Source organism: Arachis stenosperma, chromosome 8 (assembly GCF_014773155.1).
Source record: "Arachis stenosperma cultivar V10309 chromosome 8, arast.V10309.gnm1.PFL2, whole genome shotgun sequence".
In the NCBI taxonomy this organism is placed as follows: Eukaryota; Viridiplantae; Streptophyta; class Magnoliopsida; order Fabales; family Fabaceae; genus Arachis; species Arachis stenosperma.
In genome coordinates, this window is record NC_080384.1 from 27,763,736 (window position 1) to 27,835,824 (window position 72,089).

Genomic DNA, 72,089 nt, shown 5'->3' on the forward strand with positions numbered 1-72,089 from the left:
TGCGGGCTCAATCAGTTGGGTTATAAGTGTTGGACCTAGGGGGCTGGATAAAAGAATAAAATTCAATTACCAAAAAAAAAAAGTTGAATCCCAAGTCAACATATATTTGGGTACGTATACCTTTGAGAACAACATGCACGATGCATGACTATACTGCATGATAAGTCCGAAACAATAACGAATTGGTTTCACTCTCCAATCAAACATGACATTTCTTTTACAATCCCGCTACATTACTATCAGTGTTTCTTTCAACTTTTGCCAATTCTTATTTATAATTGTGTTTAATAGAAGTATCTTTATAGATGTATCTAATAAAAATGTCTTTTTTATGATTATATTTAATAGAAGTATTTTTATAGATATATTTTTTGAATGTGTCTTTTTATATATATGTTTAAAATATAATAATTAATTATTGTTAAAAATAAATTAACAGATAATATATTTGGTACAGTATACTTTTCCTTTTTTTTTACTAGGAAATTCGTTAAATATTTTTTAATAAAAATGGAAAAATAAACAAAATGTTCAATGGGATTATTCTTATTTCTTATATTTCGTGTTGTGTTGAGTGAGTCTTGGTGTCCATGAAATGAGGATAAGCGACGAGATCGAACGGCACAAAGCTGGCTCCCCCACTGACTCGTGCTACATTGTTTGAATTCAGATCTACGATTTCAGGTGTGTTAGTTATTTAACTGGCGAGTGGCGCGAGGCCAGCAGCAGTGTTGTTGCGTAACTAACTAACTAACTAAGCATGGGAAAGTCGTACCCAACGGTGAGTGAAGATTACGAGAAGGCCATTGAGAAGGCGAGGAGAAAGTTGAGGGGATTGATCTTCGAGAAGCAATGCGCTCCCCTTATGCTCCGTTTGGCGTAAGTAATAACTTGTATTCTAATCTAAATTAAATGAAATCAAATATTAATTTGAATTGATAATATTTAGATGGCACTCGGCGGGTACGTTCGACGTGAAATCGAAGACGGGTGGTCCATTCGGAACCATGAAGCACGAAGCTGAACAAAAGCATGAAGCTAACAGGGGGCTTGATATTGCTGTCAACCTCTTGGAGCCTCTCAAGCAGCACTTCCCTAACATTACATACGCTGATTTTTACCAGTTGGCCGGCGTTGTTGCCGTTGAGATTACCGGTGGCCCCGAAGTTCCTTTTCACCCTGGCAGAGAGGTAACTAATTCATTTATTTTAATTAATTAAAAACATGACAAATAGTTATCTAACTTTTTAATTCAAAAATACATAAGTTCTTTTGTCCAAAATATAAAAAGATAAATAGATGGATTTAGATATTTTGCAATTTAGAAAATAAAAAATATTTTTGTATTTTTATTTAATTAATTAATAATTTATTTATCTTTAAAATAAAAAGTCAGAGACTTGTTGAAAAAGTATAGGGAGCCAATGTAATATCTGTATAATGTGTATAATGTAGATTTAGGAATATTCAATTCAATATTAAAGATATAACTATTAGTATTACCTTTTTTCTATCAGCTTAAACTTTTGAGACAAGTGATTTCATGACATTATCAGAGCTCTAGATCCAAAAAATTAAGAGTTCGTTTTTTAGTGAACTCCAAAATCAGCTTTAAGCTTTAATTTATTGTTAACGAACTTTTTCTGCTCATTATTCCTTTAATTTGATTAGGACAAGGCTGATCCACCTCCAGAGGGTCGCTTGCCCGATGCAACAAAGGGTAATGACCATTTGAGGGAGTTGTTTGTGCAAACAATGGGACTCACTGATCAAGATATTGTTGCCCTTTCTGGTGCTCACACCCTTGTAAGTTTGATTGATAGAAAAAATAGTGTAAAATCATTTCTCTTATGTAATAACTAATAACTAACATCAATTGGATGCAGGGTAGGTGCCACAAGGATCGTTCTGGATTTGAGGGTCCTTGGACTTCCAATCCTCTGGTTTTTGACAACTCATACTTCACGTGAGTTTGATATATTCCTAATTCTCTAACATGTAGTCCAATAGAGTACCATAACACAATTTGATTGGTGATAAATGATAGGGAACTGGTGGGGGGCGAAAGGGACGGACTTTTGCAGCTCCCAACTGACAAGGCATTGCTGGAGGATCCTGTTTTCCGCCCTCTTGTTGAGAAATATGCCAAAGTCTGTACAAACTTCATTTATATGCATTTCTTATACCATCATTATATAACACTACTTGTGTGCTGATCCATCTCAATTCAGGATGAAGACGCATTCTTTGCTGATTACACTCAAGCTCACTTAAAGCTCTCTGAACTTGGGTACCTACTCTACTTAATTTCTAAGGTGGAAACTCAGGTGCAGTCGACTTCATGTGAAGTTGATACTTGAGAGCCGTTATATGATTTGACTGATTTGACTAAATTTTCATTTAACGGCTCTTAGATATCAACTTTACGTGAAGTCGACTTCACATGAGTTTTCACCAATTTCTAATCTTATTCTTAAGTTTTATTTACACTTCATATATGTGTGTGTAAGTAAATACTTTTCTCATTATTCGCAGGTTTGCTGATACGGGACACCAGGAGGGATCTTGAAGGATCACAAATTCTCTTTATCTTTCACAAAGCTTACATGATTTTTAAGGCAATGACTTGTGATAGAATCCAGATACAGATTTTGGGACTAGTTTTTTTTTTTTTTTTTCTCCGGCTGGCGCGACGAGCTTTTGATGAGTAATAACAATTTTCATAATATTTTTTTTTTAAAATAAATACTATGACTTAGGGATTTTATTTTCTTCTTGCTGTCTGCAATGTATGTATGAATTTCTGATTTTTTATTTATGGTTGAAAAGAGATGTGGTCCAGAGGCACAACCAATTCAACAAAACTTACAAGCAAGAAAGTTAAATATCAATTATACGACAAAATTAATTTTCACTTCAGTAATATACAAATCCATATTTGCTTACAGTACAAGTACTATTACAGAGCCCATATGAATTGACGTTACAAGCCCAAAGACTTCAAAGAACAGGAATGTGCCATTTTCAACCATACTTGAGGCCTTGATGTTGAGTGTTGACCATAAAAAAGGCATACCTTAGATCAGAATCATTCCTTCGTAAATTAAATAACAATAGCTTCTTATTGAAAAAAAAAGAATATTTTGCAAAATGGGAATATTTGTACCCAAGTACCAAAAGCTAATTAGGGTGTTCACCAAGAAAAAAAAAAAAATACAAAACAAGTAAATCAACCTTCGCCACAACTATTCATTCAGCTCAAAGTCACAGAAGAGTATTTTAGTCTTTTAATTATTTATTTTAATACAAAATTAATCCTTGTGTGAGATTCCTTCATTATTTTTTGAGTTCTTTCAAAGACCCTTGCTAATGTGCTGGCTAGTCTTCTTTCATGACTGTAAATTGTTAAATCTTGAATTTGATCAATTGGTTGAAAATTTCCTGGGAAGACGGACATGAATATTACTTGGTGTGCTGGAACCAAGCATTCTTCTTCTTCGTTAAAAATAGGTTGACTGTTTGTAAATTTTAGGGATACATCCCTTGGATTTACATTGTCAATCATATTTTTAAATCTCTTTACTGCATCAACGAATCCTGCAAGAAACTCACTAATAATTTTTAGATCATTAAAAATTAAAATTATATCAATTAATCCATACTGAAAGAACTTATAAGTATCAGATGGGGAAGCATCTGGAAAGATAACCAGCTTTGTTAGCTGTTCTTTGGCAATAGGATAATATCCCAAAATTGCCCTTTTTTCTTCAGTCCAATTCAGGACTATATTAAGGGTTTCTCTGAGATTTGATCTACAGACCCTTTTTTTTTCTTTGATTTCAGCCCTTGTAGGAATGTTTCTTATTATTCCTGTTCTCTGGGTTTGAATTGGAGCTTTATCTGCTCATTTTAGGGTTTGCTCTGGATGAAGAGCTTCATATTCCCTGAAGGATTCCTTTGCCTCTTCCAGTGTTAAAAATCCTCCTTTTTGAATTATCCTTGATTGATGTGTGAATGGTGCTGCTTTTTCCCAGGCATCATATACTTCTTTCATGGGGCCATTATAAATTACATAATATTTTTTATCTTGGGTAGATTTTTTAATAATTTCAACAATTGTTTTATTTTCTGAAATTTTTTCTTCACCTGATTTGTCCACCATGCTTAGCTGGCTGAACTCTGATGGCTTTGCTTGTTGTGTTGATTTCATTGCTTCAATGGCCTTCTTGAGGGATTGGATTTGTGTCCTTATTTGCTGACAATGCTTGCATTTTTCGAGTTCTTGCTCATATTTTTGAATTTCTTGATCTAATGCGTTGTAGACGAACTCCATTCTCTTGTTAATGTATCTGCAATAACATTTTTGTCACCCTTAATATATTCAATCTTTATTGGATATTGTAACAAAAATAATTGCCATCTTACCAATCGTCCATGATTATAATCAACTTTTAAATTATATCGTATGAAACCTGTTAAGTAACTTGAATCTGTCCTTAATGTAAATTCTCTAGGTAGTAAATCAATTTTCCATTTCTTAAGAGATTTAATTGCTGCTAGAGTTTCCTTTTCATGAGTAGTATATCTCTGTTCTGTTGGAGTAAAAATCCCTTAAATATACCTGCAAAGTAATTCCTTTGGGGAATATTTAGAATCTAGTGATTCTTTTTCTTGTTCCAAACATTTTATAGTTTTCTTAGCTTTTAGACATCCCGACCAGGTTATGTCTGAAGCATCTATTTCCACTATTATTAAATAGTCATTTTCTTCTGGAATATAAAGTTCTGGAAAATTTTCACATAATTCTTTAACTCTTTGAATTTGCATACTATCTTTTTCTTCCTATTTTCATTCTTTTTTAGTACTTATTTTTGGAAATAAGCTTTTAGTGTATTCTGTTATATTCTTTAAAAATCCTTGATCAGAAATATAATTTATACACCCTAAAAATTTTTGTAATTATTTTTTATCTTCTATTTTATTGGGAAATAAATTTACCTTTTCTAAAATATTTGATTGAAGTTTTAGCTTTCCTTGAGTAGATAGAATTAATCCAAGAAACTCTATTTCTTATTTTGCTATTCTTGCTTTCTTTTTGCTAAAAACTAATCCTTTTTTTTTACATCTTTCTAAAACTATTAATAATTTTTGAAAATGATCTTCTTTATCCTGTTTTGTAAAAATTAATATATCATCAATATAAACTAAAACAAATTCATTTAACTCTACTTCACCAGGAGGGATCTTGAAGGATCACAATTTCTCTTTATCTTTCACTTTAGCTTACATGATTTTTAAGGCAATGACTTGTGATAGAATCCAGATACAGATTTTGAGACTAGTTTTTTTTTTTTTTCCGGCTAGCGCGACGAGCTTTTTTTTTTGGTGACTGAAATAAATTAAACAAAGAAAAATAAAACAAATAAAATAAGGAACTGCCTAAATAGAGGGACAATCTCGTTCAAGACTACTCTTAAACTCCTCCCAAGGTGAAAGAAGCTCCACATGCGAAAGTTGTAACTTCATCGCCATCTTTGCCATAGTATCTGCCACCGTGTTTGCATCTCTCATAATCAAACGAAAGTCAACCCGCCAATTCCAATGCATGATATCTCTTATTTTGAGCACCAGTGGATCAATAAACCCAAAACCATCTTGAGTAACAAGATTAAATGCTTCCACACAATCCGTCTCACAAATAACATCTCGTTGACCCACATCCTAAGCTAAGAGATATCCTCTCCAAATAGCAAACAATTCCCCTTGAAGAATACTATTACTCTCAATCATTCCCAAACACCCCCTTTGCCAGCTCCCATTACAATCTCTAATAACACAAGCAAAACCAACACTATCACCCGAACCAAAATAACTAGCATCACAATTAATCTTAAAAGTACCAATAAATGGGGGATTCCAAAAACCATTTAGAGTAGAGGGAAGGGACATACGTTGTAATTCAAAAATATTCCTAAGCTCCTTTTCTGAAGTTAATGCCAGACAAATCACTTTTTCCGAAGGCCAAGTTTCATGGGGATTAAAGATGTCATTATTCCTTACTCGCCATATCCACCAAAGTCCCGAAAAGAACTTGAACGGATGCTCTCTGCTATGATACAAGAACCAGTTCTTCAAATCCAAAGGATGACAAGAAATATCCAACCTATGCCAGACAAGCTGAGCTTTTGGACAATCCCGAATACAATGTAAAACCGATTCCTGGCTAGAAAGACATCTTGGACACCTATCCGATGACGACATCCCTCTTCTAAAGCGAAAACTTGCAGTAGGAAGAGCCTCCTTAAGGCACAACCAAGCCAAAAACTTATGCTTTTCCGGAACAAGCTGACGCCAAAGCCAAAGCCAATTCTCCCGCTTCTCCCAACCAAACAGCTGCTTACACAACCACAAGTAACCATTGCGTGAGTCATAGACTTTGGCAGCAGACTCACTCCAATACCAACCCACTTCCGGACCTGCTTGTTCATCTGGATTGTAAGAGAGAATATTATCTTTCAAATTTTGAGATAAAGGAGAATAAAGAGTATCCAAATGCCACCTACCAACCGACCAAATATCCTGTATCCGGAAATTCGAATCAGAAATGTGAACATAATCCATCTCATTAGATAACCGTCCTTCTCTCCTCCAGCTAGAAAACCAAAAATTCTGGTTCAAATCTCCAATACACCAAGCAAACCCATCCTTCAACACTTCCCAAGCCTTGCAAAGACACCTCCAAATGGGAAAGTCCTTATTCTTAGGATAACTAAAACAGTCATATAGAGATGATCGGTATTTGGCATCCAACAATTGGACCCATAGCTTGTTTGGCTGCTAGAAAAAAGTCCAAACTAGCTTTCCAAGAAGAGCAATATTTACACAATAAGGATCTCTAATCCCCAAACCTCCATATTTTTTTGGAGTAACCAGTACCTTCCAACTAACAAGATTCAATCCTCTTCCATCAACTTGTCCTTTCCAAAGAAAATTCCTCATCATAGACTTCAATTTACTAATGATTTCTTTGGAAAAAATAGAGACCTGCATCTGGTACGTGGGAATAGCAGCAGCAACAGAATTAACCAAGCAGAGCCTACCAGCCCGATTGAGTAAACTTCCTTTCCAGCTTGCTAGTCTACTCTGAATCTTATCCAGGACACCATTGAAAGCTGAACGAGTCACCCTAGAATGGCTAAGGGTAACTCCAAGATACTTGCCCAAGTCCTGGACAAATCTGATAGAGGATACCCCAGTAAAAACCTCTTTCCTTGTTGCAGAGACATTCTTGGAGCAAAGTGCTTTAGACTTCTCGACATTAATTTTCATCCCAGATGCTTTGCAAAAAGTCTCTAAAACTAACATCACATTTTGCACTTGTCTCTTTGTAGCTTTACAGAACAGAAGGAAGTCATCCGCAAACATTAAGTGGGATATTCTTTTGATGAGTAATAAACAATTTTCATAATATTTTTTTTTTAAATAAATACTATGACTTAGGGATTATATTTTCTTCTTGCTGTCTGAAATGTATGTATGAATTTCTGATTTTTTATTTATGGTTGAAAAGAGATGTCGTCCAGAGGGACAACCAATTCAACAAAACTTACAAACCAAACTCAAGTACCATGACTCAACAAGCAAGAAATTTAAATATCAATTATACGACAAAATTAATCTTCATTTCAGTAATATTACAAATCGATATTTGAGGCCATTTTCAACCATATAGTTGAGGCCTTGCTGTTGAGTGTTGACCATAAAAAAGGCATACCTTAGATCAGAATCATTCCTTTCGTAAATTAAATAACAATAGCTTCTTATTGAAAAAAAAAAGAATATTTTGCAAAATGGGAATATTTGTACCCAAGTACCAAAAGCTAATTAGGGTGTTCACCAAGAAAAAAAAAAATACAAAACAAGTAAATCAACCTTCGCCACAACTATTCATTCAGCTCAAAGTCACAGAAGAGTATTTTAATCTTTTAATTATTTATTTTAATACAAAATTAATTAAAATAAAAAATATCTTGACTTTTTAGTGAAAGTTTTAATTTAGTTATTGAAATTGAAAAAATAACACTAAATCTTTTTCATCCTTTTATAAGATTAATACTTAATTAAGTCTAGGAAATTATTATTGATCAGCTTTAACATCATCTTTATCTATATCAACGGATCAATCAAGGGACCATTATTAGTTTCAAAAACACACGAAGTTAAGCAACATTGGCCTACAAAAGAAAACACCAAGGCGTTTTTCTTTTACTTTTGAGGACAAGTTGAGAAATGCAAGAAATGACCGGCACACACTCGTCCCATAGCAGAGAAGAAGAAGCTCAGAAGAATATGTGTGGGGGTTGGACAACCTTTCCCTTCATCATTGGTACTCTATAATTCTTTGTTTAGTTCTTTCTTAATTTCTATGGAATGTTCACCATCATGATTCTGTCACAATCTCACTAGCTAGCTAGGACCAACATATATATATGTATATATAATATAGGAAAATTATCAGGTATTCCAAGTACTTTCATGGAACATGGCTATTCCAAGGAGCAAAAGGTTTTCATGTTAATTTTGTCGTTTAGTAACTTTTTGAAAGACCCAAAAGTCCTCCAAATTAGACAGTAAATGACATAAATGGGCAGCTATAAATGGTCTGATACACTAGGGTTGTTGGCTTTCACTGTGAGTTGACTTAGTTCGTTGTTTACCCTCTAAAATGTAGTGTGCTTCCATTTTAACATTATACGATCATAACAACTGGGCATATCATCACATGCAAGTATTGTATTTTGTTTGTAATTAAAATTTATTTTCATCATATAAAATTTAATACTAATTTATTATAAGATAATTTATGTCATTACTTTTTTTAATTGTATCATATCATTATATCAACAATTTTCCATAAATAATAATTTTACAATTTTTCAATATAATAAATAAATGAATTTTTACATAGTATATATAATGATTCAAATAATATAAATTTTAATATTAAAAACATTTGTCTCTATTTATGGGTATCATTACTCATCAATAGTTTCAAAATTTAAATTAATTTTGATATGCCACTAATTAATTAAATTTTATACTTATCATTATTCAATTATTCAATTGAATTAAAATATAGTGATTAATATAATTAACATCTACATATTAAATTGCTATAATACAAATTTTTAGTTATAAATATTTAAGGTATATGATGTTATATATACTTGTTAGAAACAAAAGACTAAACTAAAAAAAAAGATTTGTGTATTATTGAGTGTATTTACTATTTAAGTTGTCTATTCAAGTTGTATGGAATGATACAATATAAAAGGGTATGTATAGGAATTAAGAAAATCGTAATAATAAAGACGTAATATTCTATAATAAATATTCAGATATACTAAATAATTTTAATTAATCCTAATTGATCCTAATTATATTCTAACATTAAACATATTTAATAGCACTCTTGCCACTATTACTCCATCTCATATTCTTCCGATCAAACGAATTTTTTAAAATATATCTAAACACATTTAACTTTGACACAAACAAATACTTATTAGTCACAAAAAAAAAAAAAAACAAATACTTATTAGATATATATTCTAATATATCATGGTTAATAAAATTCATTATTATAACATTATACTATATTCTATTTTGTGTTGTTATTCTCAATCATTTTTTTAACTCTCTTTTCTTTAATTATCTCTAAATATAAACTAAAGAAAGCTATAACTAAACTTCAAATTACACCATTAAGCATCATTTTAAAAAAATATTTACGCCAACAAATAAAAATAAATCTATCTACTTAGAATTGAATATATTAAATAATAATATTTTCTATTATATAAAAACACTAAAAAACACACAAAAATCAATATTTAAAAAAGAGGTCAACTTTATAAAATTTTGTTGTTGTTATTATTGTATAATTTTTTGTATATTTTTTCTGTTAAATAATTATATTGAATTATAAACAAATTGTCAATTTAATGTTTTGTACCATATATTTTTACAAATGAACTTTATAATTTTTACATTAATTCACATATTATCTAATTGATTTCTAAAAAAATAATATTTTTAAATCTATACTATATGGTATAGTTAATTTAACTTCTAATGAATCGTATGATTTTAGTATAGTTAAACTAACGACTAATACTCCAATCAATTTTAAAAAAAAATTTAGTGTAGCATTTTAGTCCTTAACAAATTTTAATTATCAAATCATTTTTTAAAATTTTATTTTTTTATTAGACAAATCAGTCCTTACATTAAATTATTCATCTATATGGAGGGATTGATATGAGAATTTTAAAACTGTTTAGAGACTATTATGTTTTCTATTAAATAACGACATCGACTGATTTGTTTAAGTTTTTTTACCAAAATTTGATGTGAGGATTAATATATCTAATAAAATTAAAGTTAGGAACTGATTTAATAATTTAAATTTGTTGAAAATTAAATTTTTCAACTAGAAATTTTTTGAGAACTAATTCAAAATATTACTCTAAATTAGCTTGTGTTAATCTAAACCTGTGGTAATAATTCTTTTCTAATTCCATACAATTATGTCTTCTCTGATATTTGAATTTTAGAATCAACATGGTCTATGTTTTGAGTGTTTATTATTGTCTTATCTATTTTTTCTATAGTTAAATTTTCAAAAAATTTAAGACTAATAAAAAAATGTATAAAAATTATGTTTTATTTACTTATGTTAAAAATTGTTCTTATAAAATTATTGTTTAATTGGTCCTAAATTGTTTGAAAAATTAGCGGTCTACGGTATAGTTGATGCAAATAGAAAATTTTTGGGACAAAATTAAAACAAAATAAAATTTAGAGATATTTTTAAAATTTTTGCCAAATTTTAAAAACAAAAAATATACTTTACCCTTCTATATTTTATTTAACTTTTGATATTTGATATTGTCTTTACTCAAGCTAAGTGAAGTCAAATTATTAATTAATGTATTTGAAGTGAAGACAAGAAAAAGTATTAATAACCAATAATTTTTAGCCAATAAAATAGCAGACGTTTCACGATAAAAAATATCTAAAATTAGAAATAATAAAAAATCTAAAATTCAAATAAAAAAATTAGGATTAGTTTTTAGAATTTAGGATTTATGATTTAGAATTCAAAGTTTAGGATTTAGTGTTTTAGGATTTAGGATTTAGAATTTACGATTTAGAATTTAGAATTTAAGATTTAGAATTTGAAATTTAAAATTTAAGATAATCAGTGGTTGATAATCGGCGACAATGCTGGTCGCCTGAGGCGGTGGCTAATACCGACAACAATGGTGGTCGTAGATTATGACTTGTAGTGATAAGTAAAATTGAAATTTTGACAGAAAGAAGAAGGAAAAATAGTAAAAAAATAATTTAAAAAAATATAAATGGGTATTAAATTTTTATTATTAATTGATGTTGGTTGATTTTTGGTTAGTCACAGTATATAATTGGAAGATAAATTAATAACGGATTAATTAATCAATTTTGTTTGCATATGATTAAAATATATCCATGATTTAAAATGATGTTTTTATATTTAAATATAAAAATTATTTGTCACAGCATGCATAAATTAACGGTAGTAAATATGTATATATTTTTTATTTGAATTTAAATAAAACACCAATAATACTTATAGTCAAAATTTGTAGATAACACATATGAGATCTTAAGTTCAAATTTTAGGATTGTCATGGTCTTAATTTAATTGTTATATGTTGTCTTTATTTGAGATTATTCAAAAACTAAATAAAACAAAATAAGTATGAATAGCAAATATATGTATAAATTAGTACATTTTATCTTGATGCAATTCTACAGCCTTTTTTATATTAAAATTTTGTTTGAGTCAAATAATTGTATAATCATTCTAAGTACTGTTGCACAGATTGAAAAGAAATACATTTATGTTATTACTAATACTTGCGAAAAAAATTCGAAGAGCCGTTTAAGTTTTGGCTCGCATGAATTTTTTACTATAGCTGGCCTAAGAAGCCTTAGAAAGCCTTTCCACAAGTGTCAATTTCACTAGAGACAAATTGGATAAAGGAAATACCAGTTGAAGACCATTTATAGACCATTCAAATTGCACACCCACAGTATATTTTCTACGTCAATCTTAACCGTTAACATTTTTTATATTAAATCTGAATGATTAAATATATTAGAACAAAAAAGTTCCAGAATCGTATAATGTCTATAATATAATAATTACACTTACACATGCTCATAGATGGATTTTAATTTCTTTCTATTTTTGGGTACCGTTGAACAGTAGCTGGGTTAGCACTTGCAAGTTCAGGAATTGGGGCAAACTTGATCGTATATCTGATACAAGAGTTCAATATAAAGAGCATAACTGCTGCTCAGATTTCTAATGTCTTTAATGGCAGCACAACTCTGTTCCCATTTATTGCTGCTGTGGTTGCTGACTCTTTCTTTGGCTCTTTTCCTGTAGCCTTGGTTTCTTCCTCTGTTGCTTTGCTGGTAATAATAACTCATAACTCTTAGCTTCCCCCAAGCTTTCACTTCAAGAATTGAATGGTTTTACTATATCATTATTGATCAACTCTTACTATAAAGTTTAATTTGCATTTTCTTTCATTATTGATCAACTCTAGGATCCTACTCTTTCCTTTTTTAACAAAGTGTGTAAGTTCAGTTAGCTTGATTGTGACACAATATTTGCAATGATATCTATATAAGACTAGTGTATGCCAAATTTGAAAACATTATTTCTTGAACTTGAAGAAATAGTAACATGATAGATGAAAACTGATGTTAGGACCATCCTTCTCTCCATTAAATGATGACTCAACAGTATAAAACCACATCCAATATTTTTTAGCTTTCATGCTACAACAAAGACTCCAAAATTAAACAAAAATTTGATCTAAACAAAGTGATGTATTTACACAGGGAACAGTGATATTTGCGTTGACGGCAAGCATAAAATCCTTAAGGCCTGAAGGGTGCATGAACAAGGGATCAAGATTGTGCGAAGCACCATCGAGAGTGCAATATGGCGTCCTATACACGGGACTAACACTAGCAGCAATCGGCTTCGGTGGCATGCGCTTCACAACAGCAACTCTTGGAGCAAACCAGTTGGATAACCCAGAACAACCAGCCGTCTTCTTCAACTGGTTCTTCCTCACTTGGTACGTTTTTTCAGTTGCAGGCTTCACCGGAATCGTCTACATCCAAGTCAATGTGAGTTGGAGTGTGGGGTTCTGGATTTGTGCTGCTTCCATCTTGATTGACGTGATGGTTTTCTTGGTGGGGTACCGCTATTATCGCCCTGAAAACCCACAAGGAAGCGCCCTTGTGGATCTTGCTAGAGTTGTTGTTGCTTCTGTTCGAAAGTGGAAGTCTCAGCTTTCATCAACAACACATAATTACTATAGTGGCTCGGTTCCAGTGTCGGCAGTACCGGGAAAAAGATTAAGGTACTGAAGTTTAGTGTTGTTGTTGGATTACTATTGCACTTTTGTTGTTTTGTTTCCTTAGTTAGTGTTTGGTGGAGAGACAGAGACAGAAAGGCTAAGATTGAGAGACAAAGACTAAAAGACAGAGATTGAAATAAATTTCAGTATTCTTTTTGGTGTAAAATAGGAGATAAGAATTGAAACAAGAATGAAACTCTAATTTAATTTGCATAAAGGATAAAATTGGAATTAATTAATTGAAATGAAAGTATTTTAAGTATAAAATGTTATTAAAGTTTCAGACTCAATCTCTAAAAATTTCAGTTTTCTGTGTCCCTACTTTTTAGAGGTCTATATGTCCCTATTTTTTGGAGGTACTGAAATACTGAAATTTTTATACTAGTCTCTGAACTAACAAACACGATACTAAGTTTCTCTGTCTTAGTACCTCAAAACAAACCATAATAATGCATAGGTACGGTTATTCACTTCCTTGAAGTGATCCATGTTATATCATGTCCATGCGGGTTACTGTTTGGTTGCATTTTTCATCAGAGGTCAAAATCGTTGATAGTCACATGTGTTAATGCGGTAGTAGGTGAATCAGCCACCAAATCATTCGTGAATATAAAATACATGCTGCAAGTCCACGTTAAAAATAAATTAAATTATACACGTATTTATATACAAATATATTAAAAATTAATTTTAGTGATGAATTTTAAAATATGAATAGTATTTTTAATCTAGTTATAATACTACCGTCACAATTATTATACATAGTTAAATAAAGTTGTATGATCAAATTCCAGTGTTAATCAAATTTGTAAATGTAGGAAACATTTGATTTTGTGAAATAAAATATTTAAAATTTAATTTAAATTTAGTTTACAATAAGAAAAAAATAATAAATCATGATTAACTTTTTAATGATAGTTAAATAAAATTTGTTGGAAGCAATAGTTTTTAGCTATGAATCACAGATACTTCGCTGAGTTATGTGTCCACGTGTCGAACACATTTTGGACACGACATTCACCGACACTCGTCCGACACGCATGTCTGCTGTGTCTACCGTGTCTTAATAAAAAATAAAAAATTCTTCTTCGGACACGCCTGGACACACCTAAATACCATCACATGTCAGCGTGTCCAGTCTTATTCTTAACATATATTTTTAAAATAAATTTAGATATAGTATATATTATTATTTATTAAAACAAAAAAATATTTTAAATACTTGATATAATTAAAATAAGACATTAAAAATAATTAAAAATTTTAATTTATATTTTAACATCAATAAAATATTAAAATATCATTACAATTTATCTAAAAAATACTTTATATTTTATATGTATGCGTGTCCCATGTTATGTAAAATTTTAAAATCCGCGTGTCGACGTGTCCTGTGTCATGTTGTGTCCCGTGTCTGTGTCAGTGTCCGTGCATCATAGGTTTTTAGTAATTTTAACTGCTATTTATTAATCAATATAAATATTAAATTACTTTTTAATAAATAAATTTTATTAATTTATATGTGTAAATTATAATAAATATGAGTGTAAACTATATTAACTCATGTATATAAACTTTGATAAATATATATAAATATAAATTATATATTTTTGTGTGTAAATTTATTATTGTTGATTAAATATTAGTCTAAAATAATAATATTAATTTACTATCATGTAACATTATTGCTGATAATTAAATGCAATTTGAAAATTAATTGATCCTCATTTAAATAGAATAGATTAAATATGAAACTTATTCGAAAAACAATAAAAAGTTTTCGTTATATATATAAAGAAAATAAAAAAGTATTCAATAAGTTTATGGTGAATTTTATATATGGGTAATGTTATGGCACATTATACTTTTTAATGAAAAAAAAAAGGGAATATTGTTATTTTTATAATAGAAAGAAAATGATCATATGTAATACATACTTTCTCTACAAATTTATTGAAAATTTTTAATTTTTATTGAAGAAACTTTCATTTTATATAAATTTGACTACTAACATATATGTTTGAATGCAGTTTTTTCAATCGTGCAGCTCTAGTAACTGAGGGAGACTCAATTGAGAAATCATGGAGGCTGTGCACTGTTCAACAAGTGGAAGATTTTAAGAAAGTGGTTGGAATCTTGCCACTATGGACTTCAAGTATTTTCCTATCAACTCCAATAGCAATGCAAAACAGCTTATCAGTTCTTCAAGCTTTGGTAACGGATGATCATATAGGACCCCATTTCAAATTCCCAGCAGGTTCCATTACCGTCATAGTCCTATTTTCCGCAGCAATTTTCCTCTTCCTTCTTGATAGAGTTTTATGCCCACTGTATCAGAAGCTAGTTGGGAAAACACCTACACCACTCCAACGAATAGGAGTAGGACACGTGTTCAATATCCTAGGTATGGTTGTTTCGGCAATTGTTGAATCGAAGAGGCTTAAGATGTTCCATGATAGAAACAAATCTATGTCAATACTTTGGTTGTTCCCACAATTGGTGTTGGTTGGTGTTGGAGAAGCTTTTCAATTTCCGGCGCAAGTTGCACTCTATTACCAGCAACTTCCAGAGTCATTGAGGAGCACATCAACGGCTATGATTTCTTTGCTCATAGGGATAGCGTTTTACCTTAGCACTGCCTTGATTGATCAAGTTCGTACAAGTACTCATTGGTTACCTGATGACATTAATTTTGGGAGAGTTGATAATGTGTATTGGATGTTGGTCATCTTGGGTGCTATCAACTTTGTGTATTACCTTGCCTGTGCTACTTTCTACAAGTATCATCATATGCTCTAGATTCTAGAAGTAGATGATCATTTCTTTCTCAATCTCGCTTCATTATCAACAGTATTTCTGTCAACTTTTGCCAACTCTAATTTATAATTGTGTTTAATGGTAGTGTCTTTATGGATGTGTCTAATAAAAATATCTTTTTTATGAATTTATCTAATAGAAGTATCTTTATAGATGTATTTTCTGAATGTATCTCTTTATACATGTGTTTAAAATATAATAATTAATTATTGTTGATAATAAATTGGCAGATAATATATTAGTACCCTATATTTTTCCTTTCTATATAAACAAGTGTTATGTTAAGTAGTCATCACGTTAGAAGGTGTGTATGAAAAATAGTCTAGTAAAATTTATTATTTTTAGTTTGTAGTTAATTAATAATATTTAAAAATGTGAACTAAAAATATATATTTTATTGTTAGATTAAAGAAATTAGACTAATGACTAAAAGTATTAGTCAAAAATAATAAATTTTGTTAGTTATTAAATTTTTTGTGGTGTGTATTGTAACAATAATAAGTAAGGATATATGATTGATTATAAATTTGTCACATGTTGGTATCAATTTTGATTTTAATGTGATATGCTATAATTTATTGCAATATATTTGGACAATCTACTAAAATGGCTGGTTATCTTATTAGTAGTGGTAATTTAGTTTAACTCTTATAATAGGATTTGAATTTAATATTTTATTTATGTTTTTTTTAGCTTAGTATCATTATTGTCCAAAATATTTTAAAGAATAACATTTGGATATACTTAAAAGAAAAATGAACTAAAAATATATCAAGAATAGTTTCTGCAAAACAAAATACTACATTTTACTAGATAAAATAATTTCATCCAAACATAACGAGACTATTGTGCTTTCATCATCCTTTTTTTTTTTTTGGTGTCATGGTGCTTTCAACACTTCCTTTATATACATGTTTATAGATTATGAACGTCCCATTATTATCAATTGATTTGGCACATTAGTTAATATTAACTCCATTTGTTGTTAATGAGTACATAAATCATAAAAAAAAATCATAAATGAGTGTACATATTGGTTAATAAGTTATTGCTTAAATTAGATATTCTTTCTGGAAGAAGAGTCTGTTGGCTTTCACTCAAAATATAGCTTAATATATATATATAGTAAATTCTATGGTATCTATAATTTGATGTTTAATTTTTGTCTAATTTATTTTTTATGATAATTTTTAAATATTTAATAATTATTTATTTTTATACTTTTAAAATTAAATATTAATTTATAATTTTTTTTAATAAATTAGGCAAACACTTATATATAATAATAATAATAATAATAATAATAATAATAATAATAATAATAATAATAAGCAATGGCGTAAACTTTGCAATGTGGGGATGACCACCATTCAAGGCACTAAAAGCATGGTCAATAATTTGATGATGCTTCACAAATATAGTGGACAAACATGTGATATAGCTGAGAGCATTATTATACTACTATACTATATATATATATATATAGTACGATTCACCAATATGCATAACTAGTCGTCCTTCTTGTGGCCAATTTAAAAAACAATGTGTATATTTGAATGAATCCGCTACGCTAGGGAGTTAATAAAATATTTATACAATGTAGACAATAGATTATTTATTTAGTCTAATATGAGTTAAAAAATAAATATTTATAATAAAATATTATTAATTTTTCAAACACAATATACTTATGTTATCCAGAATAACCATTTGAGTATCAGAAAATAATAAATATTTGATATCTTATTGAATCGAATATCTCTAAATCCCCATTGTACAAATACTCTATTAGCTCGTATACTTCTTCTATTTTGAATACAATGATTATGGCAAGCACTCCCCCAGTCCCCGGTTTATACTTTATACTTTATTGTGAACCGTCCTTTTCCGAAGGTTCAATTGAAGAAAGCTTTCACTTAATTATTTGATGGATAATGGAATGAATACTTAATTATCCACCTAAACTTTCTTAATATAGGACCAAAAAATTATTCTACAAGTATGTAGCCATGCAGGACCAGGCTAATCAATCACTACCTTTTCACTCAACTAAAAATAGTAAGGACACAATGTGTGGAAATTAAAGCGTTTGATATATTTTTCTGTATTATGAAAGTAAAGCATTTTGCATAATTAATTAATTATATGCTACTATGAAAATAATTAAATATTCTATATTGAGAAAAGTTGTAATTACAATTATAGAAAAATGTTTTATATTGATTATGCATCAGTAGATTAATAAATTAATATTTTAAAAGTGTTAAATTAAAATTCTTATTAATTAATTTTTATTTGTCTCATTATGCACGCATCATGCACCAATATATAATGCAAATCAATGTATTTTATATCTTGCATATGGTACAAAATTTCATCACTTCATTTCACCTAACGCTAAAAGATAAACAAAAAGTTTGGCGAAGAAGATTTAGAATTCAAAGTATATTATTCTAAACTCTAAAGGCATATGATAACACATAACTTTCAATCAAACTAAAAAGAATTGTACAAAATAAAACAAAAACATAACGAGGACAAAGAACTTGTAATTTTGAATCAACATAGACCATTATCAAATTGGTTAAGGCCAGGTATTTTGGTGGACACCTTGCGGGTATCTTCATAAGAAATTTTAAATAAAATTGATTAAGGAGGTGTGATGACCACTTCTTTCAAAAATTTAAACTGATAAAAAGAAATCATAAAAATTATTAAATTAAAAATATAATTATTTTTTATTTGCCTCGTGTAAGATGCACCAATGCAAATAAATCTATTTTATATCTTATTATGCCACAAAAAATACATAACTTCCTTTCATCTTACGCGAAATGATAAGCGCAAAATGGTTGGTGAAGAAGATCTAGAGTTGAAATTACATTATTCTAAAGGGGTATAGTAAGTTAGGATTCGGTGGTCCAGGTAACTTTGGACTACTTAGTGGTCCAAGTAGAAAACATGTTTTTAAAGTTTTTTTATCAATTACTATGTAGTCCTTGAACTATTTTTAATTGTAAATTAACCCCTTATATTTTATTTAATTATAGAAACTATTTTTTATTTTACAAATTATTTATTTATCAATTAAAAATTATATTTATTAACAAAAAAATACAAAACAACAACTAATTATATTCCAGTCGAGTAAAATATTATGTTTGATCTCGTGAAGTTCCTCCATGACTTTCAAATCGTGTTTCCTTGAAATTCAATCGATTGGTTTATCAAAACAATCGATTGAATGATACTCAATCGATTGGATTACAGTGTATCACAAAACAATCGATTGAATGCCTCAAAACAATCGATTGTTTTTGTTACTCAATCGATTGAATTCACGAAAACAACATGGATTTGCCAAATACAATCGATTGGAAAGTGATGACATTGAAGTTTTAGCCAAATTCAATCGATTGGTAATTTAATCCAATCGATTGGAAGGTGATGAAGTCGAATTTTTTGCCGAGTTCAATCGATTGGTAATGTTACCCAATCGATTGAAATGTGATGACTTTGATTTCTTTGGCCAAATTCAATCGATTGATAATGCAATCCAATCGATTGAAAAGTGACGACAGTGAATTTTTTGCCAAATTCAATCGATTGGTGGCGTAATCCAATCGATTGAATTTTGAAATGTGCTGTGTATTAAAGCTGATAACCCTGCGTATTCACACCCACTCTCTCCACCTTTTCATTCGAACGCCACTCTCTCCTCTCTCTAAAAACCAGAAAGCTTCTCTCTAAAACCAGAAAGCTTCTCTCTTCTTCTTCTCCATTCTCACCCACACCCACTCCAAACTAGATACATAATTCCAACCCTAATCAAAATCCCTACAAAACCCACAAAACCAGTATCCCTATAATGGCCAGAACTAAGAACGCCAAAAGAGCCAGGGTTGAGGGAGAAAGCTCTGCCCCTGCCAGACTCATTGCTTCATCCCACTACATGGCAAGGTGGCTGCCGTCTCAAAGGGCACTGAAAAACTATGTGGAGAAGTTCGAGTCAAGGCCAATTGTTCCTCCCAGGTACATAACAGCCGAGTTCCTTCAGGATAGACGTTTTAATTTGGTGTTGAATGCATTGCAAACACAGCACTTAGTTGATTATGTACAAACTAGGGATGAGTATTACCCGCACTTGGTTAGGGCTGTTTATAGTACTTTGAATTATGTTGTTCCTGAACCTGATGAAGAGGGTGAGGTAATGCCGCTGATTGAGTTTGATTTAGGGAAACAGCATTATAGAGTTACTTTGCAAGAACTAGCTGAACAATGGAGTCTAGTTTATCATGGGGCAAAATTTACTGGTGGTATTGCCGCAGATGAGGAATGGGGTGAATACAACAGATTAGTTGGTTTGCAGAGTTTACAATATGAGAATCCACAAATGGATGCTAGAGGTAATATAAGTTGCAGTGGGTTGGGGATTGAGCAGCGTATACTGATGTATTTGTTTTCATACATGTTGATTCCAAGAAAACATAATTATGGAATCTTGTTTAACGAAGATATTTTAGTGCTTTGGGCTATGGTGACTGGAAAGGAGATAAACTGGCCCTATTTTATGGTTCATCATATGCTTGAGATGAAGAAAGGAAAATCAAGTGTTGGTTTAGGATATGCTTGCCATTGGACCAAGATTTTCAAATGGCTTGGAATTGACTTGACTGAAGAGAAAAGTGTTGTCTTGACTAATGTAGCCAAGATTGATGACAGCACTCTAAGACAGATGGGAAGAGATCCGGATGCCCAACAACCTCAGGCTCAAGGGCAACCACAAGACCAGGTGCAAGCACAAACAGAGCCACCCCCTCCTTCGCCAACAATGCAAGATTTGATGGATGAATTGCGAAGCATGAGAGTATATATGGAGGAGCAATTTGCTGATATGAGGCAGCGTCAAGACAGGCAAACGGAAGCTATCAATCGTCAGGGAGAAGCAATTGACTATCTATGCACTAATCTGGGCATCACAAACCCAAGGGGCATCATCCCAAGGCCTGGACCATGAAGAAATTGTTTTATTGCAATATTCTTGTACAGCAATTCATATATAGAGTTCTTAAAGGTACTAGGTTTGTTTGAATTGTAAGACCTTCTTGGATGATGGAATCAATTTAGCTAACGGTTTTTTTAGTTTATCTATATTCTTAAGATGCAATCAGGTCTTGAAAACAATGTGTTTGTATGGATTCAATCGATTGTTTTGATAGTGCAATCGATTGAAGTACACTTAAACACTGTTCCAATCGATTGTTTTGTTATTTTAATCGATTGGAGTGCACTTAATAACTGTATCAATCGATTGTTTTCTAAGTGCAATCGATTGAATTATCATCAATTTCAATTTCAATCGATTGCATATAAAACCAATCGATTGATACTGTAATTAAGTGTATTCCAATCGATTAAAATAACAAAACAATCGATTAGAACATTGTGTTTAAGTATACTTCAATCGATTGGTGGGGCTTGATTTCGCATAGTCAATCTACCAACTTTAAATGTGATCCGTCTAAGATTATTATTATTATTATTTGCCAAAAGCATGATTTTCGCATAACTCAGTCGATTGGTCATACGATCCAATCGATTGAATGATAAAAAAAATTGGATTTTTGTAATTCAATCGATTGTTTAGAATTTCCAATCGATTGAATGATTCAAAACAACCTAGGTCTCACCAAATTCAATCGATTGCTTTTGTGACTCAATCGATTGAATTTACCCAAACAATATGAGTTTGCCAATTTCAATCGATTGTAGTGTGTGTGAATTCAAATTCAATCGATTGAAATGATCATTCAATCGATTCGAACGCGATGTATTACGCCTATGTCGGTCTTGTTTTCGTTTTTAAACATTATCATCTTATTCATCTATCTTATCTTTAAAATTCTATCTTCCTTTTTTAAGGTTTTATTTTGATTTAGATACTCTAATCTTATCTTTTCCTTAATATTAACATTATAAATTGGAGAATAATCCATCACCAATTATTCAATCCCACCATTAAAATCGTGTATCATTCTCTTTATAAAAAATTTCATTGTTTTTCTTTCGAACATCCATCCATCTACTGAATATCCATTTTTTTTATTTTTTATCCGTCTTCATCGTTAATTGACAATCACCGTTGCAGCAATCAGCAAAGGTCCAATCAATTTTTTTCATTGTAGTGTTCAAAAAACAATCCATCGTTTTGATTACAAAATCGAGGTAAGTGGATAGAATCTCTAATTTTCCAATTATTCGTTTCGATACTTTATTCGTAAAAATTGATTGTGTAATGAAATTTTTTTTATCTTTTATTAACTGACAAGACATTGAGAATTACTAAAAAGTGAATAGATGTTTTTATTTTTTATTACTAATTAGCTAGCAATCAGGGACGGACCTAGAGGGGGCGAGTAGTGGCCTGAACCCCCCAAAAATTTAAGAAATTATACTTATATATAAAATTTGTGTTTAAAAAATAAAAACAAATATTAGGTAATTTAATAGTTTTATATGTATTATTTTTCACTATGTAATAGATTTATGTCTTAATTGTTAATTCACTAATATTTTTACCTAACTAATTTAATATCATACCCTCAAGTCTTTGTATCTTTCCAATTAGTTTTTATATAATAATTTCTATATTTATTTTTTTAAAATTATTTGTTTTTTTATATTAATATATTTAACATTCATATTTTTATATTAATAATAACTTAAGTAGTTATGTTTTGGTAATCACATTATGTACTGTAGATATTATTTTCAAATTTTTTAAAAACTTTTGAAAGAATGAATTTTAATTAATAAGTTAGCAAATCCCGTTATAAATTATATGGTATTTTATAAATTTGTAATGTACAATTGTTAAAGTTATATTTTATTTATGTAATTATCATATTAAAACTAAAATTGTTGGAAAAAATTATAATTATATGTATCTTAATAAATCTATTAAAAAACTAACTCCAATAACTATATGTTAATTATTTTTATAGATTAAAAAAAATTATATAAAAATTGGCACCTCAATATTAAAATCTCTGGATCCGTCCCTGCTAGCAATATACGAATCTATCTATTGTATGTAATGTTATAAGATGGAGCGTACTGATTTTTTTTTCATTGGACATTTTAAGATGTCAGGTATATTTACGGACACTGAGATGAATGAGCAATACCAGGAGGACGATGACTTTAACCAACAAGAAGAGCTAGTAAGTGACCAAGATATGATGGATGAACAGAATGAATTCGAACAAGATTTCAGAGATGAATTTACCGAGGGAGCGTTTTTTTCTGAATCTGATATGTCAGATTATATTGTTGAAGCCGCTTATGCGGTTGACTCCGTGCAAGACATTACATCTTTGAAATTTAGTGAGAATTTTGCGGAGGAAATTGGCAAATACCACTTTTCTACTTTGCAGCTTGCATTTGATTTTTATATGAAGTACTCAAAGTCGAAGGGCTTTAGTGCAAGGAAGAGCAAGACCTTCAAAAATAGTAGTTGCGAGATTTACAGACAAATGTTTGTATGCCATAGGCAAGGATTCAGGATGGAGAAATATTACACGATGGAAAAAAGGAAGAAGGAACCTAGATTGGAAACAAGAACTGGATGTCAAGCCCGAATGGATGTTAAATTTGTACCAGAAAGTGGAAGGTGGCATATCTTTTATTTCTCTGACCAACACAACCATGTTCTATTGGATACACAATTCAGTGCTATGTTGCCTGCCCACAGAAAAATGTCAGAGGCAGATAGTATGCAAATGATGAACATGCTAAAGTCAGGGATCAGCACCTCACAGATATTTGGTCTGCTAGCTAGTCAAGCAGGCGGGTACGAATTTGTTGGCTATGGTCCCAGAGATATGTACAATGAGATTGCTCGGCAAAGGCGTCAAATTCCTGGAGATGCAGCACGAGTGTTGAAGAAGTTGGAGGATATGCGGTTGAAGGATCCCCAATTATATTTCAAGGCATGTCACGATTCAAGAGGTTTGTTACGTAATTTGTTCTGGTCTGATGGGATTAGCCAACTAGACTACCGACTCTTCGGGGATGTTATAGCTTTTGATGCTACGTACAAGAAGAACAAGTATAGTTGTCCATTAGTAATATTCAGCGGGGTTAACCACCACAACCAAACAATTATTTTTGCTGCTGCGTTAATTGCGGACGAAACTACTGATACATATGTTTGGCTCCTGCGTCAGCTCATGTTTGCAATGAGGGGCAAGACCCCGACCTCAATCATAACTGATGGGGCCATGGCGATTAGGAATGCAGTGAGAGATGTATTTCCCGAAGTCAGACATAGATTATGCGCTTGGCACCTTATTCGAAATGCAACTAGCAATGTTGGGAATCCATCGTTTACATCTAAATTTAGAAAAATTATGACAGGAGACTACGAGATTCCCGTGTTTAAGCGTAAGTGGGTTCAGCTTATTGAAGAATTTGGCATTGAGGATAAGCCCTGGGTGATCAACATGTACGAAGAGAAGCATATGTGGGCTACTGCATATCTAAGAGGAAAATTCTTTGCTGGCTTTAGAACTACATCAAGATGTGAAGGTTTACACTCAGTTGTGGGAAGGTATGTGGGGTCGCGGTATGATTTGACAAGTTTTGTAGAGCATTTTCAAAGGTGTGTAGCACACATGCGCTTTAACGAATTCAATGCTGATTATGAATCTACACGTGGGGTGCCCGTCATGCAAACTTGTATAGAGCTGCTAGAGAGATATGCTGCTGAGTTATACACTCATGAGATATTTCTTTTCTTTCGGCCATTTCTCTCCAGAGCTGGATCAATGCGAGTTCTGAACATAGATAATACCGATGATTGCATAAAGTACACTGTGTGTAAGCATGGGAGGCCCGATTTTACGTGGACCGTTGATTTTCGTCAAGAAGAAATGATCTTCATGTGTACCTGTTTACGAATGGAGTCATTTGGTATTCCCTGTGAACATATTGTGAAAGTTCTGGTTGACAGAGACATCCATGAGATTCCTCGGTCATTGGTATTGGATAGATGGACAAAAAAGGTTAAATCAGCACTCAATGATCCAAGTGGGTTCACCAGGGATGCTGTTGTTATTAGTCGTCAAAGTGCTTTGGTGGAATTTTCTAAACAACTGGCTGCTGTTGCTGCTAAAGTACCAGAGAGATACGAAGAGACACGTGATTTAATTATGGGATTGTACTCATCTTACAAGGCTGCAGACGAAGGAGATAATCAACCTCACTCAGGTGTAGCTAGAAGTAGCAATTCGTATGTGCATCCAACCACTGGAGGCTCAGGACAGCCATCTAAGAAGAAGAAGCGGCAACGTTGTAGTGTTTGTCAAATGGAAGGACATAAGAAGACAACATGTCCTTGGCAAAAGGACATTGACAACAACGTTATAGAAAATGAAGCAATCGGTTCGGACGATGGAGACATGTGTACCGAAGCGACGGCTGAGTTAGATAGTGATAGTTAGCAACGTCCATAAACTTTAATGTTTTTGGGTAGAAAATCAGTTCCGTAACTGTATTTTTTCTTTTTTACTATATTGATGAGATTTTATACATTCTTCCAATAGTCGTGCTTATGCTTTCTAGGTGTAATGAGATTTTATTAATATTTTTTGTCTATTTAGAATTATCGTAATTAGTATTCAACTGTTATTTAGTGCTGCCGTGCTGGCTACTTATATATATTAATTATTTGATAAATCATAATCAAAGTTCTGAAAACCGGACCGGACCGTCCAGTCGATTCCGGTTCGATTGAGAACCAGCAATGTACGCGATCCGGTCCTTCATTTATAACCGTTCGAAACAAAACCGCTGAAAAACCTCTGAATCGGCTGAGAACCAGTCGGGTGGACCGGACCGGTAACCGGCCGGTTCAGAAAATAAAACGACGCCGTCTCTTAATTAAAAAAAAAAAAACGGATCCACTCCACCTCTCCACCCAAACCCCCCCTTTCCCAATCATTCATTTATTTCATTTCACTACTCACTCCCTGGAGAACTCTGAAGCAAAGGAACCCTAGCCCTCCATCGTCGCCGCCGCCGTTTCCAGTTCCTCAGCGCCGCCGCCGTCTCCAGTTCCTCAGCACCGCCGCTTCTTCCTCTTCCCCGTGTCCGGAACCCAGTAAATCGACAGGTCCTCGACGGCTCTTCATCTTAACTCACCAAACCAAAACCCTAGGTTCTCTCTGCATTTTGCAACGGTTCTGCCGCAGTGCTGCCGCCGTCCGTGCTGTCGGCGCCGTCCGTGGCCTGGCCCTCTCTTGTAGCTCGGCGTCATGCTTTCCCGTCATCCGTCCGACCTCCGTGGCTATCTCTGTTTTGTTGGCTTGGAGCAACTTGCTGCCGTATCGCCGCTCGCCGTCGTCTCCCGGGTCGCCGTCCGTGCCTCCATCGAAGGTTAGTGTCTAGGGCTTTTTTGTTCGTGTCTCCGTCTTCTCTCCCCAGAGCCTCTGTTTGTTGATTTTTAATGTGAAATTGTGAAATTGATAATCTTTGCTGATTTTGTGCTGCTGCTCTTTCTTTGGCTTCTGAAATTTTGGATAACATTTTCTTGCTGCTGCTAATAGTGAAAATGAAATCATTATTGGAAATTTTGTTTAGCGATTAGGGATTACTCGTTCTCTGTTTGCAATGTTTGTTGAAATTTCAAGTTTAGTGTGATTAGGGATTACTTGTTGCTGTTTGAAATTTCAGGTTTAGTGTGATTAGGGATTAGTTGTTGCTGTTTGGTACTTGCTGCTGCTGTTTTAATGTTTTTTAACTTGACTCAACTGTTTTTGAATTTTTGTTGATAGATTTATCGATTTTGGTATTTAGGGTGATTATTTGTTGTTGATTGTTGATGATTGTTGTATTTGTTTATGCTGTTTGTTGTATTTGGGGATTTTAGCTTTTGAATGTGTATTATTTCTGATTGTTAGGGTTCTAGGTTCTGATTGTGGTGTTTTTAAGAGACGTTCTTGAGGCACACTAGTCCAATCAGCCGATGTTGCTTCTCTGCTTCCGGGAACAATATTGCTAGTGCTTCTCTAGATGGAACTGTTAGGTAAGCTTGACTGGTGATGAAGACAAACATATCAAGATTATTACTCGGAAAAATGGAGCAGTCTTGATAATTTCAGTTTTGATTGTACCCAATCTAATACATGTGGTTTTGCAGTGTCTTGGACATAAAGTGCAGTCATGTGGAACCTATTTTTGTATCTGCAGCAGCATCTGGAGGGTATTTATAAAATTTTATATCATTTTTTGGTTGACATATTGATTTTTTTGTTTGGTCATTTGATATTCTATTTTAACAGTATTTTACTCCAATTTAGTTTCGATATGTACATTTACTGGTTTGTTCATACTGAAATTGCAGATCATACTGAATTATGAAACTGCCTATGGGTTGTTCATACTGAATTACTGAAATTACTGTTCTGTTTGCTGTTCATACTGAGATTATTGTTCTGTTAGTTATTATCTGATAATATCCAAAAAATTGATCTGAAACTGCTTCTGGTTTATTATTATTATTAGTTATTTTGAGAAAATAAAAAATTAATTTTGAACTGATTTAGTATGATTTAGAATGATTTATTACTTTTATTTCCAATTCTATATATATGGGGAATTGGTTTGTTATCAGCAGGATAAAGTAGCACAATTACAGGAACATATGCAAGACAATTCTATAGATATGAATGCATGGCTCAATGTGGTTCAGTCAATTTAAATTTCTTTTGCACTCATTCCACTTCTTACATTGGTGTCTAAAGAAGAGGTCATGGGTACTTTTAGAATAGGCCTATTGTAGAGGAAAGCTTTGTTTGCATTCTAACTTTTGTAGAATTGATTTTGATGTATACTAATAATGTTTGGTAATTCGTCTAAGAGTGATTTCTTCCTTCCAAAAAAATAAATGATTCGAAATATATCATGTTATGACTTTGTGAAATAGTATAGTAGTATTTTTTTTAATTGACTAAAAAAACCGAACAAACCGAACCAAACCAAACCGATTTTAATTGGTTTGGTTTGGTTCGGATGGCTTCGATAAAAAAATCGAACCAAACCGAACCGCAATTTAATTAGACAATCGGATTGGATGACTTTTCACTCAAAAACCGAACCAAACCGCACCGCGAACACCCCTAGTTGTAACGAACTAAGATTCGGGTTTTAAAACTAATCAGTCACAAATATAAATAACGAGTACAAGAATTTATTTTCATAAACACGATTAAAATGGATAAATTTAAGGTTGGAGTAGAACAAAAATGTGTTTTCATTTTTTCTACTTTAATTTTTTTTCATCATTTTAGAAACAAGAAGTAACAAAATAATATTATTTTCTTAATAAGTAAGAGAACATCGTCATGGTTTTATTTTGATTTATTTATTTACAAATTTATCACTTATAGTTTGAAATAATATTTGTATGGGATGGTTGTTAAAATAATGTTTGTATGAGATGGTTATTGAAATAATCAATGGGAATGACATTAAAAATATGTGTTTTTAAAATCAATTAAACTAAAACTCCATACGGTGCATAGAAATAGAGTAAAATTGAGAAAAGTAACGAAGCAATACATTTCTGTTTAAGAAGTCATTTAAAGAAATTTGCAAGAAGTACATCCACTAACTCTAACAAATAAATACGCACTAACCAAAGCATTACACTCTATCTAGATTAATTATCAGAACTGTGCATATTCCAAAACTTCTCGACCGATGCTATAATCTGTGGCTTCTTATAGTTGATCCGACTCCGGAGTATATGCACCGCGGTTATCATGCGAATATCGTGATCATCAAGCTAGAAATTATACATTATGAATTAGTTCCAAAAAATAGGGATTAAATATTAGAGATTTGTTATCTAAATGCTCACCTTGTTGTTACCATATGGCTTAAATTCATAAGTCATATCCATCCACTACATCACCCAAGTTGCAGAGTTCAAGCTTGAGGAACATTGAGGTATATCTTCTGGTCTTTCAATTTTGTAGTCATGAAATTGTTTATTATACTCTTGAATGCCATCATCCTTGTAAAAATTCGACGTGATGACTTGCTCCAGTACGTGTGCCTGATTTCATTTCACTGGTTAAATAATAAAAACATAATAAGATCTAATAAGCTTATGTAAATTTTTCCACGGACTTACTAGTGTCTTCATAACACATTCACGATAGCGAATTCTGTCATCATTAAAATGGGTGTCCATGTGATAAATTGTATGCTCGCAAACCGATATTACCATTAGATACCAGTGGTCATCCTCTTGAATAGGAACGTATATCTAAACCATAAAAATTTGCCCCTCGGTTATGTATGCTGATAATGGAAAACTGTATCCAACAATGAATCTTAAGAAAAAATTCTTACAAATTTTAAATCAGCAGTAGGTTGCATAAATTTATAAATGTAGTCTTCCATCTTCTTCTTTAAATCTTTCTTGTTGAAGACATCCACCTAGTTCATTAATGCAAACCAATATAGTCTTTAGTACATGATAAAGAAGTATAGTTCTATATCATCATTACATTTGTAACTAAAGATAAATGAACTTATCTTTTCAGGGTTATAGAACATACCACAAATCTCGGTGGAAGTTGCCATGTTGTCTTGAAACTTACATCAGATTGATCATCAGTGCATTTCAATGCCGCTAATTCAAGAATCTGGATCACAATCCAAATATATATTAAGAGATCATGCCCAGAACCGAACGTAGATTACCTAATAGATTACTTCTGTACCTTATCAGTAATGGGTCTGTCAGGTATGAAATGTGCAAAGTCTGATCTAGTTGCTCTGATTGTATTTGTTACGACAAGTTCTTCACTGTATCCATTAAAAACCGAAACACATTAGATTGGCCCTCATTCATCGACAACAAAGAAAATATCAAATTAACTTACGATGGATCTAGCGATGCTGAAAATATATATGCACAGGCCTTTATCTGATCTTCCAAAAGACGCATGGTTGGAGTTGGCATAAATTGACACTGCATTGACTAAAAATTTTAATACAAAAGTATTAGCAACTCATCACTAAATGTAATAATTAGCAGTGCCCATAAGAAACTATATAATTTAAGTGGTAATTACGCTAGTAATGGAAAAGAAATAAACAGCTCTTCTATAGTCTTTTGTGGGTTGGCTCAGTGCATAAGACGCCTTCGATTTATTGACTGATTTGGGTTCAATCTTTGGCTTTCTAATTCCGCCTGGGTGAGTGAACGGTAATTTTTTCTGCGTCTCCATAATGCTCTTACCCTAAGAAAAAAAAAACAGTTTCAGTATATTCTTATTATCATGTTAAGAATATCAAATAATAAGAGTTATGAAATTTTACTATACATGCATATACCTTTGACATATTTTTCTTTTTTGGTGCGGATCTTATAGTTGGAGATACTGGTTTGTCCATATTGATCTTGATGTGGAACGGATCATCGTGGGTGAAAGACATATGATCCAGTACAGTAAGATCATCCTCATCGTCTGATATAGCCGTATGAATATCAATAGCTGAACTCTTAGCCTTCAATCTTGAGATTGGATGTGTGTTTTGTACAGAGAGCTTGGTCGGAGTCTCGGAATCATTGTTCAGACTGAGTTGTGATATCATTGTCTCAATGCGGCTTACAGATTCAAGGATTTTATCAATTATTACGTCCCGAGCAATGTTTACAACTCTCATTGACTGCAAAAAAGAATGGTAAAAAAGGTTATAATATATAAATTATTTAACATCATATATATTAATTACTGTTTGTCACATCAAATTACCTCTATGCTAGAGAGGACGTTGTCCACTTTACTAGACAATTCTTGAACTTTATTTAGATTCTCGCTTTGAATAACATCGTCAAAAATAACTTGGTCATCCTGTAGAAAATAAAAAACATAAAATTTTAAATTACTCGTAATACATTATACTAGAAATTAAAAACCCATTAAGTCTTACCTTAGCACTAGGAATTGTAGTTCCAAGTTGGTCACCAAAATCAACTTTGATAACATCACAGTCCAGTGACATATTCTGTGTGTTACATGCATCATTGGAGACCCCTACTATATCTTCCTTAGAAGGAGTATCCATAATTATTATCAACGGAAGAATATATTACGAGTAGACTTAGTTGAAAGGCAAATATTTAAAATAATTTGTCAACATATAAAAATTTAGTCGGCTTGAACACATATATATACCCAAAAAAGATAACAAAATTTTAATTCTATCTTTTTAAAAATTTTTAAATCAACAGAATAATCTTAAAACTCTTTAAGATATCTTATCTTTTAATTAAAAACAAATACATTTCAAATTTTAAATTAATTTTTATTTCCAATTTAAGAAAAATTAAATTTGAAGAATTCATATAATTATATCTTATCTATAATTATTTTTAAGTAGATAAATAATAATAATAATAATAATAATAATAATAATAGACGCATTAGATTAATAACTAAATAAAACAAGATTCAAAACTGGTAGATAGGCCACCAATCGATTGAAATAATAAAAGATTCTCATTCAATCGATTGCACTTAGAAAACAATCGATTGAAACAGTAACTAAATCGACTCCAATCGATTACTATAACAACACAATCGATTGAATGAGAGGTGTGTGTATTATTCAATCGATTGAATTAAAATCCAATCGATTGAAATAGTATATATAAGAGTACTCCAATCGATTTCACTGAAAATTCAATCGATTGCAATAGAAATAAATCGATTGCATTAGAAAATAAGTTTACAACAATCGATTTTACTACCTTTTCAATCGATTGGTTTCCATACACATCTGATTGCAAGCATTCTTCAATCAATTTAATACAAGAACTGATTGCAGATCTACATACATAGCTAATACTTTAAAAACAAAACAAGCTGATCAATAACTTATGCTTCTGTTGCAATAGTAGCAGCATCAAACATACCTAGACTCTCAAAAGTGAAATTACACAATGAACAATAGTATGACTCTCAAAAGTGAAATGACACATTTCATGATACAGTAAAGATAACAACTAGATTTTGTCCTACATTTTTTGTAACTCAATGTATTAACTCCCATCCAAGCATCAATGGAGATCATAGGATGATGTGGAATTCTAGAAAACAATTTCTTCATGGTCCAAGCCTTGGGTTGATGCCCCTTGGGTTTGTGATGCCCAGATTAGTGCATAGATAGTCAATTGCTTCTCCCTGACGATTGATAGCTTCCGTTTGCCTGTCTTGACGCTGCATCATATCAGCAAATTGCTCCTCCATATATACTCTCATGCTTCGCAATTCATTCATCAAATCTTGCATTGTTGGCGAAGGAGGGGGTGGTGGTGGGGGTGGCTCTGTTTGTGCTTGCACCTGGTCCTGTGGTTGCCCTTGAGCCTGAGGTTGTTGGGCATCCGGATCTCTTCCCATCTGTCTTAGAGTGCTGTCATCAATCTTGGCTACATTAGTCAAGACAACACTTCTCTCTTCAGTCAAGTCAATTCCAAGCCATTTGAAAATCTTGGTCCAATGGCAAGCATATCCTAAACCAACACTTGATTTTCCTTTCTTCATCTCAAGCATATGATGAACCATAAAATAAGGCCAGGTTATCTCCTTTCCAGTCACCATAGCCCAAAGCACTAAAATATCTTCGTTAAAAAAGATTCCATGATTATGTTTTCTTGGAATCAACATGTATGAAAACAAATACATCAATATACGCTGCTCAATCCCCAACCCACTGCAACTTATATTACCTCTAGCATCCATTTGTGGATTCTCATATTGTAAACTCTGCAAACCAACTAATCTGTTGTATTCACCCCATTCCTCATCTGCGGCAATACCACCAGTAAATTTTGCCCCATGATAAACTAGACTCCATTGTTCAGCTAGTTCTTGCAAAGTAACTCTATAATGCTGTTTCCCTAAATCAAACTCAATCAGCGGCATTACCTCACCCTCTTCATCAGGTTCAGGAACAACATAATTCAAAGTACTATAAACAGCCCTAACCAAGTGCGGGTAATACTCATCCCTAGTTTGTACAAAATCAACTAAGTGCTGTGTTTGCAATGCATTCAACACCAAATTAAAAAGTCTATCCTGAAGGAACTCAGCTGTTATGTACCTGGGAGGAACAATTGGCCTAGACTCGAACTTCTCCACATAGTTTTTCAGTACCCTTTGAGACGGCAGCCACCTTGCCATGTAGTGTGATGAAGCAACCAGTCTGGCGAAAGCAGAGCTTTCTCCCTCAACCCTGGCTCTTTTGGTGTTCTTAGTTCTGGCCATTTTGGGGATACTGGTTTTGTGGGTTTTGTAATGAATTGGTTGAGGTTTAATAATACGAATGTAGGACGGAGTGGATGTTGGTGAGATTGGAGAAGAAGAGAGAAGAAGATGAAGCTTTCTGGTTCGATGAGAGAAGAGAGCGGTGCAGAAATGGGGGTTCGAATCTTTTTAAAACGTTACTTCTAATTCAATACGCATGGTTTGGGTTTAATATATAGCGATTTTGAAATTTCAATCGATTGGATTACAATACCAATCGATTGAATGCTGAAAAAAACACATTTAGGACACTTCCCAATCGATTGAAGTTTCAAACCAATCGATTGAATTAGAAGTTACGTACAAAGTTCAATCGATTTTTAGCCAGAACCAATCGATTGAATATTGAAACCAATCGATTGTTTGGAAGAATTCAATCGATTGAAAATCATAAACAATCGATTGAATTACATAAATTTCACATTTAATTCATTGTTCAATCGATTGGTTACTTTGACCAATTGATTGATTTATGCAAAACCATGCTTACCAGGAATATACAATCGATTGTTTAGTGATAAACTGAAATCCAATCGATTGGGTTAAATTTCAATCGATTGGTTCGATAGTCCAATCGATTGGATTTCAGCGAAACACGATTTCATGACTCCTCAGGAACGTCTCGGATCGAATGTAATATTTTAATCAATTGGGATCCATGGAGGATATAATTGTTGTTGTTTTTGCAAATGATTATTAATGAACATGATAGATTTATGATAAATAAATAATTTGTAAAATAAAAAATAGTTTCTATAATTAAATAAAATATAAGGGGTTAATTTGCAATTAAAAATAGTTCAAGGACTACATAGTAATTGATAAAAAAACTTTAAAAACATGTTTTCTACTTGGACCACTAAGTAGTCCAAAGTTACCTGGACCACCGAATCCTGTGCCTAGTAAGTTAGTAACACATCACTTTCCATCAAACTAAAGAGAATTGTACAAAACAAGACAACAATCAAAGGAGGACAAAACCTTGCGGTGAGTTTGAAAATTTAAAATGATGAAACACTATTAAAATGTAAATTAAAAAATTAAAAATATTATTAAATGTTTAGTTAATTATTTTTAATTGATTGTTTGATAAATTTGGTGAGGCTACAGGAAAATAACATCTTTTCAATGATAGTCCAAATTTAATCAAGCCCAATTTGATTATTGAATGTCGAGTCTTATGCAAAAATTGAGTTAAATCTCAGAGTGGTCTCTAAACTTGCACTTGACCCTCAGGTGGTCCTTAAACTTGCACTGACCTCAATATTATTCTCGAATTTAACACAAGTGATTTACGGTCGTCCCTGAAACATTTTTCAATGACAGAAAGATGACTTGGATTGACGGATGCCAGGCTGGACTCCCAAAACGACGTCGTTTTTAATTTGGCGCCCAAATTGCATTGAAACATCGTCGGTTAGTGTTTGTAGAAGGGATTTAACATGCAGTGACTACTTCTCTCTCAAACCAACACAGTCTCTTCCTCTTCTCCTTATTTTCTTCAATGGTGCCACTCTGAGAGAGATTTTCACTAGCCTTTTCTCTCAACGAAATCAAGCATATTGTGATTATCTCGTCTCTATCGCACACGTAGTGGTCTGACGGGAAGCACTTTGATTGTTAGAGGTAACCAAAATAGAAAGGATAAATAAAATAGCTACCATCTACTCCTCTATTTTTGTTGATCATGACTTTTTGTACATTGTTAAGTCATTATATATTCATTCGCTCATCGTTTTGTTATATGGTTTTTCTGAAAATTTTTGTTAGGGTTTTCTCCGTATGTTGTTGTTGCATTTTTTTTGTTATTGTTTTTTGCTGTAATGATGGTAGCTATGGTTGTAATGTGCTAAAAATAGAAGAATGTAGGTTGTTTATGTATGCAGTTTATGTGTGTTCATGGAGGGTTAGGGACTGGGGTTATTGTGCTTTCCTGGTTGATGGCAATTTTGGTTATCATTTGTTATTTTTTTCAGATGGGTCTCATAACTATTGTGTGTCACCATGGGAGATCCTTTGTGAGGAGTGAAAACGGTGTCGTGTCATACACCAGGGACCATATTACAGAGATTCTGAAGCTTGACCCTGATAGGCTAGATGTCTTTTTCATCAGGAATTACTACAAAAAACTTGGGTATGATAAGGCTGAACACTGTTGGTGGCTGGTTCCAAACAGACTCTTAGAAATTGGCCTAAGGAAACCTAATTCTGATACTGAGCTCATAGAGATGTGCTTCCTTGCTGAAAGCAACCATGGAGAGGTGCATGTGTACTATGAACATGGGGGTATCTATTCCAATGTACTTGGAAGAACCACCATTCAGAAAGGACAAGGAGGAGGTGGTGATTGAAGTCCCTACCTAACCAGTTTTGCTGAGAACAGGACCAAACTCCAGGGCCATTCCTCCAGACCCAGTTCCAACCCCATGTATCAACCGTTCGAGTACTACCGAACCCACCTAGGAGGCAACCTTTACGAAAACTATCCCTGTCCCACCCAACCAAGACATGGACCATACTGAAGTACCAGCTGCAACCACCAAATCAACCCTAACCCCCCAAATCCACCATTCTGACCCCCAATATCTATGGCTGTTACCCCTGCCCCATCCAACCAAGATATGGGTCATACTCAAGAACCAGCTGCAACCATGAAATCAACACCAATTCCCAAAAGTATTCCAACACTGGTGCCTAAGCCAAAACAGGGTAAGATTTTTCAACTGAAAATTCCCTCAAAGAATGGGACAGAGAAGAAAGGTGCTGCTTTGAAAAAAACTGGAAATAAAAGCGAACGAAGAACAACACTGAGTAGGAGATATGTAACCAGGCGTTTAGCCAAAGGTCATGTGGCGAGGCAAACAACTAAGGGTAAGGGAAAGCAAGCTGATACGGTTGTGTTATCATAATTAGACTCTTCGGACAGTTATGAAAGTGCAGAGGATAGTGCTTACAAGCCCAGAGCTGAGGAGAGTTCGAGTGATGAAGAGGTCACCAATACAATACTGCAAGGTAAAAGGAAAGAAGTAAATAGGAAGCATCCTAAAAAAGTTAAACTCGGTAAATTGTGGAAGGAGATACTAGAACCTGATGATGGATTAGTACCTGAGGATGATTCCAGTGAAGATGATGAGTTTTTTTTGGACAACCGAAAAATCATAGTCCTGATATTGGGGTTATGATGCTCATGATGAATATCATGATGAGTCAGATAGGGCAGATTCTTGCCATTCCGAAGAAATGAAGACACTCCCTAACTCAGAGGATGAATTTGCTGAAGTTCAGAATGACAATGCATTTCCTGTTTTCAGAGAAGGAACAAGGTTCGGGGAAGTCCGATTAGAGGTAGGGATGAAATTCAACACGAAGATGGATTTTAAAGAGGCTGTGAGGGAGTATTGCATCCAGGAAGGTAGGAGAGTTAGATTCAAGAAAAATGATAAAATACGATGCAGGACTTTATGTAAGGTTGAGGACTGTCCATGGGTTATCTATGCCTCTAAGGATAGTGAGAGTGTTAGCTGGCAAGTTAAAACCTTCAATGATGATCATACCTGTCCAAGGGAGACAAAAAAATAGATTAGCTAACAGAGGGTGGTTAGCTAGCAAGTTGGTCAAGAAGCTTAGGAAATTTTCGAATCTGAAGCACTCTGAAGCTTTAACATACTTTAAGAGTAAATGTGACTTGGAGTTGAACAAATCTTCGCTGACAAGAGCACTCGGAGATGCAAGGCACATTGTGTATGGTGATGCTGCTGCACAATATGGGATGGTGAGAGATTATGATGAGACTCTCCTGAAGTGCAACCCTGGTTCTACTGTACGCATCACAACAATTCCTCATCCCAATCAATCAGAAGAGTCCACTTTTGACAAGATGTACATTTGTCTCGATGGATGCATGAAGGAGTTTAAGGCGGGATGCAGACCTCTAATAGGGCTTGATAGAGCATTCCTGAAAATCAGATTTGGTGGACAAATATTGGCAGCCATTGGACAAGACGCCAATAATCACATTTACATAATTGCATATGCCATTGTACCAGTGGAGAACATAGATAATTGGAGGTGGTTCCTTGAGCTGCTGCATGATGATCTAGGGAGCTACACCCAAAATGGATGCTGTTTTATTTCGGACATGCAAAAGGTAACGACGAATTTGTTATTTACTAGTTATTGTAATTTAGAAATGGTTGAACTCTTTAGGTTGATGTATTTTTTTGTTGCCATGTTTATGAACTGGTTTGTTTCAGACATTGTTGCTGTCATGTTTTGCTTTCATGATTCTGTTTCAATATACCTGTATTAATAGAATGAGATAGGAGTAGAACTTACTATCTCGTCGGGACGAGTTTACTGTCACTTATGTATGTCTAGGGACAAATTTTATATCACTTATGTATATGTAGGGACTAAGTTTATGTCACTTATGTAAGTTGAGGGACCAGGTTGGGTCCTGATATTGTAAGTTAATAATTTTTCTGGTTTCCTGCAGGGACTAATCACAGCTGTCCAGGAGGTCTTCCCTGATGTCCACCACAAATTGTGTATGGCACTTGTGGAGAAACTTCAATAAGTAGTGGAAAGACAACGAACTCAGAGGATTACTGTGGGAGTTTGCAAGATCTACCACTCAAGAGGGATTCGTTGAGGGGATGATGAAAATTCAGAGAGCTAAAAAGGAAGCCTGGGAGTACCTTGCCAAATAGCGAAGAGATGCATGGAGTCGGGCCTTCTTCCCTACCCAACCAAAATGTGACAACATCTGTAACAATACTTGCGAAGTATTCAATGCAAGAATCAAGGAAGCAAAGGCTAAACCAATTATCACACTACTCGAGGATGCTAGAATGTATATCATGAGGACAATAGCCCGAAACAAAATGAAATTCAAGAACCATGTTGGGTTACTACCCCCTGTTCAATGTAGCCGCTTGGAAAAGATCAGGAATGCTTCAAAGAATTGGATGCCAATGTGGTCCAGAAATGCGGACTATGAACAATTCGAGGGACATGGGTGGCCAACAAACATGGTAGTGGACTTGGGAAAGGGAATATGCACATGTGGACTTTGGCAACTAAGTGGTATTACTTTAATTGTCATTACCCTTCCAATAATTATTCTGATATTGTAATTGTTTTTCTTAATTTATTGTGGATTGCATACTAGAATTGGAATTGGTTACTTAGTAAGTTGGATGCATTTTATTGATTTGAAACAGGGATGCCCTGTGTCCATGCTTGTGCTGGAATGGCTAGGGCAGGTAGGTAGCCCAAAGACTTCTGTCATAGATGGTTGAAAATGGATGCATACAATGACACCTATGCATTCCATATCAATCCTATTCCTGGCCAGAAACTATGGGAGAAGTCACTTTATAAAAGACCACAAGCACCCAAATTTAAGAAGATGCCAAGGGCACCCAAGAAGAAAAGAAGAAAGGGAGTTGATGAAGGCCCGGTTGGAGGCAAGAAGCAGAAGATCACCAAGATGAAGAGGGTATATAAAGAGGGTTCATGCCGTCATTGTGGTGGCAAGGGTCACGACAAGAGAAATTGTGCTAAGAAGAAGACTGACGACGAGGCTGCAGCTGTGGCAGCTGTTGTAGCTGCTGCTGCTAGTGAAGCTAATACAGGAAATCAGCAATAACCTCTCCCTGCTACACCTGAAGTCCCAGATGAGGGCAATGCTACTGAGATTGAGGTAGGCATGAGTCAACCAATGGTGTCAGAAAATGAAAATGAAGAATCCCACCAAGTAAATCAGCCACAGGCAAGGCCACCAAAGCTCCCTCAAAAAGAAGACAACCTCCACCATCTGCAATAGCTTCGATTCCTCCAGCAGCAACCAGTGCTCCTCCACTAACTGTTTCAAATGCTTCTCCACCAGCCACTGTTCCAATTTCAAATACTCCACCTCCGACAAGTGCTTGTATCGATCCAATGGTTGGTGCATCAGTAGCTACAACTTCAAGGTTGCGTAACGCCATGCATTTTGTTCCAACTCCGGGGTTCAAACCACCAAGAAAATTCAACAAATGAACATTTTACTATTTTTCTGTTAAGATATTTTGCTTTTAAACATTGAAATTTATGGTTTCTGAGTTCCATGTGTCAAGGTGTATGTGTTTTGGATTATGGTAGTTAAATACTCTATGTTGTCTTTTGATCGTGTCTAGTTTGACACAGACAACTTTGGAAAATAATTAACAATGTGAGAATGTTATTGTTGAATGTTTCAAATTTTATTACACTTCCTTAGCTACTTAAAATAGAATTACACAAATCTATTCATTTCTTCATCATAAGGTACAGCAATTACAACTTTTGTTTTACACAATATTCAATTGAAAATCACTGCTTCCATACTACACAAACAACAATTACAATTACTGTAACAACAACCAACAACAAACAAAATGCTAGTTTTAGAGCCCTAACTTCAGACTCCAAGCTTCCAAACTTCCAAGAAAATTTCATTCTCCACTCCTCCATTTCAAAGCCAGAATTACCTCTGTCACTTTCTTCTTCTTCATCAGCAACTTTGTCGATCCACATAAAAAGACCACACCACCTTTTGCCAACACTCTGCAACCACATTTCATGCCCATGGAGAAGAAATGTTACAAATTTAATAAGCAACGACGCTAGGTATATTCATTAACAAAAATCACTTACATTGTAGTTAGGACAACCATAAAATGTTCTCCCTGAATTCGTCTCTGTTCCTGACCACTTCAGGACGGGTCGACTACCACACTCACACCTATCTGAAATTCGTTCGTGACTACTTCTGGTGGTTCTCCTCCCACAGCTTCTCTCTGATCGTCGGTTACTGGAGCTACTAACATGGTTGCTGCCTCCACCCATCATGACCCACTCAAATCAAGCTCAATAGTGCCAGGGAAGACGAAGGAGAGCAGAAAAGAAGAAACAGTTTGGTTTCTCGTGATAAATTGGGATTAGGGTTATAAATGATTTCAGAGACTAAATTGAGTTAAATAAAGATAACTGCCACATCAGATAACTGTTACCTCTCCAACATGGCCCCTCTCCATACACGTCAGCACGCCGTTAAGGAATATTCCCCAGAAAATGCTTCAGGGACAACCGTGAACCACTTGTGTTAAATTTGGGGATAATATTGAAGTCAGTGCAAGCTTAAGGACCACTTTGAGGGTCGAGTTCAAGTTCAGAGACCACTCTGAGGTTTAACTCGCAAAAATTATTTCATAACAAGTGACTGAATTTTAAAAAGGTAGTAAAATTAATTGGCCAAGAAACTAATGCAAATTCTAAGTCAACAATTTTCTTGGTCCAACAACATCTTTGATCCGAACTAGAAAAAAAAGAAGGAAATAGATCAAGCACTCTTTGGTTACCTACTCTTTTGATTACTGGAACTCAAATTTCAATTCGATTAATTACTTTCTTAAAAATCGTAACTCCAAATTCAATTCAATTTAATTTGCATTGATAGCTTCCACCCAAAGCTTTCTTGCTTCCTCTCTTCTCTCTCCTCTCTTTCTTGCTTCGGTCAAATCAATCACTCAGAAAAGAAGATAGAAAAAAATGGAAGCCATAGATAAAAGGCTATGAAAAAAGGCTAAGCAAGATTTTTTTCACAGAAGAAAATCTGTGAAGAAAGGCTAAAAGATTTTTTTGCCAAGAAAGGAAAGAAAAGCTTCGATCAGAAAGTAAATTTATCTTGGTAAAGGCACAGCAAAAGTTTATTTTTATTTTTGTGCTTCAAAGAAGATGTAAGCCTCAAAGTCTCAAGTTGCAAGAAGCAAAAATGGAAAACATGAAGTCATTTTGGGTCAGATGCTCATCAACGTTCAAAATCAATTATTGGGGCCAAAGTCAAGATCAATGGCCAAGATTGAAGAAGATGGATGAAAAAGGATGAGAGAGATACATACAAATAGATTCAAACTATCTCTCTCTCTCTCCTCTATTCAAGCCGCCGCTACTCTGATGTTGAATAAGAAAGATGCTATGAGGGTGCAACTTGATTTCAACCTTGGAAGTTTTACCCCTCTATATTAAGGGTGAACGGCCAAGGGTTGAGGTAAGGAGAGAAAGTGAAAAAGCACAGAGTTCTCATAACTACCTTAAAGCTCTCTGAGTTTTTCTCCTTCAATAATGTTCATTTAGTTTCTTTTTCTTAATTTTGTCTGTCTGAGTCTTATGGTGAAAAAGGCAAACATGGTCAGGTTTGTATGAAAAAGCCAGTGAGAGATAAAAGGTAGTGAGCAAAATTAGAGAAAAAGTCATAGATGTTTCAGAGTTTTTTTGTACATCTTTCTATTGTGTGTCATGATCATGTGAGAATTCTCTCACAAGTTGGATTAGCACTTTGCTGTTGAAAGTTTGGTTTGAGTCCAAGTCAAATTCAGATTGGGGTTAGAATCTGGATTTGTCCCAAATAGGATTGGGTAGATTTTAGGAAAGAATTTGTATTTGTAATATTGAAAAAGATAGTGAAATTTCATTATTGTTCTGATAGAGACTAGATATAGGCTACATTGTACCTAATAAATGAACTAGGATATATTTGGTGTCAATTCTTCTTCTCTACTTCTTTTCTGTTTTTTATTCTCAAAAGACAAAATAAAAAATATATCTCAACTTGTTACGAGACAAAAATAAAAATATCTCTTAAAATTTATTGAAAAAGTAAAAGTAATACTCTATAAAAAAGAAACTAAGATTCAACCACTTTTCTTAGCCACTGATTACTATCACCTTGTAATTGTGAAACATCATATAGGACCATAATCAAATTGGTACCTTGCTAAGTAATTAGCTTCCTTAGTAACTTGAAATTTGTTTTAAATACCGAAACTTATATGAAATAGAAAGACTTATTTTTTCAAAATTTGAAACGAGTTATGCTAAATTAATAAGATTTCTAATAGCTGTTATATAGTATTATTTTTTCTAAAAATTTAAACTGTATGTAAATAAATAATTATATTTTTAACATATTTTTGTTCTTTTAAATAAGAGTATTTTTTTATTTACCTAAATTTTTTTGTATAATTTATTTTTCTTATGTGACTTTTTTTAGAGGATAATAATGTTTGAATTCTAGAACTTTTAATAATAAAAATTCTAATTTTTAGGGAAAATAGCATAAAAATAAACTAAAAGTTTAGAATTTGATTTTTGTTAATCCGAATTTTTTTAGCACAAGACCAATAAAAAAAATTATACAAAAATTTACAAAAATCTAAATAATTTTTTGGATAAGTACTATGTTGTGACATAATTATTTATATATCTCTTTTTATTGATTTAAGTCGGTAGGAATAATGATTTAATTTCACGATAATAACAAACAGTAATGATGGTCCGATTCAGTAAGTCAATTAGAATTGGAAAAGTATAGGTAGACAATGAGAATACTAAATAATGTGAACAATGAATATGTCGGATGTTCAATTCAATAGGTATACAGATGATTATGTTCATTATTTCTAATGGAATGGTTATTTCTTTTAATTCAATTTACTCATGTACAGTTAACAATTGTTGAATGTTCAATTCTGTGCATATGGTTATCCTAATTTTAATATTTATGAGGTAATTTGGGATAGAGTATTTTTTTATTCTATTAGATCAATTCTAAAGCTTATTGTTTACATTGATTACACGAAAGTTAGTTTTAAACAACATTGGTGGACATGAGGTAGGTAAAGCAAACTTCCTATAAAATGAAGTTTTAAGAACAGGCTAAAATAAAGTTGAAGTGCAAGAAAGAATTAATAATGGAGAGCACACACTCATCCTTGAGAGAAGAAGAAGCTCGGAAGAACAATACTAGTGGGAGCAAGCCAGGTGGTTGGCCAAGCTTCCCCTTCATCATTGGTATATATATTTTGTATGCATCATTATATTCAGTGAGTGACCTCTCTCATAAATGCATTTTCTAATATTTGGTGATTGATGACAGCCACAGTAGCTGGAATAACACTTGCAAGCTCAGGGATTTGGGCAAACATGATCGTATATCTGATACAAGAGTTCAATATAAAGAGCATCAGTGCTACTCAGATTTCAAATGTGGTTAATGGCACCACTAATCTAATCCCATTTTTTGCGGCTATCATTGCTGACTGTTTCTTTGGCTCTTTCACTCTTGTCTTGGTTTCCTCTTGTGTCTCTTTGCTGGTACTAATAATTTAGCTTTTATAATTAAACTAGGTAAAAATTCGTGAAATTAATAGCTAAGAGACTTCAACAGGTTTGACTAAATTATTATTGATTGCAGGGCACAATTGTATTTGCGTTGACTGCAAGCATAAAATCATTAAGGCCTAAACAGTGCATTAACAATGGATCAAACATATGCGAAGCAGCTTCTGTGATGCAATATGGAGTGTTATACGTTGGAATAGCGCTAGTAGCAATTGGTTTCGGTGGAACGCGCTTTACAACAGCAGCACTTGGAGCAAACCAGTTCCATGATAACACTCACCATCAAACCATCTTCTTCAACTGGTTCTTCTTCACTTGGTACGTTGTTTCAGTTGCAGGCTTCACCGGATTGGTTTACATTCAAGATAATGTGAGTTGGGGTGTGGGGTTCTGGATATGTGTGGTGTCAAACATGATTGGTGTCATGGTTTTCTTGATGGGGTACCGCTATTATCTCCCTCAAACTCCAAGGGGAAGAAGCGCCTTTGTGGATCTTGCAAGAGTTCCTGTTGCTTCTATTCGAAAGTGGAAATCTCAGCTTTCATCATCAACACAGGACTACTACAATGGTGCCCATCATCATGATGCTACGCTTCCAGCAGTGTCCGCAATACCAGCAAAAAGATTCAGGTACTGTTTATTTATTTATTTGAATTCTGTTTTTTTAAGTATTACCTTTAATTTTGATGCACTCACAGTTTATGCGATGGTGCAATTACATCCGTCTTTTCTATTTTTTAATGCAGGTTTTTCAATCGTGCGGCTCTGCTTACTGAGGGAGACTCAATTGAGAAATCATGGAGGCTATGCACTGTTCAACAAGTGGAAGATTTTAAGAAAGTGATTGGAATTTTGCCACTCTTGACTTCAAGTATATTCCTAGCAATTCCAATAGGAATGGAAGCTAACCTATCGCTTCTTCAAGCATTGGTAATGGAAGCTCACTTAGGACCCCATTTCAAATTCCCAGCAGGCTCCCTTGGTGTCATACTCCTAATCTCCACATCTATTTTCCTCTCTCTTCTTGATAGGGTCCTATGGCCATTCTATCAAAAACTAACTGGAAAAACACCCACACCACTCCAACGAATAGGAGTAGGACACGTGTTCAATATCCTGGGTATGGTTGTTTCAGCAATTGTTGAATCCAAGAGGCTTAAGATGTTCCATGATGCAAACAAGTCTATGTCTATACTTTGGTTGTTCCCACAATTGGTGTTGGTTGGTGTCGGAGAAGCTTTTCATTTTCCGGGGCAAGTTGCATTCTATTACCAACAACTCCCACAATCACTGAGTAGCACATCAACGGCCATGATTTCTTTGATCATAGGGATAGCATTTTATCTAATCACTGCGTTGACTCATGAAGTTCGTAGAAGTACTCACTGGTTGCCTGATAACATTGATTATGGGAGAGTTGATAATGTGTATTGGATGTTAGTCTTCTTTAGTGGCATCAACTTTGTGTATTACCTCATATGTGCTACTTTCTACAAGTATAGCAAAATTTAGGAGTGTGTTGTGTAGTTATGACTTATGAGTAACAGCTGATATGATGTCTAATAAAAAGTGGTGTCTAAGGTTAAGAATAAATATTTAATTTTAAAAATATAAAAATAAATGATTTTCAAATATTTAAAATTTACTAATAAAAATTAAATACTAATTCGTAGACACCATATATAGAATTAGTCTAATAATATATGTATTGATCACTTGGTAATCATATACTCATCATTACATAATCGTTTTTATATTGATAACAATAGTGTTATAGAGTCAATATAATTTATTGTTTTTGGTTAAATGTTAATCAACAATATTTAAAAGTATTATCTAAAAATATGATATTAAATTGCCAAACTAAAAATTTTAAACTATTAACTAAAATACTAACTAAAATTAAAATTATATATCCTTAAACTTTTCTCCATTGGTAATGCATACCATCTACCGCTGGGTTCTTATATAACATTTAATTAAATAGTTTTATTGACTATGTTTAATATACAATTATTTGTTGATAAATTTTAATTACCAAATTTATTAAAATTGAAATTAATGAGCTCAACTTAATTTTTAAAATTAGTTAAGAGATCTATAAAAACTCATATTTATAAATTATTTAGAGACTATATTTTTAAAAAATGTAAAACTTGTAATACACCTTTTTTTAGGTCAGAAATAATTATTTAAAACACAAATATTTACAAATGAAATCTAATAACATTAAATTAAGTCAACTTTAATATCGTATCATAAAATCACTTGTAGTGTTTTATCAAATACTTTCTAGTAATTGTGTTTTACTTTTATCAGTGTCAAAGCTATGTTTAAGAAATCTTTTTCACTTTGCAGTGCAGCCAAAAATACATCTATGGACGAGAACTGAACCATGAATGGAATTACTTGCAAGATGTTTTTATTTTTCTAACATATCGGATAAGGTGGTTATTCCAATGAAGATTTCATCATGATTGTTATCGTCTGAAGATATTTCATTTTAATAATTTAATGATAAATTATAGAGTTTGATTTTTATATATTATAATAGTATTATTTTTATTTAAAATATGACTAAATAAATAAATCATATTTTTTAAATAAAAATCATCATAAAAAAATATTTTTAGTATTTTCATTAAAATAGTTCTCTTATATATATGCAGCTGGGACCGAGAACCTTATGATAAGGGATACGCTGACATAAGAAAATAAAAAGAGATTATCTCCATGATAATATATAGTCTCAGTAATAGCGTGATGTATAAAAAAAGAGGTCAAGTTCAATTTTACGCAATTAAATTCAGATATTTTGCCATTTTGGCATAATGTTGTCACCATATAAGATATATTCTGGACTGTACCTATATAGTTGTTAGCACTTAGCACATATATAACAACACCATACCTTTGAACCAAATTTTTTTACGTTAGTTGGAGAAAACAAGTGTTGAGTGTTAATTATTTATATGATAAATTATTATTTATACAGGTATGAGAGGATTTTAAGCATATTCTCGTTTCACATGAGGGGAAGCATGCGAAATTTATAAATGTATAAAACGATTTTTATATTTAGGGAGCAAGTAATCTGAAGTAGCATTATTAGTTTCTTACTCTATCTATGTGATATGACTTGTAAAAAAACATTATCAACAATATCGGTGTAATACATATATATGCTAGAATAAACAAAGTCAAAAACAAACTGTTTAGTTTACACTTTTCTGCATTAATTTGGTCCTTACTGTTGAGTGTTGATTTTGTCATAATGTTGTTCACCCCAATCTCATAATTGTCGGACAAATTTCTCTCAAACCTAATCAGCATAGGCATATGTATATAAAGAACAATAATAATGAAATATAAATGGCATATATAAAGATATCTGTAGCTACTAGTATTCATCAATCAGTGACTTTGTGGAATCACAGACAGCATAAGATTCAACCTTACTACTATTAGTGGCATGGCCGACAATAACCCATAACGAGCACTTTTAAAATAAAAAATGGGCCAAGTTTTAGTGGATGATATACCTGGTTACTACGATTTTTCTTTTATATTAGCTTTTCCCCTCCTAAAAATATGCATGTTAAAAGTGTGCCTTAATTATTGTTAAAATGCTTTCAAAATGAATTGCTACATGCACAAGATGAAATTCAAAACCCCAACACTTTACTTATATTATATCTGTATAATATAATATCCAATGAGGAATGCTAGGGGACCAGCAATTTTGGTATTTTGTAACCATCAATTAGCCATCAATAATGTTTTTAATGGTGTGAGATTACATCTAATGGTGGAAGATCACCCACTTTTGTTTTGATGATTAAGTACTGACCAAAATTTACAAAAGTTACTGGTCCCCTAGATTTTTTCATATCGAATATAAGGAATTATTTAGTTTTGATTTTGACATTTGACAATGTTAAGAGTTTTGTGCAATGTGTGACAATCAGAAGGTTCAAGTGCAAAACAATGGAGGTCAATAACAGCATTCAAACCGGATAGACAAAAGATTCGGATTTTGGATTTTCACTTTTCATTCTAGGTGTTTGATAAAGAAGGGATTAAAGAGTGAATAACAAAAATATAATTGACAAAATCACTGTTAAGATGTTAACATCATAAGAAAAAACAAGAGTAAGGCTTCTCCCTTATTTACATAGTAGTGTAATACAGTTAATACCAAATTTCCTCGTCTTGTTTATGAAAGATTGTCTGTTAATTAATTATTTCATACCTGTACATATAATGATGTCAGTATTTCATTGCACTATCAACCTGAACAACAAACTTCAACTGGAACAATCAATATTTTACTCTTCACTCCCTAATCATTCCCTATGAAGTTTATCACTACATACTTCAAACTTGTGTATTTTGATTCTGTTATCAAAATACTTATTGGAAACGGTGAAGCTAACATCATTTCCTAAGGAATTGATCAGCCAACTTCAACAAAATCCGCTTCTTCAAGCTTAGCTAATGTTGCAATCTCTTGAATTTGCAGTAGAATCCTCTTCAGAAGAGACATCATCTGATAATCCTAGAATGTAGTCCTCTGAATCTTCATCATCACTCATAATGTCAGCTCTGTTATATCTTCTTTCAATGTAGGCCAATGTCTGCCGCCTCTGCAGGCGAAGAGCATGCATAATAACAGCAGGAGGAAGGGTTCCCCGTGTCTGGTCTTCTCTGCCCTTCCGGTTTGCCTCAATTATCTGTTTATATATATTCAGTCAGGAAGTTACAAGAATGGAAAATGAATTATGTAAACGAAAATGGCATACTGATGACAAACATATCCTATAGCCAAAACACATCCTATCGTACCTCTTTCGCGTTCACAGGAATTGGTGGAAGGTCACTTGCTAGGGGAGCCCAGATTTTCACATCGTTTTCTATACCACAAGTTGCCAGAATAGGTAAATGTGGATGAGGTTCAAGTTGATTTACAACATGCTGGTCACCGACCATTAATCGCACCAGCTTAGCATCCTTCTTTTTCCAGATGAATATATGGCCACAATCTGAGCCACTCAACACATATTCATCACTGGGGCCAAAAAAACTCACTCCCTTAACTGTCTGTTGATTTCTATGGCCCGAGTAAACTTGTGCCTGTTGAATATTCTTCAAGTCCTCAGATGAAGCAGAAGGTGAAGAACCCCAGCCGGCATTCTTTTCAAACAGATAAATCAGCTCATCATTATAAGAAACAAGGAGCTCGCTAAAGCTTGAATAAGCCAATGCTGTGATGTGCACAGTATCTGACTCAATTAAGTGATTTGGGCAAAATGTGTTAACAGGTAGATCTGAATTTCTTGCTGCATCCCCCTGACATTTTCTTATGTCATAAACACGTGCATATTGATCAGATCCCGCAACAGCAAAGTAATATGGATTTCTAGAGTCAATCACAATGGAATTCAAACCTATCTTGCTTGTGGAATCTTTATTGCTCCCCATAGATGAGGAACAACAGAGAAATTTTGTAGCAGAACTACTTCGCAAATCAAACTACAAAGGAAACCTTTACAACTGTTAGTATATAGTATAAAGGAAAGCCTCAACATGCAACAAGATGTAATAGTTGACTAACATGTTGAACTAAACCATCTTCACCACAACTGTAGAATATGTGTGGACTTCCTGGCTCCAGAGCAAGCTTGTAGACATTTCCACGGTGCTTCCCCAACAATGTAGTGTCAGCTCGACCATCCTCCCGAAGAACACCAAGCCTTATCTGCAAAAGGAAAGATCAATTTCCAGACAAGGGGATTTCAGCAGACACTTTGAAAGAGCATAAGTTAGGTTGAGCTTAATTCTGGACCTCCAGCATATACATATGTTTAATATCATTTGAATGATGTACCAGAGGGAAAGGCTCCAAAATCCACATGATGATAAAACTATTCAACTGAAGAAGGAAATCGATATAAATGATCTTGGTTTGTTATGCTTTATTATTATGGTATTCTATTCAACAGTCTCCCATTTTTCCTTTGTAGTTACAAAGATTGACAAAAGCGAAGAACAGAATACTGAATTCAATACTGAGTAAATTTTACCTGGCCATCACCAGCAGAAGTAACTATTCGGCTGTCATTGGTGAATGGCATTATCTTTGTCTGGAATATGTTGTCTGAGTGGCCAGAAGGGTATGCAAACAATTTAGTTTTGGATGCCCAATTCCAAACCACAACTTGCCTGTCATCAGAACCTGAGACAAGAATGTCGCCAGTAGAGTTGAACTCCACTGCATTCACACAACCTTCATGACCATTTAACTTGCCATACAAATTCAGGTTCTGCACAAGAGCCTGCAAGCATATACAAGATATTCATAATCACCAATAGATATCATAACAACTATTCAAATTTCTGAACTTGCTTCCCAATTCACAAATTACAGCAATGGGGGAACATGTTAAACTTGAAGAACACGAAACCACAAAATTGTAGCTTCCTTGGATGACAGAGAAACGCATACCTGGGCCACCTCTTCTGATGCATGCTCAAAAATGCCAATGTTACATTAAGTTTCGAAATTCAAACATTGAAAGCGATCACGAAGTTACCGACGTGAAACAATGGAAAGAGAATTCGAGTGAAAACCTCTGAAGCAGAAAAGCGTCGAGCAAAGCCGCTAGGGTGAGACAACCCAACCTCTCTCCTATAAATATCAGTGAATCCTCGTCGAACCCTTGTATTGACCCTAACGTTGTCGAAGTTCTCCATTTCCAGGGATTCTTTTCTTTTCTTCTCAGAATGAGCGTGTAGTTGCAGTTCGCAGAGCTTGATTCCTTTTGGAATAACCAAGCACTGTTCGACAAAGGGTGAAGACGCTAACGTGGATGTTCTTTCTTTTCTTTCTCCATTTTGCCCTTTTCTCGTTGTTTGGGTACTGGCTTTTTTGTAGCTGGACACGGGTCCACCATCACTTGGATCAGAAACGATTTCTTCATGGACATGATACGATTTCTACTAATACTGACCAAAAACGAATCTGTTAATAGGACTACAATGAACAAAATTTTGTGTCAACAAAATAAATAAACCTTTTTTTTATGGGAAAGTTTAGACCATTATGCTCCATGTTTTACTTTTTATACTCCAACAAAATAGAGAACAAAAGGATCCATACAAACTAAAAACAAAAGAGAGTGACGAAACATGACGATCCAATAAATCCAATCACTAAATTGAAATTGTGAAACTGAGGAATTTGCTATTGTTGGTTGAGTAGAGAGAAAAATGGGATCTATGTTCCAACTTGTGGAGACGGGATCTCAGGGATGAAGGCAGTTACTCGGCTTTGTTCTGAATCAAATTCTATACCACTAGGCTGTCGCGCGCGGAAAGAAGAATTAGTATATAGCATAAATTTAAGTGTTATACTATTTATAAATTAATATTTAACTTAAAAATATTGTACAACTATTAATTTTGCGATTTGTATATAATTTAATATAATTATTTAAGTATAAGAGAGTATGAGGTGAAATATTATGTATTTAAAAAAAAAATATAGGTATTTGATATTGGAGTCGTACAAAATTACATATTTCATTTATTTTTTATTTGTAGGTGACAGGTTTAGTAGTCTTTTTATATAGTGTTTGTTTTATTTTTTTGTTTTTGCTTTCTATTAAAGTTATTTGTTTGTTTTCCTTTCCTATGTTTTTGTAAAGATGAGATATTTCTAAAATATTAATTTATTTGAGTTTTAATTTGTACCGTTTTTTTATTTTATCTTTGTATACAAGTTTTTTATTTAAAGATATCTCATGAATTTTTTTTATATATATATTTTTCGTCGTATCTTAATTGATATGCAATCTTCATTTAAAAATATTAGCATTTATGTTAGTTTTTATAAATTTTTTTAAAAAATAAGAATTTTATTTAAATAACTAATATAAATGATATTTTGAATAAGATAATTTTTTTTAATATTATTTATTTTATTTATCAAAATAGAAGGGCTGAGTGTGTGGGTATTTTATTTGTTTTTTCTAAAATTTGTGAATCATATTTTTTAACATAATTATATGGAGAGGTTATATGTAATTTTTTTATCTATTTTTTATTAGTAATTTTGTGTTTAGTTATTTGGTAGATAGAATAAAAAACAAATTTACAAACCAATAACTAATAGCATATTGAAAAAATCATAAAAGACCTCAAAATATAATAAGCCAAATAATAGTAATAATAGTAAGAGTTTTATAATATATGTATAATTAGGTAAAATGGTATAAGATTTAAATTTTGGTAACTGAAAATTTGTATGATTATTATTATTATTATAACACTTTTAATGCATACATGTTTATTGCATTTAATCTATATTTTATTTTTTAATTGAATAATTATAAATAATATATTTAATTTATAAATTTATTTTGTTTAAGGATGATTGGTTGATTATTATCTATTGTCGTCTATTTAAATTTATTGACATGACATTATTAAAAAAATAATGTAAATTACATTCATTATATAAGAAATTGGTATCAACTTTTATATGATACAAATTTAAACTTGTTTATTCTGTGACCAAAAATAGAAGAAGCAAAATCTACTCATTATAACTTAACCTAAATGCGAATTAAGCAAATGTGATTAAGCAAATTTTAGTCATGCTCATTCGGATTTCGACCAACATAATTACTATGTTCTTAAGAATAAGCTCATGTTTTGTAAGAATGAAAAAAATGCACATCTTTATCATAACTAAAAATATTGTGTTGAGATTAAAAACTAAATAGACAAATGTTATTTTAAATTATGTATTTTTTCATGTTTTATTATGTAAGTTTTTCTATTCTAAAGAGATTATTTATATTTGATCAAGAATAAATAAAAGTTTGTTGATAGAAAAATAATTACATATAATTTTCGAAAATTATACATATATTTTTATAGAAATATAGATCAACCTTATTCATAGAACACTTTTATATAGAAATACATCTATTTTCTACGACAAACTCTATTCTTACAACACACACTTACAACTTCAACACAAGCACACTCCTATAAAACTACATATAATTTTTATTCATAAAAACATTCAACAACTTAAAAATCATATACATATCCACTCACACACGCTGAAAAATAAATACATAATATACAACTTTATTTATGAAAAACATTTATGTCACTTGAAAGTCATTCACACTTTTTCATGTAAGAATACATGAAATTTATTCATCACAACACACTAACAGAAAAGAAATATTCTTTTATTTTCGAATATTTTGTTGTCTTGATATGATCCACTTGTCCTCTTGCTTCATTTTGAATCCCAAAAAATCTTGCAAACAAATTTTATAAATTACTACGGTAGTCATTTGCTAAAAGTTAAAATAACTTTAAGGTTAAAATACATTGTTTTATTTATTTTTATTAGATACACCCCTTAAAATGCATCCTTTATTATTGTATAAGATAGGTGATCAGCATACATATAAAATGCGACCAAAAAAATATAATTAAAAATATAAGAGTTGTTGGTAATCAGCATAATTTTATATTTCTTTTCATCTTCTTCCTAATAAATATAATCACATAATCACTTAGTATATATACATAGCAAAAGTGGGAGGAAAAAAAAAGAAATATAAAATTATGTAAGAAGAGATAAAAAATATGTAAAATAAATGTTGATTTATATAGTAGATATAAAAAAGAATAAATATAAAAGGTGAGAATAAAATTATAATTTAACTCAATTTATACCTATTAAAAATAATTTATTAACATTAAAAGTATAGAATAATCTATATAAAATTAAAGAATAAGAAAATATAAAAAATAATATTTAAAAAAAATTCTATGATATTATACAAAGAAAGAAGGTTATGAAGAGATAAAGATATAATAAAAATCTTATATAGCATAATAGAAGGTGTAAGTTACATTATTATCCATGAGTTAAACTTTAAAATGGTCCCTGAGATTGATGTTTTGTACTAAAATCGTCCCTGAGATTTTAATTGCACCAATTACATCCCTGAGATTAAAAAAATGCACCATATTAGTCCCTGACATATTTTTTATTAACGACGTGATGACATGGCAGGATGACGAAATAGGCCAGGCGGCCTGTCAGGGGCCTGCAGCCTGGCCTAGCCTGGCCTGATAGGAAATAGGCCCAGGCTCAGGCTATTAAAAAAGCCTATATTCTTTAAAAGACCAGGCCTAGGCTTTTGAAATAGCCTGTTGGGCCTGTCAGGCCGGCCTGAGCCTGCAAATATATATATATATATATATATATATATATATATATATATATATATATATATATATATATATATATATATATATATATATATTTTATTATACTAGTAAAAATGTTATTAGAAGGATTTAAACTTGGGTCTTTTATCTTATAATAATACCTTTATCCACTCAACTATTTGTCTCTTTAATTATATATGTGTATTTTGTATCAATATTATTCATAAATTTATTATTTTATATTTTATAATTTTAAAAATTAAATTATATCTTAAATTTAATTATTATTTAAAAAAAACAGGCCTATTGACAGGCTTCAGGCCAGGCCAGATTTAACAACAGGCCAGGCTCAGTACTCATTAAAAAGCCTATACTAGGCTACAGGCCAGGCTAAGGCCAATATACTCTATTACAGGCCTGGCCTGTTTCCACCCCTAACTGTAAGTGACACGTGTCACTTCATGATTTGACCACGTGTAATGGTATGATGATGTGGTGACCAGTGACACGTGGCATGATGACGTGGGTGGTTGTGCCATGTGTCACAATGTTATTTGGCCACGTGTCCGGTTGTGCCACGTGTCGCAACAATATCCGTCCACGTGTCATCCATTATGTCATCGTTGTATATGCACCAAATTAGTCCCTCACTTTGCATTAAGTGACTCATTTTAGTCCCTAAAATTGAATGTCGTCCACCAAACTAGTCTCTTCACCAGTTTTTTCTCATTTTTTTTAAATTTAAAATTTTAATATCTTGGATACATTAATTTCAATTCTATTTTTTTATATATCGTTTAAATACAAGTGTTTTTATAAAAATTCTTAAGATTTTAGTTTTAATTATATAATTTTTTTTAATAATTTAACATTGGTAAATTTTGTAATATATAAGTATGTTATTATAAAAAAATAATTATATGATTGATTAGACACATTTTTTCATAAAAAAATATGTGTTTTTAGCAAGAAATTAATAATTAAAATAATCATTTTTTCTTATGAAATACACGTTTTCGTTATGTATAAATGAGCTAGATTGAAGGAACTTCAAGCACCCTCACTACCACCTTTGACCTCTGCAGTCTAGACGAAAGAGGTCGGAGATGGTAATGAGGGAAGCTTGAAATGCCTTCACGTCAACTCCAAGACGGCGGCTATTAGAGGTATCCGCAAGAAAAAATATTTTATAAAAGTACTAAAAGAGGTCGAAGATGATACTGAAGGTGTTTGAAAAGCCTTCACGTCAACTCCAAGTCGGCGATTAAGGTATTCGCAAGAGAAAAAATATTTTATAAAAACACTTTTATTTGAAGAACATGTGAAAAAATAGAATTGAAATTAATGCATTCAAAAATATTGAGAATCTTGAATTTATAGAAAAGAATGAGAAAAAACTGGTGAATGGACTAATTTTGTGCACGACATTCAATTTCAGAGATTAAAATAAGTCACTTAATGTAAAATGAGGACTAATTTGGTACATATACAACGATGACATAATGGATGACACGTGGACGAATACTGTTGCGACACGTGGCACAACCGGACACGTGGCTAAATAACATTGTGACATGTGGCACAACCATCCACGTCATCATGCCATGCGTCACTGGTCACCACATCATCATACCATTACACGTGGCCAAATCATGAAGTGACACGTGTCACTTACAATCCACGTCATCATGTCATGTCATCACGTCGTTAATGTAAAATAGGTTAGGGACTAATATGGTACATTTTTTTTCAATCTCAGGGACGTAATTGGTGCAATTGGAATCTCATGAACGATTTTAGTGCAAAACACCAATCTCAGAGACCATTTTGGAGTTTAACTCTATTATCCATTCATAACATAATAAATTATAAGAATAATAAAGAAACTTTTTATTTTGTAAAAAGATTAAAAAGTATTTCAAATAGAAATAAGAAGATTAAAAGATAATTTAGTTAGAAAAGTTGTATTTTAAGTTGTGTAAATCGGCCATTAAAAAAAATATCAGCCACTAATAAAAATCTAAAGCTGCGTTTGTTTCTGAGAACAGGACAAGACAAGATACTGAGAACATGACAGAATAAGACACTGATGCACAGAAACACAAAATTTTGTGTTCTTTTATTCTGTTTGATAATAAACTAGAACAAATTATGAAAATCTAATTTATTCTCATTTTTTTCCATTAAAAAAATTTGAGATGAAAAATATAATAATAAAAAATATAATTATGAAAAATTAACAAAAATAATAAAAAAAGTTTAATTACTCTGTTACTCCCTATAGTTTTGTGAAATTTTCAATTAGGTCCCTATATTTTTTTCTTTTTAATTGAGTCCTTGCACTATTTTTTTTTTAATTAAGTCCTTCTTAGTAGTAATTGGCTTAATTTTATAGGGACCCAACTAAAAAAAAGAATTGGTATAGGAATCTAAATAAAAGGAAAAAAAAAAGTGTAGAGACCCAATTAAAAAAAAAAATTTAGTACAAGGACTCAAAATTTTTAGTACAAGGACTCAATTAAAAGGAAAAAAAAGTATAGGGACCTAATTGAAAATTTTGCGAAACTATAGGGACCAACAGAGTAATTAAACCTAAAAAAAGATTGAAAAATAAGTTGTGTCCCTTGTTAGTGTCCTTGTGTCCTTCTTGTCAGGATGGACACAAAATACACTAATTCAATGTCTCTAAACACACTGTCTCTGTCCGTGTCTCTTTTATCAAACATGATTTTATGTCTCTATGTCCATGTCTCAATGTCCCGTATGTCTCTATATTCATGTCTCAGTGTCCTGTCTCTGTAAACAAACGCAGCCTAAAAAGTTAAAAATGAATCAGCTCCCTTTGGCTCTCTTTTAATATATTTCTAATTCTAATAGCTTTTGTCATTTACAAACGTCTCGTTCAATTATACTCAAATGAATATTGTGTCATAATAAAACACTAAATTGCTCCCGAATAATCCGGAACGACGTCAGGGTAACAGGTACCAAGTGCCAACTTAACAGCATTACACAGGTTCCATACAAAATTATTCAGCCTTGTATTTTACTTTGTTTAATCATTACAAAAAAATGGGACTCTATCAACTCGTCAGTTATGAATACAGAAAAATTCAGAGAAAAAGTTCCCCAGCAAAGCCGCGCTACATCGTATATATATTATATGTGAATCCAATTGCTACACTATAATGGATCCCCAGCTCATCTTTACAAAATTAGTCTAACCACTCCCTTCCCTTTCCTTATCTCTCCCCCTTTCCTATACTAAGAAAAAGAAAACTATAAAGTGAATAATCTGTTACAGGTGCTTTCCATGACCATTGGCAGCGATGACTACACCAGCATCGCCACAGGAAAATGACCAAGAATATCGAGTAGCATAATCTTAGCATATATTTGTGCTCCTAACGTTCACAACTTCCAAATTAGGTTCCAACTCCAACCATTTCTCACTGTGCTTCCACTTGTGTAAATATCCTTAGCATATATTTTGCAAAAAAACCAAGACGTATACGAATAGATCATTCATCGTCATCTGTTAAGGCTGCAAAGGAAAAAGGCTTGAATTTGTAGCCATCACCATGGTAGAATTTGTTTTGAAATTCGACCCAGTGAAGCCGCAGGGCATGAAGAAAAGCACTAAGAGTCTCCATCATAAGCAGTATAAAGGCAGTTGCAAAGGCAAACACGGCAAGCCCCAGTAACCGAATGATAAGATTGTCATACCTGTAACAATTGCAACCAGGAATGACATTAACGATTAAAAACTAATATTTAAAATAAATAAACACGACAAAGAAATGCAGATGGGCCAATGGTATATAAAAAGATAGGTTATAACTTATAAGTTTAACTCACCCCCAAGCAAGAAGCAGAACTTTCTCATAGAAAACAGTAGAAAGTTCGGAGTGAGCCAAGCTGCAAAATGGTTAGATAAGTTCAATAAAGGAACAAGAATCTCTAAAGCAGGAATTTGCAGAGTAGAGGAAAATCATGGCTGAGCAGACCTAAGTGCCCAAAGTCGAAGATACGAAGCTGTATTTGAAACTGAACCTAGAATAAACTCAATGGCGTGGATCATTTGGTGAACAAAAACCTCACTGAAATTGAATTCTTCATGATGATGTTGCCTGGCAGAATCTGGCTCCTCAAGATCCATCTCAGAGGTATTAAGCATACCATAACTACGACCTTGAAATCTCTGTTTAATACCAGCAACATAAAATATGAGTCTCAGAAAACTCATTGTCATGGCCTCCTTAGTTACAAGCTAAGACAAAAGTATAGAACAAATAGCTGGAAAAGATGTCTGCACAGCTGATAGGACTTTCAAGTAGAATGCTGATAAGGTTTTCCAGGAGAACTGATGTTCAACAATGTTGAGAATAAATATACAAATATGTGCATGATAAAGAAAATCATAAACAACGGAGGTAAAAATGGCACCTCAGTATGAATCTTCTTTAGTATAAAAGGTTTTGGAAAGAGCATCCATGGAGCCGCAATCAGTGCCAAAAGCAATAATACAATCTGCAAATCATGTGCAAAACTCAGCATGATGAAAACTGAGGAAACATAACAATTAATTATGCAACAACAAATAAAAGAATCAGATTCATACTTGAAGTGGCCTTTGACCCCAGAACAGCTCATTATCACCAAGATTATCTGTGGGGCTCAAAAACATGTATATCATTACATGATAAAGGTCCGCCTGAGAACCAGTACACCACTTAACAACAATGAGGAGGGAGAGATACCCAAATAAACTGTTAAGGAAAATCATCTGCGGCACAAACTGGTACCTGCCAGCAACATGAAGAGTAACTGAGTGAGGTCAAACCTTCAATGAAACAGATAACATAATAATAACTGAATGAGCCAGGAAGAGTGACACACCTTATATCCAGTGAGTTCCCAAAAAACCGAGCATTAAAATAACTTAATATAATTCCCAAGTTCATATGCACCACACCAAGCAGAATGGACATCTTCATCTTCATAGAGTTCAGAAAAGCCAACTCTGAACGACTTCCACGCCACTTGGGATCCACACCAAATGGATATGGATCTCGGACTTTGACCAAGCCAATAGTATGTGCATCCCTGATAGGAGGTAATGGTGTTACGGGAAATAAAGGGTCAAAGAATAATATAGTAACATATATGCTGGAAATACACACACAGAATCTATTAATATCTAATGAAAAATCACGACCACATACTAATCTACCATGTTATGGAAACTCACCTAGATCCATCAATAGTAGTAGTAGTAGTAATGAAGAAGAATAATTTCAAGTAATAAACATATAATGTACAATGGAACTCAAAATTATGAGGAGAAATTATGACAAGCAAGCAAGGTGTTATATTATCAAGGTAATAAAAAAATAAAATTAAAAAACAAAAAAAGAAAACAAGGCATTGAAGTGCATCAAAGTTAGAGGTAAGAAACAAAAAACATACCTGCATGTATTATCTCGGCATCTGTAAGCTGACTCACCAAATATGTGAAACGGAACAGAAAAGAATTCATTGTAGATTAATCCACAATAGATTGAGAATAGTGACATCAAAAGAAGTACATAGCGTCCACCAAATAGCATCTCCATAAAACTTCCAAGCTTCTGCAGAAAATAAATAGAACTACTAGGTAATTAACTGCCATGCCAAGTACACCAAAAGTAAAGGACATGCTTTATCCCTCTCTAAACTTCTATTTACTACAACAGATTTTTTTCAATAAAACACTTAAAAATTTTCAAAAATTTTTCTAACACAAAATAATCAGGTTTTTCTGGTACAAAGTCTACAAGATACTAAAGAGAAAAAAAAATTGTAGTTCCAAGAAAATGCCACCTTGCCAGTGCTGTATTTATGAGCAAAATAATATTAAACACAGGACACGCCACATCTAACAATAAAATGCTTAGACAGCATTCATTTTTTGAGCACCAACAACGAAAAGGAAGAAAATTCAAATTGGCACATCTCAAAAATAAGATTATCCATTCATCAACTATATAGGTCACAGCCCATTACATATATTTGGCATAATCATTAAGTTTCTGATTGGTTTTATAAAACAGCTAAAACAAAATTACCTGGGTACTGAGCTTGCTTTCGCGCGCTATAAGAATCAATGCTCCCAGCAACAGGCAAATTCCATGACCCCAATCCCCAAACATCACAGCAAATAGGAAGGGGAATATAATAGTTGTGTAAACAGCAGGATTTGCTTCTTGGTATCTCGCAACACTGCCAAGTTGAAGGGCTAATCAGGAATCTTGCAAGTCTTCATTAATTATAAACAGAGGAAGTAATAGCTAATGCACTAGAAAAAAAATTTCTCAAGGCACTATATATTCCTAGAATAACAATGCAGAGTCAAAAAGCTCAAACAATACGAAGGAATTGTATCATAATTCATAACTTCTAAAGAAGCTAGACATTCTCTTAGACAGGTTGAGATTAACAAACAAGTTTAGAAAGAGGTGGGAACGGGACAACTCGCCCACTTTTTCTATCCATAAAGATTCATGCACCCAAGTGTACAGAGGAATCTGTGATTTGTAAAATACTGATTAGGTTGAAAATCGAAACTTCAGTCTTTTTCCCTATTCTTCCCAGTATACAAAGCTTTGTTATCCTTCTCTAATTATCTATTTAGTCAAAATCCACTAAATCCAGTTGGTTTTCCATGGACAAGTAAGAAACTTTCTATGAAACATCTTATCACGAATTTACAAATTCAATGGCATCTTAGTGCAAGTTTAACTAGCAAAAAGAAATAGCTCTACATGCTGAGGTTAGAAATTACAAAAACCAGGCAAGATCATGTCATCCTAAATTATCTTTCTGAAATTCTACATATACTAATCAGATATTTACCATCTATTGACCGAAGTATATGGACAAATAATGCAATAGAAAGCACTCCAAACAATAATTAAGAGATTAAACTATTCACAGAAACACAAAATATAAGGCTCACCCATATGCATCAACAATCTCCTGATATGGACTTGTGAAACTGTTGGTCCTAAAATATGTAGGAGGTGATTCCACTGCATCCATTGGATGGCAGATTATGCCTACTTGTGAACTGCTATCGAAAGTTGCCCGTTGCAATGCCTCCTGAATCTGAAAAATCATTAAGTGCAAGCTCTCTATTAGAGAATGTACATCAAACATGTTTTTAACTCCTGAAATATTAAAAGGATAATAAGTGAATGGTAAGGGTGCAACCCAGCTTAAAGGATTCAGAAATCACCTGTGTTTTTGCAAATATAGGGCACCATCCCTCTCCAACAAGACACTTTTTTGTGACATCAAAATTTAACATGTTCAGTGTATCATACACGGCCTTCTCTCTTCTTACCTAGGACAAGATGATGAGAGCAGTTGGTTCAAAATGAGAATTGATTACTTGCACAGGATAAGATATATTAGGACTGCTTTGCAGTTGAAACAAGACAGACAAAAAGAAAATCATACCATGTTCATCCAGTCTGATAGATGTTCCCCTACAGAAGCTAGAGCCTTATTGCGGTGCCTCAACCCCGCATCCAAAGTTGCCTCCAAGTCAGTAAGGCGCGACGAAACCTATATCCAAAAAAGCAAATTCTTGACCCCTAAAACATCATTGCAAGAATATGCAAAACTCAACAGTTAAAACTTTAAAACAACATCTTCCTTGGAAAACTAGAAAAGCATACCAACCTCTCTAGTTATTTGCCTCTGCTTGCTTATATCTTCTGGAACAGGATAACAATTTGCCCCAAATGCCTCACAAATTTTCAGAATCTTAGTTCTTGCCTGCTCCCCAGAGAAAAACACGACGAACACTGTTTTCTCAATCTGAAAAGAAAAGGCCGGGGGGTATGGGAACAGAATAGGTCAGAATGATGTGTTTGGGGGGAAAAAAGAGGGGGAGGGGGTGTTGGTGGAGGAGAAAGCCAAATCTATCTTCTTAAAAGTAATAAGAAAGAAGAAAACCATTTCAGCTGAAACAGGATCCATGATTTGGTCGTCAGCTGGTGCCTGATTGAAAAGCATATTGCCTCTTGTAGCACGAAACAACATCCTTTCAAACCGAAGTAGCTTGGATTTACAAATTATCCCACTGATAAATCTTAAACCAGATGGATTTGATGGTCCAGGTCTTATTTCCTGCAAATTAAAATTAATTTAGTGGATTGACAAGATATAATAAATTTACTAAACTAGTAGAGAATATTTGCAATTTTCAGACTAAGCAATTGCTACAAGGAACCTGTTCAAGCAAAGATGTTGTTTCAACAAAGTCATTTGAGTATACATTCTCTTGTAGTTCTCTCTCGTCAGGAATAGCACGGCCATGACTTGAAACAAGAAAACCACATGCCTAAAATTTACCCACAAAGTTATATCAATACATACATGAAATAAAGCATATAGAAAATATTTTATTTGCTAAGAAGAATGGTATATCATTTTTTGAGCTAACAAATTAAAAACCAAAAAAGGGAGGGGGTAAAAATAAGGAAAGAGTACTAATATGTCAATAACAATAAACAAGGTGCATATCTACACCCCTAAACTTTGAAATTAAACTGAGAATATGCTTGCTACAAAACATCAAGAAGAAAAATAAATAAATAAATAAATACCTTCTGCAATACAATCTTGAATTCGAGGAGTTCATTATATGATTGCCGAAGTTTGTCACTGTTGGAATTCATTTCAATTAGCTCATGTTCATGCTCAGCAAGTTGTATCTGGTTAAAGTGAAATCAAATAGAATTTAAATCAGAGCACACCCACCAACTTAAATAGCAGCAGCATGTCATTGCTGGCAGCTTGAGAACATCAAATACAAAATCTTTGGAAATAATTGAATATTATACACACACAGACACGACCAAAAAAAAGGGACATAGAAAGACACCTCTAAATCCTCCAAGTCAATCTCTGGTTGCAATGCAGTATGAGAAGAAGACATTATGCCAGCTTTATTGATTTGATCCTTGAAGAATCGTAGCTTCCGTGACATTTCCGCACATCGCTTTACCTGCCAAAAGTGGAATGTGCTACCCATTAATAACAGAATGAACAACAAATAAAAAATGTTATTTAAAAAAAGAAAAGAAAGTCATTACTTCTGATGATAGATAACATATATCTAGTTCAATAAAATTATAAACAAAATTACAGGAAACTTGTTTGGTACAAAATTTAGTAAATGCACTCCCAAAGAAAAACTAACACCCAAAGTCCGACCAGTTTGTTCAGTGTTCTAAAATCAGATTATGATAATTAGGGTGAGGATTACCTGGCATGCACAAAACAACCTATGTTACTGATTTTGCCTTTTGATATTTTTTGGCGACATATATTGATATTTGTTATGAGAATTGGCCATACAGATAAGACTCATATCCCAACAGCAGAATAAAATCTACAGAATACAGACAAGACCATTCAAAATGATAAAGGAGGCTAATTAATGAAATGAAGGTTACCTGATTAACAAACGTTCTTTGGAAAGGGCTTTTATCAGCATTTAACTGCAGACAAGGAAACAGTGTTCAAAAGTAAACAATGAAGGATGATAGAAAAATTTTAAGCCAGCAATCTATGAACAATAAACTTTACAGAGCCAAACGGTACTGCTACGACCAACAAGCCTACAGAGAGGGAAAGAAAAATGTTCAAATAAACTCTGAATCTGCAAAGCTCCCACCTAATATATTATAAAGACACAATTTGGAAGGGTCAAATATTATCCACGTAATACACACAGTTGTTACTCTCTCCAACTGCAAGTGTCTGATAGAACAGACCAGACTCAGAAGTAACACGATCATTTTTCGTGTGAAAATCCAGCATATTCAGATAATCAGAGCCTTGATTTTGGACCTGAAAAGGCTTAAGGCTATAGCTCCTAAAATGAATCGTATTTATCACATGCAGTGTAGCTGGTTCTCCACCAGATTTAAGCAACTCCTTCTAACATTCTAAAAGAGCTGCTAACGAAATAACAAATGCCACCAAAAATATCCTCCAACAAGTTAAATTATGACTGGAAAAACATAGTCAACTGCATGTGAGGCCACTCGGTATAAAATTACCAGTAGCATTCACCCTTATCAACTATACTCAAATATGTATTGGAAGTTGAAGATTGTTGGAGGTTGGACCCAGCACTTTCAACACCTCCTGATCCAACCCGGTATTAACAACCTTCAACAAGAATCAAACATAAACTACAGCTCGAGAACCTAATTAGTAATTGACTAATTGACAAAACTACTAAACTTAGCTCCGCAATCTACAATTCTACATTGTTATGAACAATCCATAATCCATACAACCAACAACACAGACCAAATTCGAAGCTCTTTACTCTCTAATTATAATTTCATTCAACAACTCATAAATCTAACATAAAGACACAGTTAAACGCCGAATCAGTTTGCATAAACTGTTTCGGCATGTAGGATCCAAAATCCAAAAACGCATTCAAAATGGAATCTAGTATCGCCGCATTTCCAACCTATGTCAATTACCACATCTAATTCATTCAAGCAGCAGTAGCACAACTCATAAAACCATGCAACTTAGGGAAACGCCACACAAGACTTGGAGAACACCTCAAAACACCAAAAATAATAGCCGAAAAGAATAAGCAACACGAGGAGCGAGAAAATGGAGAAAATCTGAAGGAAGCAAGCTCGGATCTGGAAGAAAAAGAGAGATTGAGCGAGAAACTCACGTCGCGGAATTGGAGGAGTCCGAGTTCGCCGAGGTAGGAGATGGCTCGGTGAGCGGACTCGGCGGGGATGATGAGCTGGACGAAGGTCATCTTCTCCGATCGCATCAGATCCATCGGCGTCAAGTTGTCGAGGAACTTCTCCATTTTATCGAGAAACATTGCAGAGAAAAATCAATGGATCTAGCCTTCACACGCTCTTATATATAGATCTGATTCTGAAGGCTTGCGTTCTTCGTGCGAGTTTTTATGTGTGTGGCGTAGGGAGTGGGAAATTAGAGTTTAATTTGAAGAAGGTGAAGTTTAAGACTCCGTTTCCAGTTTCCCCTTCCCAACTGCCATTGGAATCGAAAAAAGAATGAAAAAAGTGGGAACAAGTATAAAATGAGACCAACGCTATTTGTTGTTGTTGGTGGTGGTGGTGGTATTTTTTCTCTCTATAAAATTCCTCAAGGCTCGTAGATACACTTACACATGCAATCGGTGACGGTGTGATTCATATATCGTAATCTAACAGCCTGTAATTTTACCTATCCATGGCGCAATCACAATAACAATTTTTAATTTCAAAGAATTGACATACTATTTACTTCACATTAATCTATTTAAATCCTTAAAAAGTAACACGAAAATATTATATTAGTACAAAATATTTGACTTTTGTAATTATTAATTATAACAAAATTAAATTACTCTTCATTGATAACATAGTAAATTAAATTTATGCTCTCATGTTTTTAAAATTTTCAGATTTTTCTCAAAAACTATGGAAACTCTCAGGATTTTTAATAATAGCTTTTTTTTAAAGATTTTTGTCTTTATTTCAAAATATTAAAATGATTTATCACATTGAAGCACCATTTATAGAACATTACTGCAATTTATATAGTTATTAACTTTTTATATAGTTTGATGTATTGATGTTAGTTTTCTACCGACTACCGGCACTATTTGTTAGTTAATTTCCAATAGTCTAATATCAATGAACTTAATTGATCGAGTTTGTTTAATATTGATCCAAATAATGGCTTTGACCAAACAAATAGTTCTTGCTATATGCATGCTTCTAATCCACTTCTTTCTGTTGCTTCCACCCTAATGCAAAAGGGAGATTCATAGCCAAATCTAGGGTGCACTTAGTAAACTCACGTGCACAGTGCACCACTTTCATCTCATCCATCCAATACAATAAACCATTAAACCTATGGTTGAAACTTAAAACTGAGTAGTGGTGCATTCCAAAACCAGCATTACAATCTGTTACCTAGTGCAAGCAGCAATATGCATTGTGCTTTTATATCCTAAATAAATATATTGATTTATACGATATTCAAAATAAAAATGTGTGTGTGACCAAATTCGAAACATGCTAGAAAGAATAAGGCTTTGTCGGTGACCCAAATATGCTTCTCCTTGGAGGCACCTTCAACCTTTTGGGAGCCGTTGCATGAAACACTAGCTCAAGTCGAACAACGTTGTCATAAATGGAAGGAAGAGTAATTTACAATCCACCATAGATCATAGATTTATAAATATATTATTAGATCTTGGCCGTTAAATAAAATAGTGCCTGGTGTACCGCACTTTTTAAAAAATGCACCATAAATATAGTCTTTCTCTTTCTTTGATCTAGATCTACTCAACTTTTATTTTGGTAATGACTGATGAGATTTTCTTGTAGAATGGTAAAATCATTTTCTTGCTGTATAAGATTGTTAAGTTAATATGATTTTGGGCATAAACAAATAATGAATAATTATCAAGGGCAAAAAATTTAAAAAATCACGAGTGTTTTAAAAGCAAGAATTCATAAGTGAAATATTTAGGGTGTGTTTGGGATTCACGTTGAGGAAGAGAGAAGCTCGTTTGAGCGTCTTGAACGTTCCACTTTTATGTTTGGCAATCTTTTAGAACTCTCAACCTAGAAGTGCTTATACCTCTAAACGTACGTTTATCAGAAGCAAAAATTTTTAGCTTATGCGTTCACGTTGGAAAAGTTTGGTTATCATTAAGAAATTAGATGAGAATTTTTTTCCTTTTCTACCAATTTTATTCTTTGTTTTTTTTCTATAAAAAAAATGCAAGTAACCATATAACTTTTACAATAGTTCTTTATGTATGTTTTTCATTCCAATTTTTTTTCATGCAAATTTATTCAATCACGGTCCAGATAAAAAAATTTATTATTTTTTATTTATATAAATTCTTTTTTCTATTCTTTATTGTACTATATTTATGTTGTGTATAAATTTTTTTATTTTTTATTTGATTTTATTCGTATGAGTTTTATTTACTTTTTATTATATTTTTTTTATATAATATATGTTGTTGATCGTAATTATTATATACGATGTTTGCATGTTTTTTTTCGTTTTTATTGTACTTCTGACTGTACTTTATTTTGGTCTTTATTATATACTAATTATAAGTAACAAAAGAGTCATAAACAATAAAAATTTATAGTCTAAAATGATACTAAATTAAAGAGTAGTAACGGTACTAAAAAATTTATAGAACATTTTCTTTTTCTTTGACATTATAAAATGTATAATACTATCTTTCATATTTTTATTTTTTATTGTATTTATTTTATTTATATGATAAATATTTTTTATATTATTTTTTTAATGTTCTGTTTTTTTATGTATATTATTATTTTTAATTGTTTTCTAGTTCATATGAATTTTTTTTATTATATGAATTTTTTATGATATCTCGTATTATTTTTTATGTATTTTATTAGTGTTTTATCATGTCTCTTAATAAAATCTATTCAAATATCTAAAGTAAAATAATAGAATAATATAAAAAATTATTTAAATTGATGTCTCTTTTAGTAATTTTTCATCTAAAAGTGATTTTGAGTAGTATAATCCAAACAACATTTATTTTACTATAATCCATTTTGATATAAAGATTGCCAAACATAAATCACGTTAACACAAACTTACTTTTCATCAAAAACAAGTTTGCAAAATCAATTTTATACAAATTATAGTTTGTAAACTGTAATCCAAACACACACTTAAAATTTCATGAATCCATTAATCTAATGACTCTTTAACTTGCTTCTGGTGATGAAAAAGATAGGGTTGCCTCAACAAGTCTTTCTTAGTTTTCTGATGACCTGGTCAACATTTGATCTAGCATCTGTCATGGAATTATCCTAAAACTTGATATGCAAAAGTTTACTTTCATTTTCCCCTTTTTGCTTTCAATGCTCCAATTATTCCGAACCAATAATCTTAGCACTCAAAAAAAGAACCACTACTCTTAAATTATTATTAATTTTTTTCCCCCTCACACATTACACACCTTTGTATATTATGTCATTTTCTGACAAACATCAGTTTTTATTACAATTATACATACCTTAATTCAAATCTCCAATTGATTTGATTGATCAACAATTTCATATGTGATCCACTCTTAACACATGTGAATAACTTGCATATACTTTGTAAACAATTCACTAAATATGAAGATTAAGCTTACTATCAAATCAATTAAGCATGGATATTAGAATTTTATAATTTTTCAAAAAAAAAACTTAATCACTTTTTTTTTTTACAAAAATTCTGATTTTGATTAGAGTCAAATCCAAATAACAAAAGGCAACAAATCTCACATTTTTTTTTTGGACATTGGTCATTAAGGCCCAACTTACCCAACCAAACTCCACTTCAATCTAAATTTCCTAATTCATTCAATTTTAAAGTATGTGGATCTTCTTCCTATCCTTTCTCTACTCAGCGCTCCAATTTACCACCGCAGCTATATTCTTCCATTTAGGCAATTAGTATGTTAAAGTCGTTGCTCCGCTGTTGCTCTCTCCGAAACGTATATTGATATGTAATTGTGACTAAGGCTTTCAATTGGGTCTCCTCTGCTGCCTGCGCTCCGAATGAAACTCTGACGCTGAGGGTGCACAAACATGAAAGATTCCGCTTCCTCTCCTCTGAATTTGTAATTTTGATGATGGCGTGTTTTTCAATTCGCAGCCTATTTGCCTTGAAATTCGTTCCCTGCATCGAGCCCGCTCCTTTTTCACTTGTAATCGACCTGCATTTCATACTTCTTCAAAATAAGGTTTGTTATATCAATTTGATTGCATGTCTTATCTCAATTCAAATTATTGCTTCCATTGAAATTTCACTCCCGCCATTTTGGAATTATTGTGTTCCTATCTTTATTATTGATTTTCCTTTTCCAAGAGTTGTTGTCAACGTTGAGCTTCTATGTTGATAATGCGCCGCATCTCCAATGGTGGTTGTATACTCCAGTTCTGACGAAGGCAATCTGATGCTGCCATTTTAACAACTGTGTGAGTAAGCTGGTTTCCTTCTCTGGGTGTCCAAATTAGACCACAATTTGGTAATCTTTTTATTAGCTCTCTAATATCCTGTAATATTGCTTCAATTTCTCCAATGGAAGTATTTAGTTTTATGGTTTGGATTAGTTTTAAATTGTCTTATTCAATTAATGTTTTCACCAAATTCAAATTATCAATAATAATAAGGGCTTGCCTAATAGCTATAGCTTCAGCTATTATACTTGAATATGTGCTAATTTTTCCAGAGAAGTCTAACACAATTTTTTCATTATTGTTCCTAATGACCACAGATATTGCTCTTTTTCCATCCTCCTTCCTAAAAGCAGCATCCACATTAGCTTTTAAGGTGGAGCCCTCCATCTGATCAGGTGTGCTGTTCTATTTTTCTCGCACTTATTTTCTACAAATTGCTGGTCTGTTGTGTTCCAAAATAGATTCTCTATCAGTTTAGCTCTTTTAATTGTCTATTCTGTTGAATATTCTGTTGCTGAGATATTTTCTGATTTCTTGTTTTCCACACCTCCCAAGCTAGAAATTCTATTCTACGTATTCTCATCTCTTGGTGATCTCCTCCCTATTTTTTTACTTTCTCTATATATTCCATCAACCAGTCCCCGAACGATTTTACTGAATCTGTTGTGGGTGTGCATTGAGATTCAGCCCCAAACCAGGTGGCTCGCGTCCATTCGGAGAGAAGCAGGGCATGCTCTGTAATTTCAGTTTCCGTGTTACACACTTGGCAAATAGGACTAACTATCAATTTCTTCTTATATAAGTTAGTATTTACGGGCAGGATATCTTGGGCTGCCTTCCATAAGAACGTTCTGATTTTTGGGGAAACTTTCATGTTCTAAATCTCATTCCATAGTCCCTTCTATCAGTGCTTGTTGAAGAACCATTTTTAGTTTTTTCCTGCGCCTCTAATCTTGCTGCTTGATAACCAATTTTGATTGTATATGTACCATCTTCTCTCCAAGGCCAATATAGATTGTCATGCCTTTTATTGTACTTATTGGTGTTCTCATTATGCTATATGCTATCTCTTGTGAAAACATTGAGTAAATTTTGATTTTGTGCCACTCGCCACTTTCATTGAGTAGCTCCTTTACTTTCTTGTCGTCTGTTATCCCCAAATTAAGTTCTTTTTTCCTCCCCGCTATCCAATTGTCCTTCCTTATGCTAATATGAGTACCATATCCTATACACCACTTTCCCTATTTCCGGAGCAGCTCCCTATCTTGTAAAATACTCTTCCATACCCACGAAGCATTTCTTAAAGCCTTCGCATCCCAAAGTTCTCTCTCGGAAAATAGACAGCCTTTAGGATTTGCACCCATGTTGCATTCAGATCTTTTATAATTCTCCAAGCTTGCTTAGCCAAATAAGCTAGGTTTTGAATCTCAACATCTTTAAATCCCAGCCCCCATTCTCTTTTACTTGCTGTTATAGATTTCCAGCTCTTCCAATGTATGTCTCGCTCTTTTCCTGATGAAGCCCACCAAAATCTCGCCACTCTGAGCTCAGCCTTCTACAAAAGCCTTTTGGAAATCTAATCACATTTAGTGCATAAGACGATATTGCTTGCACAACTGCTTTTATTAAAGTTTCCTTCCTTGCTTGACTTAATAGATTTTCTTTCCAACTTTCAAGCTTATTTATGACCTTCTCCTCGATCCATGCTAAAGCTCTATTTTGGAACCTTCCCCAGTTGGCTGGCAGCCCCAAATATTTCCTTGGAGTATCCCATGACGCTATACCGATAATCTCCTCGATGTTCACTCTAGTTTGTAAAGGCACTTGATATCCAAAAGTGATTCTTGATTTGTCTAGATTGTTTTTCTAACCCGAAGCTTTAGTATATTCATTCAAAATTGTAATGATCTACAAAATCTCCTCCTCCTTTGCTTCTGCTAAAATGATGCAGTCATCCGTAAAAAGTAGAAGAGAGATAGTAGGTGTTGTTGGTGTTATTTTAAATCCTGAGATCCTGCCTTCCCTTTGTGCCTCACTCATTAGGACTGTTAACACCTCTGCTGCCATTATAAACAAATACGATGATAAGGGATCGCCCTGTCGAAGTCCCCTATATGGCTTGATTTTTCTTGATAGCTCTCCATTAATTTTGAATTTATAGGTAACATTTGTAACACATGCTATCATCAACTTCACCCACCTGGCTTGAAATCCGAAGGCTGTGAGGACCTTTTCTAGGAAGTCCCATTCAAGCTTATCGTAAGCCTTATTCATGTCTAGTTTGATTGCTAAATTATTGAAACTGTTTCTCCCTTTTCTATTAAGGCTATGATAAGCCTCTTGTACTATAATAATATTGTCTTGTATGAATCTACCCCCCACAAACGCACTTTGAGTTGGCGGTACAACTTTTTTTTATCATCCTCTTCATTCTCTGTACTAGAACTTTTGCTAAGATTTTATAGACAAAATTGCAACAGCTAATAGGTCGCAGCTGGTTGAGGCTCTCTGGGTATTTGATCTTAGGAATTAAGACCACTATTGTCTCGCTCACCTCTTCAGGTATATGCCTGATGACAAGTCATCTTAGCCTAGTTTCATTAGCCTTTTTCTTTTATTTTCAATTGAATTATGCACTTTCTTGAGCCAAAAGCAAGCCAATTGGGTAGATTTTCATGTTTCCTTTGATTTAATCAACCATGTATGAATTCATGCTATTTCATGAGGTTTTATGCTATAATTGTTACATATTGTGAAAGAATGAATATCTCATGATTTTGAGCATAGCTTTGATGTGTTTGGTTGATTAATGATAGGTGAAGAAAGCTTGGAGAAAGGTTGATACAAGAAGGAAGGGCTAGGAGGAAGAGAGAACA

At 33.0% G+C, this 72,089-nt stretch overlaps 6 protein-coding genes across 8 annotated transcripts; 4 read left to right on the forward strand and 2 right to left on the reverse strand.

Moving 5' to 3' along the window:
• The first annotated feature begins 760 nt into the window (after positions 1–760).
• On the forward strand, positions 761–2,569 carry LOC130945712 (L-ascorbate peroxidase, cytosolic-like). Its single transcript, XM_057874420.1, has 7 exons — positions 761–879; positions 950–1,190; positions 1,672–1,806; positions 1,887–1,966; positions 2,048–2,150; positions 2,232–2,290; positions 2,536–2,569. Exons 1-7 carry the CDS (start codon positions 761–763, stop codon positions 2,567–2,569), a joined length of 771 nt encoding a protein of 256 aa, XP_057730403.1.
• A 5,645-nt stretch (positions 2,570–8,214) lies between these two features.
• On the forward strand, positions 8,215–16,396 carry LOC130945176 (protein NRT1/ PTR FAMILY 2.6-like). 3 transcript variants are annotated; one of them, XM_057873875.1, is made up of 4 exons: positions 8,215–8,386; positions 12,314–12,525; positions 12,958–13,487; positions 15,515–16,396. In XM_057873875.1, the coding sequence occupies exons 1-4, from the start codon at positions 8,290–8,292 to the stop codon at positions 16,281–16,283; spliced, it is 1,608 nt and encodes a 535-aa protein (XP_057729858.1). In that variant the 5' UTR covers positions 8,215–8,289; the 3' UTR covers positions 16,284–16,396. The 3 variants fall into 3 exon arrangements, with proteins under 3 accessions (XP_057729858.1, XP_057729860.1, XP_057729861.1); XM_057873877.1 differs by having other exon boundaries at positions 8,221–8,386; positions 12,317–12,525; XM_057873878.1 differs by having other exon boundaries at positions 8,221–8,359.
• A 7,050-nt stretch (positions 16,397–23,446) lies between these two features.
• Positions 23,447–25,804, forward strand: LOC130945713 (protein FAR1-RELATED SEQUENCE 5-like). The gene has a single exon (XM_057874421.1). It carries the CDS (start codon positions 23,447–23,449, stop codon positions 25,802–25,804), a length of 2,358 nt encoding a protein of 785 aa, XP_057730404.1.
• A 17,641-nt stretch (positions 25,805–43,445) lies between these two features.
• LOC130946294 (protein NRT1/ PTR FAMILY 2.6-like) lies at positions 43,446–45,457 on the forward strand. Its single transcript, XM_057874969.1, has 4 exons — positions 43,446–43,558; positions 43,644–43,861; positions 43,962–44,518; positions 44,635–45,457. The coding sequence occupies exons 1-4, from the start codon at positions 43,459–43,461 to the stop codon at positions 45,398–45,400; spliced, it is 1,641 nt and encodes a 546-aa protein (XP_057730952.1). The 5' UTR covers positions 43,446–43,458; the 3' UTR covers positions 45,401–45,457.
• Positions 45,458–48,054: 2,597 nt separating this feature from the next.
• On the reverse strand, positions 48,055–50,914 carry LOC130944028 (uncharacterized). The gene is made up of 5 exons (XM_057872147.1): positions 50,519–50,914; positions 49,972–50,223; positions 49,503–49,646; positions 48,734–49,420; positions 48,055–48,621 (listed from the first exon to the last, which is right to left on the reverse strand). Exons 1-5 carry the CDS (start codon positions 50,639–50,641, stop codon positions 48,379–48,381), a joined length of 1,449 nt encoding a protein of 482 aa, XP_057728130.1. The 5' UTR covers positions 50,642–50,914; the 3' UTR covers positions 48,055–48,378.
• Positions 50,915–57,173: 6,259 nt separating this feature from the next.
• On the reverse strand, positions 57,174–65,383 carry LOC130944553 (V-type proton ATPase subunit a1-like). Its single transcript, XM_057872913.1, has 18 exons — positions 64,911–65,383; positions 63,658–63,702; positions 63,084–63,206; positions 62,806–62,913; positions 62,430–62,540; positions 62,153–62,326; positions 61,877–62,014; positions 61,652–61,759; positions 61,428–61,535; positions 61,149–61,297; positions 60,259–60,412; positions 59,621–59,781; positions 59,051–59,257; positions 58,773–58,956; positions 58,598–58,681; positions 58,159–58,352; positions 58,010–58,069; positions 57,174–57,877 (listed from the first exon to the last, which is right to left on the reverse strand). Exons 1-18 carry the CDS (start codon positions 65,067–65,069, stop codon positions 57,673–57,675), a joined length of 2,472 nt encoding a protein of 823 aa, XP_057728896.1. The 5' UTR covers positions 65,070–65,383; the 3' UTR covers positions 57,174–57,672.
• Between the last annotated feature and the right edge of the window lie 6,706 nt (positions 65,384–72,089).

Bases quoted from the DNA above. Each gene is read 5' to 3' on its own strand.
- LOC130944553 (XM_057872913.1), bottom strand. From the start codon at position 65,069: ATGTTTCTCGATAAAATGGAGAAGTTCCTCGACAACTTGACGCCGATG. The intron at 63,207-63,657 runs GTAACCTTCATT...CACTTTTGGCAG, and splicing joins AAAGAACGTTTGTTAATCAG to GTAAAGCGATGTGCGGAAAT. The intron at 60,413-61,148 runs GTGAGCCTTATA...TCAACTTGGCAG, and splicing joins GAGATTGTTGATGCATATGG to TGTTGCGAGATACCAAGAAG.
- LOC130945713 (XM_057874421.1), top strand. From the start codon at position 23,447: ATGTCAGGTATATTTACGGACACTGAGATGAATGAGCAATACCAGGAG.
- LOC130945176 (XM_057873875.1), top strand. From the start codon at position 8,290: ATGCAAGAAATGACCGGCACACACTCGTCCCATAGCAGAGAAGAAGAA. The intron at 8,387-12,313 runs GTACTCTATAAT...ACCGTTGAACAG, and splicing joins AACCTTTCCCTTCATCATTG to TAGCTGGGTTAGCACTTGCA. The intron at 13,488-15,514 runs GTACTGAAGTTT...GTTTGAATGCAG, and splicing joins GTACCGGGAAAAAGATTAAG to TTTTTTCAATCGTGCAGCTC.
- LOC130944028 (XM_057872147.1), bottom strand. From the start codon at position 50,641: ATGGAGAACTTCGACAACGTTAGGGTCAATACAAGGGTTCGACGAGGA. The intron at 50,224-50,518 runs GTTTTCACTCGA...ATATGCTTGCAG, and splicing joins GACGCTTTTCTGCTTCAGAG to GCTCTTGTGCAGAACCTGAA. The intron at 48,622-48,733 runs GTACGATAGGAT...ATATATAAACAG, and splicing joins TTCCTGTGAACGCGAAAGAG to ATAATTGAGGCAAACCGGAA.
- LOC130945712 (XM_057874420.1), top strand. From the start codon at position 761: ATGGGAAAGTCGTACCCAACGGTGAGTGAAGATTACGAGAAGGCCATT. The intron at 1,191-1,671 runs GTAACTAATTCA...TAATTTGATTAG, and splicing joins CTTTTCACCCTGGCAGAGAG to GACAAGGCTGATCCACCTCC. The intron at 1,807-1,886 runs GTAAGTTTGATT...AATTGGATGCAG, and splicing joins TTTCTGGTGCTCACACCCTT to GGTAGGTGCCACAAGGATCG.
- LOC130946294 (XM_057874969.1), top strand. From the start codon at position 43,459: ATGGAGAGCACACACTCATCCTTGAGAGAAGAAGAAGCTCGGAAGAAC. The intron at 43,862-43,961 runs GTACTAATAATT...TATTGATTGCAG, and splicing joins CCTCTTGTGTCTCTTTGCTG to GGCACAATTGTATTTGCGTT. The intron at 44,519-44,634 runs GTACTGTTTATT...TTTTTAATGCAG, and splicing joins ATACCAGCAAAAAGATTCAG to GTTTTTCAATCGTGCGGCTC.